General features: G+C 44.8%; 1 protein-coding gene across 2 annotated transcripts; it reads right to left on the bottom strand.

The window, feature by feature from the left end:
- Positions 1-27419: 27419 nt before the first annotated feature.
- Positions 27420-54842, bottom strand: LOC119446132 (beta-1,4-N-acetylgalactosaminyltransferase bre-4-like). 2 transcript variants are annotated; one of them, XM_037710485.2, is made up of 8 exons: positions 54600-54842; positions 45690-45978; positions 45418-45601; positions 41086-41318; positions 37795-37979; positions 33891-34013; positions 32041-32136; positions 27420-28709 (listed from the first exon to the last, which is right to left on the bottom strand). In XM_037710485.2, exons 2-8 carry the CDS (start codon positions 45867-45869, stop codon positions 28580-28582), a joined length of 1131 nt encoding a protein of 376 aa, XP_037566413.1. In that variant the 5' UTR covers positions 45870-45978; positions 54600-54842; the 3' UTR covers positions 27420-28579. The 2 variants fall into 2 exon arrangements, with proteins under 2 accessions (XP_037566413.1, XP_037566414.1); XM_037710486.2 differs by having other exon boundaries at positions 54681-54840.
- Between the last annotated feature and the right edge of the window lie 17247 nt (positions 54843-72089).

The raw sequence follows: 72089 nt of genomic DNA, 5'->3' as shown, positions 1-72089 counted from the left end.
CGCTAGGCGCGGGGAGGAGGCGGCACAGACAGGAGGGGGGGGGGGGGGGGTGCGTTCTCCTCCCGCGGCTGCTGCTCACGGAGCTACCTTGAAAGCCATCAGCGATGTGGACGAAGTGTGCGCCCGCGGGGCCTCATCTTCAAAGCGATCTGCGATGGGACAAAGTGCATTCGCCGAGTGCCGGTAACGTCGCATGCGCTGCGCTTTCGACGTTTAGTTCGCGTTGAAGCGAGAGCCAGCGTGAAGGTCAATTTGTTCACTTCCGCTGGCGCGCTTTCTCACTCCAGCGTTTTCACGAGTTCCCGCGGTTATAGAGCGAGATGCGTTCATGTTTACCTGTTCGCGCATGGCACCGTGCTTGTCTATTTAGTTAGTGAGCGAATATTTACAACTTTATACGCCCGATCAACTACTATCCTTACTTCCTGTAGCTGTCTACTAATTTGCTATCGCAATCAATGCATCGCCTTCCGGGCGAAACTGCGAATTTTATCCGTAATTATTATTAGTAGTAGTTTATTTTATCTCATACCACCTCATTCATTTTGTTTCACATTGGAAAATCGGTTTTCATAGCATTGTAAGTAAAACTAATATCTATATTCAATAGGCATTATCCACCCTAATTTTAGCCAACCCGCCTAGTAGGTATGAGCCACAGTGGTTGACAATAACAGCAACTATCAAGAGCCGAAGATAGGGAGATATGCTTGCTCTACTGAGAAATGCGCCTGACATGGCACACTAGACGATTGGTCCCTCAAAATAAGAGGTTAATACACGGCCTGGACGCGCAATAGCATAGGTACCGCAAGAATTCGCGTACAAACATGCTAATATGTTAAACTGTGTAAAGAACCTCGCTAAGACCCGTGACTCTAAAAATTGCCAGAAGCGCATTCGTTACGGGCAACGCGCCGGGAGCGCTTCTCCCAGTACAGAGAATGCCAAGGATCAAGGCACGAATGCCAAGGCTCAGGACTTAGACAGGATACAATGTGAAGTAGACCTAAACAAGTAAAATTCATGGCGCACAGCGCTTCATTCGGCAAAGAGCACAGATTTGCATAGTTCTCCCTTCGTAGCTTTCGTTACATGGTGCGCGAGTGTTGTAGATGCCGGCCCATTAATGTTCTTCATTCAATGTTAATTGCCACAATTTTGAGAATTTAACTGGCACATTGCCTACATTCAGATATTTCAAATATATCTGTATAATTTGCACAGAAGACCGTCGCGCAAGCCTGTTCACAAAGGCGAATTCACATGCACGCGGAACATTTATAAAATTAGTGCATTGTACCGGAGATTAAAGCCAAATTTATACGGCATTAAATCCGGTATTATACGCCAAATTTTCTGCCACAGGTGTTTTATCCGGTAAAGAGTAAATAATGTGATATTGATATTTGGCGCCGTACATGCACAGTTGTAGTCATGATGCTTCAGTTTTGAGACAAAATATCTACTGGCGACAAGCAGGCCGCTGTCGAGTTCCATTGATGCTTTAAAGCCGAGAATTTATTTAAACCGATAATCCTTTCAGGGCTTACATGATCCCGATGTCTCCTTGTTGGAGCCCCTGAAGCGCGATGAATCGCTGACGTCGCTCACGGCGCAAGCTTCAGGTTTTTTTTTTTTATTATTTCAGGGTGACCAGTCGAGCTTCATTCTGAGAATAGTAAAGCTTCTAGGTGACTACCTTTCTCTCTTGCCTTTGCAGTTTTAGTTATTCTTTCAGCTTCAATTCCAAAGCTTTCTTTTTTTTTCAGCGCAGTGATTCCGCTATAAGCCTTGGTTAATAACCATGTCGTGGCTTTAATTCGAGTATACAGCAATATTGCCGTCATATCATGCAATGCCTAATATGTATTTACATATTTCTTGATCTAAAATTCTAATATTTATGAGCTTTTGTTTCTCTCACTTTCCGGTTTGACACAACAGCCTGATCACTAAGTAGGTTTCTTTGTGTTGGTGTGACATACAGACTTAGCCAGCGCTGACGCTGCTGTTGTTCGCCGACAAGACCTAGCTACTTGGCTACTAACATAAGGAGTAAGTTCACAATGTGTATTTTGAGATACTCAGGTATGCTGAAGAAGTATGACGTATATTCGATATTTAGTTTTGATGCGGAGAATTAAGTACCTTGGAAGCATTGCTGCACTAAGAAAAGTTTCCGTTCGCTAATGTTGTCTTCGGTGGGACGGCTTCGATGATAACGTGTCGAACATCACTATTCACAGGAATCTGCTCTTGGGAACAGATGCCCGTGAATTCTAGCGCAAGAAATTGTTTGTGAACAAGGGCCCAGCGGAACAAAATTCCCATGTCTCCGGACGCTGGAAATGCACATGCAAAATATTTTTACGCCCTTTGAATTCCTAGAAAAACTACATAGAAAATTATAACTGCTTCAACTCTGACAACAGGTAGAGTATTGATTTAAAAGTTCTGGAATTTTACGTGCCAAAATCACGATATAATTATGAGTCACGCCGTAATGAAGGACTCCGGGTTAATTTTGATCAGCTGGCCTTCTTTAACTTGCACCCAATGCACGGTACACGGGTTTGTTTGCATTTCTCCTCCATCGGAATGGGGTGGCCGTGGCCGGGATTCAATCCTGCAACCTCGTGCTTAGCATCGCAACACCAAAGCCAATGCGACAACACGGTGCGCGTTAGAGTTTTGCTTTGTAAATAAGATTCAGCGTATGTGTTGACTGTTTCGTCTCATACATTTCATATGTCGAATGCCTTTCAAATGCCAGCGCCTACGATGAAGGGCGTCATGACAGATCCGGGCATTTGAAATGTTTCAGTTCTATACTCATCGCCGACCTCTATAAAAGGTTGAAATTGAAGTTCAAGTTTGTTTCAGCACAGGGATACATCCTTTCCATTTTTTTACCTTCATACATGAAGCATATATAATATGTGGTGTGGAATGCCGGTAAAAAGCTGTGATATAAACGCAGCTTGACTGGGCCCACATCCCAGCAATACAAGGCAGAAAAGTGACAGCATCCGTAAAATCATGTTACAAGTAAATTGACACCGATATGACCGAGAAACTTAAGCTCTTGGTAGCCGAAGTGGCATTTCTGAGGCTTTAATGTAAGGTTAGCCGATCGGATTGCCTCGAGTACCTGACGTAGTCGGATAAGATGCTCAGAAAAACTGGCTGAAAAAAGGACGACATCATCTAGATAGACGAGGCAGCTTTGCCACTTCAGGTCGGCCAGCACAGTGTCCATCATTCGTTGGAAAGTTGCTGGAGCAGAGCAAAGACCGAACGGAAGCACCCGGAACTCGTATAGACCTTCCGGAGTGACAAATGCAGTTTTTTCACGGTCTCGCTCGTCGACCTCCAATCTGCCAATAGCCGCTTTTTAAATCAAGAGATGAAAAGTACTAGGCTCGTCGTAGCCGGTCCAGAGAATCATCGATGCGCGGCAACGGGTAAACGTCCTTTTTTGTGACGTTGTTCAGCTTGCGGTAATCAACACAAAAGCGAAGCGTGCCATCCTTCTTCTTGACGAGTACGACCGGTGAAGACCACGGACTGCTTGAAGGCTGGATGACGCCATCGTCAATCATTTCCTTTACTTGTGCTTTGATTGCCTCGCGTTCTTTTTGCGAGACACGATATGGCTGCTGGTGGATAGGACGCGCATCGTCGTAGGTGATTATTCTGTGTTGCGCGATTGGCGTTTGACTAACTTTAGAGGAAGACGCAAAGCACGCCTTGAATTAAGATAATAGTTGTCGCAGTGCCTTCTTTTTCTCCTGAAGCAGCTCGTTATTGATGTCAATGCCGGCGAGTGAGGCTTCATCGGTGTCGGTTTCTTCAGAAGCGAAACACTCAATGACGTCCTCCAAGGCTTCAGCGTAGCCGATGGCAGTGCCGTGAAAAAGGTGTCGATGCTCATTGGAAAAATTTGTGAGCAATATTTCTGCCCGGCCATCTCGAAGGTCAATGATGTCTCGTGCCGCGCAAATTCCTAGGTTCAGCAAAAGGGACATGTTGCCTTCTGCTAGGACTTGACCGTTGCGCGCCCCTTCAGATATCACCTGAACCATAACGCTGGAACGAGGCGGTATAGTTACGCTGTCGTCGGAAACGCGAAGTCCGGCTCTATGGCGGCAGGCATCATCTTGTGCCGTAGCGTTCCTCGCAGAGAAAGTGATGTAACGCTTCTTGAGGTCGATGATGGCACCATATTCCCGGATAAAATCCATTCCAAGAATTAAATCACGGGAACATTCACGCAGGACAATGCACCTAGCGAGAAACGTGCAATTTCTGATTCGTATCCCAGCGGTTAGGATACATTAGGGTTACAGAATGGATACCAAGAGAAAGGCAGAAAACCAGATGGGATGATGAGGTCAGGAAATTTGCAGGCGCAAGTTGGAATAGGCTAGCGCAGGACAGGGGTAATTGGAGATCGCAGGGAGAGGCCTTCGTCCTGCAGTGGACATAAAATATAGGATGATGATGATGATGATGATGATCCTAGCGGTGCTCACGCCAAGCGGTGCCATAACGTGTCCGCCAGCTGTGCGAACTTGCGTCCCAGTCCAAGGTATAATAACTTTCTTGAGAAGGCTCGCCAATTTTCCGCTAATAATTGAGTAATCAGCGCCGGTGTCGACTAGCGCACTGACATTTCTCCCGTCGACGAGCACAGTTATGTTCATCGCGAACTTGTCTGCAGGCTGAGGTACAGTTTAAAAAAAAGGAGGGACCCTTGCTCATTTAAAGGAGGAATGACGATGCGGTAATGTTCCCCTATGTTCGTCTTTAAATGGAGGAACTTTCCTCCCTCATGACTGGGAGCAACTGTTACTCTCTCTCCAAAACCAACATGGCCGACTCCAGGCAAGCGAAGCCAGCAATACTATTATAGGCTTAACAACTAGGATTGAAGCTACTAGGGGCACCAGTACAAGGCTTCGAGATTCGCACGCACTAAGCAATAGTCTCGGAGGCTACAGTCAATAAAAGATTTAACAAATGTCACAGTTTCGCCCTAAGGGCGAAGCAATGAATGCGATAGCAACACAGCAATGTCATACAAAGTAAGGTGAGCGGCTTTGGTAGCAATATGAATTGTAGTAAGCATGAGCTGATTAAGTAAGCAGGTGTGCTGCGGCGTAAGTAGACCGACATGAAGAGAGACTCGATGACCACGAGAAGGCGCGTGTGAAACGGTGGTGTTGATGAGAAGCGCTTCCCGTGGGCAGCGCGTGTGAAGGGACACACCTGTAGCGCTGCACTGCCGACCCGGGCAGCATTGCATGCGTAGCGTGCGTTGGAAAATGTGGCTCGACTATTACTAACTGATTGAACAAGCGTGGCGTGAGCGCGCACAAACAAGCATGAATAGATCACACTGAAAGACTGCAGACAACGACTGTCAAAACACTGGCAGCAAGCGCATATACGCCGCAGCGGGCGAAGGTACGTGCGGTCTATCGCTTCAACGGAAACTGAGCGGCGAATGCACGGCGCATAAAGGTCAGAGCCGTGTGGAGATAAGCGACGGTGCGAGCGAGCGACGAGCGCGGTTGTTGGCAGAGTAGAAGTTTTCTGCCAAGTTATCAGTTTTCTGCCAAGTTAAACATTTGCTGGTAATGACAAACCTAAACGTATTAGGCGGTATTACAGTGGCAGGCAATGCACACAGACCTTTTAATATAAAGATGCCTAATTTTTAATGGTTTAATTACAGTGCTTTAACGCAGTCCCGTGGCTACGGCGTTGCGCCGCTGAGCTCGAGGACGTGACGGCCGCTTTTAGGCAGAAAGTAAATATACTCGTATAGTGCATTGGATGCACGTTTAAGAACCACGAAAATACATTACAGAATTTATTTCTACGCTAAACTTTTTTTGTCTCGCAACATAGTTGGGCGCAACACGGCTAGATAATATTTCATGTATCACGGAGGCCACCACAGCCTCACAAATGTGCAGGTGGCGCTGTTTTCATTCCTCCGTGAATTCACCAAGGATTAAAGCAAGGATACCCTCTGTCACCATTGTTGTTCACGCTTTACGTCAAGGGTATAGAAAGACGACTGGAAAACAGCGAATTAGGTTTTGATTTATCCTACATGCGTAATGGAAAAATGGTGCAACGGAAGGTCCCCGGACTGATGTACGCAGACGACATTGTGCTACTAGCGGACAATAAAAAAGATTTACAGATACTTGCGAATATCTGTGCGAATGCAGCGACAAATCTAGGTCTTAAGTTTAGCACAGATAAATCAGGAATTATGATCCTTAATGAACACACGAGTAACTTCGTGGTGTCAATTGAACAGCAAGTAATACCCATAGTGAAGCAATATAAGTACCTCGGCGTACAGATAAAGGAAGGAAAGAATTACTCAAGCAACCACCAAGATAATCAAAAATAAAGGGGAAGCGGAATGCAGCAATAATGAAACACAGAGCACTGTGGGGCCACAATAAGTATGAGGTGGTGCGTGGAATCTGGAAAGGAGTAATGGTGCCATCGCTAACATTCGCAAATGCCATCATATGCTTAAAATCGGATATATTGGCGGGTATGGAAGTTAACCAAAGATCAGTAGGCCGGTTGGCTTTGGGAGCCCACGGTAATACCACAAATGAGGCAGTGCAGGGTGACATGGGTTGGGCCTCTTTTGAAGTCAGAGAAGCACAGAGCAAAATTAGTTTTGAAGAAAGGCTCAGGAACATGGATGAAAATAAATGGGCGTCTAAAGTGCACAAGTATCTCTACATGAAAAGCGTGGACACAGAATGGAGGAAGAGGTCAAAGAAGTTTACAACGAAGTACAGGATAATCGAAACTGTAAATAGACAACCAGGAGTCATCAGAAAGAAAGTGAGAAAAATAGAAACCGTTAATTGGATGCAAAAAATGAAAACAAAAAGGACAATGGAGATTTACAAGAATGAGAAGAAAGAAATTATAGAAGGGAAAATCTGTCCGATAACACAAAGGGCAGTGCCTTGCTATTTGAAGCTCGAGCCGGTTGCCTAAGGACGAAAAGATATCGGAAAAAATATTCGGAACTAGATCAGACATCTGTATGCTACAGTAAAGACCCAGAAACCACTCAGCACATCCTGATGGAACGCGACGGGATCCACCCAGCGAGAACCGTAGGTAACGTGCAACTCCCAGAAGCACTTGGGTTTAAAGTGGAAGGAAACATTAACAGATCAGCCGTAGAGATCAGCTAGAGACGATTAGAGTACTGGTGGAAAAAAAGCACGGAAAAGATGGATACGACCTGATCTCTTAAAATCATAGGCAGCTGTACAAGGTAAATTTTCGAAAAAAAAATAATAATGAGATGTATACAAAAATGCTAGATAAAGAACGTGTACAGTATACGTGATTAAATCAAGCAGGCTAGGTGACTATTTGTCGCCGCTCCGTTTCAAAGGGGATGCCAATAAATAATAATAATCATCATCATCATCAATCATCATCATCGTCTACAACGTGCTTGTTGGATGTGCGAGCTGCTTCGCTGCTCCTACGATGCGTTTGATCGTGCGTTTTTGTGTTTGCGGCAATGAAATGTGACGTAGTAAGCTTCAATAATAGTGCGAGAAGATAGCTTGTGTCTTGCTGCAAACTCGCCTTATGCGTGGCGCGCCAGGCAAATGTGGACCAACGATTTTCGTGCCGGGTATTGCGTTGCCTTTGTGTCTGGTTGTGGAAAGTTGGGTGCATGTCGCAAGGAAAGCATGCGAATTATTAGCGTGCCTGAGCTCGTCCACTACGCAGCGGCATGTATGCTGCGACAGCGCCTCCTTTATTTTTAGAAAAATAGAGGAGGCGCTGGCTGAGAGTAACATCGTCGATGCAGCACCGGCCACTTGGAGAGCACTTTTCGACCGCGTCGTACCGTTCGAAAGGTAAGTAATCATGCTTGCTAACTACATGCGTATTGTGCGTGCTCCTCATGTGTGCACAGAATGCGTGAACGTAGGAAATGATACTCCCACGACAACAGTAATATATGTGCTGATGCTTGCTGAGCGCCGGTTGGCAGAATTTAGTTATGCGAGTTTATTGCCTCAATGTGAAATTGAAAATCTTGATAAGCGTCTTCTTCCGATCAGAAATATTACGTTCGGAAGTAATCGTGATCATCATGTGCGCCTGTGCGTCAGCTCCCCCTTTTCTGCTGAAGTTGCATAATAGCGACCCATGCGCTCCTTCACCGATTCTTACTGCAATCCCGCTTTGATGTCGTAAATAACATCTGCTTACGAGGTTTTCGGTTTACGAGCAGTTTATGAGAAAAAAATCACAGCTTGCTACTAGTACAGCTTACTTTTAAGGACAAGGTGTATTGACATAACTTATACGCAACTAAACATGACAAGGAAGTTGCTTATGAAAGAAAAAAGAAATAAATTGTTATGTAAAGAAACATTTGTTTGTGATGTGCTGCTCCTGCGTGTCTTGAAAATTTTACTGATGAAGGGGCCCTATTATCACGTGCACTGTTGCCACCCTGCACTAGTGCAAACATTGTTTTCTTGATTATCTTTAGGTGCTCCTCGCATGTGTTCACCATGTGACAGCGTTAATGGGCTACTGCTATAAGTTAACAACTAACTTATTTTGTAGTGGCGAGGCTGTGACCACATAACGGAGGGGGCTCCTTGGCTATGGCTGCCGTGGTGCTTCGTGTAATCTGGATGGTCGAGTCAGGTATGTATGAAGTGTACGTGTTCCAAATAGTAGGATCTCAGTATCATTCGTCGATAAGTTAGTCGACGTACTACTCAACACAGCTTACTAAATTGACTAAATATTTATGCAACTTGCTGCTTATTTGTGTTCAAAGCTGTTTTGCACACATTATCATGTTCTATAAGAAAACGAGACCCAACATGTTGCGCTGAGTATTTTTTCTTTCAACAATCGCTTGGATGCGATTAACATTTCATTTTTGCTAAGTACACAGTGTATGCATTAGTTTTTACTTTGGTTTCCTTGTTTTGAAACTGTTTTTCATGCTGTAGCTTTTATTTCCGATTTTCATCTGTTTATACTACACGCTCGTGCAGTATCTGCGTATGTAAGAATTCGAAGTGTAGTGGGCCAAATTTGTCACAGGTCTAAGCGCACGGCGTGCTTAGCATTGTTTAACACATTTACAATTATTTGTCTTGGTCCCAGAATAAATGCCACTGGCAAATGCACATTTGACGAGCTTGGAACTTCTTGAAATGATACATGAAGGCTAGTATTCACTGTGCTGCAGCTACTACACCAGTGAGGTGTTTTCTAGTAAGCTTGCTATTTTATTTTATATTCATGGCAAGATATTCCGATGCATGCAAGTAGGCATTGTAGCAGTTGCAGGTCTGTCCCGTTACATTGTTTTTCACTTTAAGTCAATACAGCATAAACCACAGAGTTAGCTGGTAGATAGTTCGGTATATTGATACTGTCTCATTAAAGAAGCACACTACTATGCACATAGTGCTTAAATGTCTGCTTGCTCTTATGACATTTGCTGGTTATTGCAATGTTGCACATCAAATGCATTTAATTTCAACATGACCACACAGATCATTCTGATTGCCACTAGTGTAATTTTAATAGTGGTAATGAACCAACAAGGCTTAATTCTACAGCTCTCAAGAATTTTTTCTAATGCTTAGGGTCCCTTTCCATGTGTTCTGTTTCATCCTGTGTTTCATCACCACAGTGGGCAGTCCTTTAAAATTATTCATTCTACTTGGCGCTGTTCAGGTAGAAAATGTTAACCAGCAAGTCCAAATTTTAATGCTACCGGTAAGACTTCTATTACTGGGTGGATGAATACAAAGTGCTATATCTAATTGTAAAATTATTTTTGAAAAAAATAATTTTACAATTTACAGGTAATTTACAGGGGAGAACGCAAGCTCTCGCCTGCGTTCTAACTGAAGTTGTGTCGTTCCGCCGATAGGTATCCGCTGCCGTCACTGGCCCGATAGACGCGCGCTCGTGCTACTTTATCTGGCCGATCGCGTCTAGCAAGCAAGCCGAGAAGTGTCCCCACCTAAAAAGTATACTCAATATACTTACACCATGGCCACAAGTGATCGCGCACAATCTTACAACGTGTGAGCACTCAAGAGATACGAAAGTGACAATGAACACTATTAATGAGAGAATAAAATGCTGTCCGGTGCGGAAGACCTTGTTATCTTACCTTCCGGGGCGCTTGGTCTCGGAGAAATGAGTGGCAAATCATGGGTTTATTGCGCTCGAATCTTACAGGGAAGAAAAGTCTAGTCCAAAGGAGAAAAAGCGCACATGAGAATCGCTGACCATTCTTATTTACAGTAACTTCTTAGATAACAGGAATTGTCAGTGGCGCTCCGTGTACGGACAACACTTGGCGCTTCGTGTACGGACAACACTTGCCTCTCGTCAAAAGACTTCTACTCGATGTGAACACATCACATTCAAGTGCTCGCATCGATTCAAGTGCTCACTCGTAGGTCGATGATTCGCAGGCACACTACAATGCCCAATAGAATATGATTCATGGAGTAGGTAACTGGCTGTGGACTTCGGATGAGATTCATTTAAGTAAAGAAGTTTCTTTTTCTGCTTCCCGTGAAATGTCTAAAAAGGAAGAACACCTTTTCTGCCGCCTTTCAGGGGTCAAGTGATGGAGCTCACTAAATTACAGCATAAAATCTTAAACTCTTACCCGCAAACCTGTAGGGACCAGCAAAAGCGGTCCATATGTTCTGTTTGTACTACATGGAGAAGCGCATTTGGTGAGATTCTATAACCAGAAGATCGGAGCAGACGACTGGAAGCAATTTCCTACCACCTGTGTTAAGCTTCAGTGTTCATGTATATGTTAAATTAAGAACACGAAACAATATTGAAGTTTGTAAACGGACTGATGTTGTCGACTGTTTTAAAAATTCTACGTCAGCGTACTTGTTGTAGGTACGCATTGATTGACATTTGTGTCATGCAGTGTTCAGGCGACAAGGTCAAAAATTGCGGGGTTTAATGCTTCAGAAATGTACAACAGTTTATGATGGACGCCGTAGTTGAGGGCTCCTCAATAATTTCGACCACCTTGGGTTCTTTACCGTGCGCTTAATGTACACCCGTGAGCAAAAGTATACACACCAGAGGTTGCGCGATAAAGCCCATTTTTTCCTCCGCGTGTGAACGCAACTTGAAATTGAGGACTGCAGTCCAAACTTGGCATTGAGAACTTTTCAGTGTACCCGTCAATTCCAATTTATGCTTGTTAATTACGAATAAATTCAGTTTTTTCGGCGACCCTGTGGTCCGTATACTTTTGCTCACGGGTGTACATGCTGTTAACCACTTTATGGGAACGTTGCCGCCGCTGCTGTAAATCGAACCCGCGACCTCCTGCTAAGGAGTGCAACGCCGTAGTCACTGAGCCACCATGGCAGGTCAAGCAAAATGGTGTTGCATAGAGCACAAGTGAAATGTATCTCCTCTAAAATGTAGCCCTGGTAAACAGAAATATAAAAGGCGTTCAGTCGACAAGACGTCTTGACTTCTGCGCAGTTTTTATGACCAAAAACGTGTTACCTGGGTTATATATCAGAGGTATATATACCCGTGTTACCTGGGTATATATCGGAGGTATCCACGCATTTCGGTCAGACGACGGCGCTGTCAACCAGTAGCGGTGTTGAGTGCCGGTAAATGAAGGACTATATGAGAATCAGTGAAAATAAATTAGTAATTCTATGAACAGAAGTGCTCGACGTAGACTAAACATTTTATTCCATTTAGTCAACTTGTCATAGTAGAGAAATAGTCATCACCATCGTCAACGCCAACAGGTGGAGACAATCTCAAAGAGATAGTTGACATTGGTACGATAGCAGCATACGTGCGATTGTGGCCTAAAGTAAGGAAAGTAGGCACAGCCAGATTAGAGAGGTTCTTGGCGACGTACATTTGATGCAGTAGATTAGAGAGGTTCTTGGCGACGGATATTTGATGCAGTGAAGATAATTAGATATTATTTGATTTATCACAATGTAATTCCGCAGAAAACAAGGCCAGAAGGCTTGCCCCTTATAAGCGTAGTACATATGGTAGTGTGGTCCTGCGTGCGAGTTATTCGGCAAGACAGCAACAGCACCCACCCGGCCAGCGGGCACGGTCAGTAAAGACAGGAACGTTTGCAAAGCTTCGCTTTATTAGGACAATGCTCAGCGTACAGACAGAGAGAGATAAAGGGCTACAGAAGAAACCCGGATACGAGATACACGGACGCGGCGAAATACCCGACAATCCCAGCTCACGCCGTCAGTCTCTTCAACGGCACAGAAACAGAAAGAACCGTGGCCACAGCCCTTATTAGGGAATTGGACACAGCCGAAGTAGCCATAGCCTAGGCCATCACAACCTGTGGAGAAACCGCTATTGTCCTCACCGACTCCCTAGTGGCCTACAGAAACTGCCAAAAGGCCGAATCTCCGAGCGAGCTCTACGCGATATCAAGAGCGCGAAGAAACTACCAGAGACATGTATCGTCTGGACTGCGGGGCACGAAACCCTGGAAGGTAAACACGGTGGCAGATGCTGCAGCTCGAGCTCATGCTCGCCGGGCTTCCCTTTCAAACGTACCAAGGAGAGACGACGTCTTCAAGAAATACAGCGACATACTTCAACACTAAAGGCTAGACCGAAGAATGTACCGCCCGCCACAGCCCAAGCTAAGCAGGGAGGAGGAAGTAACACTCAGAAGACTGCAGACTAACTCCTACATCCGTGGTATCTTACTGCACAGAATGGCAGAACCCAATTTTTATACGTCTGCAAGTTCTGCGAGGTCCCGAAAACCTTCCACCGAATGGTGTGGGAGTGTGAAGAAGCAACAAGAACAAAGCCAGAGCACGTAACCACCGAAGAGCAGTGGAAGGCCCAGCTATCGAGCCCAGATTGCGAGGACCTGCTATAGCACTGGTGAATCAAGCATGGAAGATGGCCAGGGCCCATAGTTTCCTGGAATTAGAAAACAGCTCACCAAAAGCAATGAACACTTCGCTTGCTCAATAATAAAATGTCACTATCTCTCAACATTCTGCATATGCGAAGTGCACCTTAAAGGACAGAGAGCGTTCTTGTTGTTTCGTTTTGCTCTCTCTCCTGTGTGTTGCGATATTTTATCCTAGGCTGTCACAGACCCCGTGAACGAGGCGCAAACGCCGGACCAAATTCCAAAACCGACTTATCAGCTTCCGAAAATATTCCCACGAAAGCAAGGACAATTAAGAATGCGCCCTCTGGTGCACCAGCGAACGCCAGTTGCTGTCCAAAGACCGAGTCAGAGCCCAGAGTTGTGAAAACACAACAAATATATTCTTCACACAAGGCAGTTACACACACACGTGCACACTTAGGCTAGACACTTCACAATACAATTAAGATGGGTATTCACAAAACACTGGAAAATAATGAACGACAAGCACTAAGAGTTCATTCAACACGTAAAGTATAACCACGAATAGGAACACTAAGTCTCCAATCGTATTCATCCGTGCTGGTCTTGAGTCGTACGATCTCGGCGTAGCTCGAGGCAAATCTCGAAGAAGGAACTTCTTCCGGAAATGCAGACGCTCGATGAACTCGTCGACTAGCTTGCCGGGGAATCCCCTTCTTCCTCAGACGGTCAGTCTTCATGTTACACCTATTCACCGGAGTGGTCTAATCCCCCTTCTGATTCCCGCACGGGGTTTTACAGTCGCCGCCGGGGGTTCTCGAACCTTCCTATTGGAGTCGTGATACAGTAGCAGGGCCAAAGCCTGGGGATCTACTAGTCAATTCTCTCATCTTCAACCGCTGCCGTCGGAGCATCGTCGAGGGGGGCGGGTGTGATGACTCATCCTGTTGGCGCACTCTCACGCTGTAGTAATCTCTCTCTCTCTCGACTCGCCGGGTGAGAAGGTATCTTGGCACGCGTGCTCTCTCTCTGGTTACCGTCGCCTCGTTGATGCTTCTAGACGTCTAGACTCCGTTGGTCGCGTCGTCTGTTTGAGGCATATGCTCTCTCCCCTCTGTTGAAGCTGCCGCGGGGCAAGCCTGCTTCTTTCGCTGGCTTGCGTGGCACGCGGCGAGCGCTTTGATTACGCGCTCTTTTGTGACATAGGCAATGTTTACGTTTTACGATTTGCCAGGAAATACGATTCATGTAAGTTAGAGTACAGACTTATGTTAATGAAATTAGACTTCAAAATGGTGCGGGACTCCAGGTCAGAAAATACGCCCCATTTTTTCTCTTTCTGTGGATGGTTTATAGGCACCTGAATTGCTTATTTTTGCGGGTATGCTGCTTGTGAACAATAATCATTCCCGTACTGTATACCTTACTCCTTAAGAAGACGTGTTACTTCAAGAGATATCTTCAGGTGCGCACAAGAATTTTCGGATGGCAGACTGCATCAATTTTCTTGGGTAATTGAACAGATGAACCCTTTTGTGAAATTTCTGCCAGATACCATTTCGCGACGACTGTCGACGTCAAAGTGATTTGCACTGAATATGAGAACGACGGCGTGAATGTGGCGGTATGTCGAGATTCGGATGACGAAGCTGGCATTACGACAATGGAACGAACACGATGGCATCACGGCGATGGTACAAGAACGAATGCATGACGACGAGGCATTGACGAAGATGGCATCAAAACGGCATCGTTATCACGATCGAATTACGACAGCATGATTACAGCGAAATGACGAAGAAGGAATGACGTGGAGGGAACCACCAAGGGCGTATGACGACGATTTCGGAAATGATTTCGATGCTACAATGACAGTGCAACGACGATGACGTCACAATAATGGGACGACGACGACGAATTGATGAATACAGTGGCATGATAACGACGGCTTGACAATAGTTGGATTACGAAGCTGGATTGACGGCAATGCAGCTACCACGACGGTATCTTGAGCACATACCTGGCGGCCCAAGCTAGTAGACAACTTGTGTCACTGGGTGCAGAGAAAACGGTAAGGGACCGGCTCGGACATCATTGAATCGCTACTGAGTGAATAATAAGTTACTTGATTGATAATCAACCAAATGATCCAAAATGTCAAGCCCTAAAATAAAGCTTTCATTGCAGGTTTCAAGTGCGATTAAAAGAACATTTTAAGGCATCTGGTTACATGAGATTTATTTGGGAACTCTATTACCGCAATAACCACATTTTATGGTTGTGAGACAGAGCACATCGAACGTAAATGCCTACTTGAGCGTGTAGGAGCCTGGAAATATTTAGAGTAAACCGGAGATTGATCACGACGTGGCACGCAAGTGAGTCTTAAAAAAAAAAGACATGTAAACAGTGCCGTTTCCTGATTGGTCATCTGGGGGCACTAAAATAGTGGCGCTATCAAGTGGTTGCTCTTGTATTTCGCGGGGTTTCTTTAAGAGCAAGTACAAGAAGCTCAGTATTAAGACAAGGCAAGATGTATGCACTGAAAGATAAGCACGGCAATATCAGCAGCAATTTCGATGACATAGTAAAAGCAGCGGAAGATTGCTATACTGACCTGTACAGCGCCCAAAACACCCAAGCTACTTTCATTCGAAATAGTGACGAACTGGATACAGAGGCTCCTTCTATAACTAGCGATGAAGTTAGAAGGGCCTTGAAAGACATGACGAGGGGAAAAGCTGCAGGAGAAGATATAATAACAGTATATTTAATCAAAGATGGAGGAGATATCATGCTTTAAAAGCTTGCGGCCGTTTATACGCAATGGCTTACAACTTCCAGAGAGCTGGAAGAAGGCCAACATTATACTCATCCATAAGAAGGGAGACGTTAAAGAATTGAAGAATTATAGACCCATTAGCTTGCTTTCAGTATTGTATAAAATATTCACCACGATAACTTCCAATAGAATCAGGGCAACACTTGACTTCAGCCAACCAAGAGAACAGGCTTGCTTCAGGAAGGGATATTTTACAATGGATCATATCCATGTCATCAATCAGGTAATCGAGAAATCTGCGGAGTACAATCAACCTCTCTATATGACTTTCATATATTATGAAAAGGCATTTGATTCAGTATAGATACCAGCACTCATAGAGGCATTGCGTAATCAAGGAGTACAGGAGGCATACGTGAATATCTTAGCAAACATCTACAACGATTCCACAGCTACCTTGGTTCTCCACAAGAAAAGTAGAAAGATACCTATCAATAAAGGTCTCAGGCAAGGAGACACAATCTCTCCAATGCTATTCACTGCATGCTTAGAAGGAGTATTCAAGCTCTTAGACTGGGAAGGCTTAGGCGTGAGGATATAGGCTGATGATGATGACAAGGAGCTCCATCAATGGTACTTAGTTGCGAACACTTAAGTCGGCTATTTTTAAATGTGGTCTACAACTTTAATATTGCAGTTTCTTGCTGAAGCCAATATTTCCAAAAGTTACGCAATGAGTATGCTAATTCAGTCACTTTGCAAAACGAAAAAAATGCCGCAGACTAGGTGGTGCGATCCTTAACACGACTGAGTACATTTCAGCCCACTAGCACACTGCATCGTTCTTAAAACATTAGTTACGTTAAGCTGGGACATCCTGTATAGTATATAAATACATATGCGCTCTGCTAAGCTCTCGCATCCCCTTCCTACCTCTACCACGTGATCGGCTTCTCACGCTTCACACATATACACTTTTTAGCACTTTTTGGCACTCCTAATGCTAATGCAGTAATATGTGCATGATATAGTTCACCGAGGACACAGGAGAAATCAAGTACAATCCTCGTATTACACACGGAAATACTAAGAAAAAACGATGGTTCAATAATTATTTGCAACGCTCGTTATTAAGCCAGGAACGTGATAATTTCGAGACGCATTGCAGTTAACATTCACACCATTTTCACTTAATTTGAAATTGGTGTCTCATAGAGTTGCAGTTGTTTTATGACCCTAGGCAACATCGCTAATAACGGCACTATGAGATTCTGGAACGCTTGAACAAGTAAGTTTCAACAAAGTCTGTAATGAGCTACACAGCGAAAAGGGCTGCGACATCGACTACACAGACGCTCTTTTTGCTGCCAGTTTCGGTTTTTCAAGGAGCCTGCCAAGGGGAACTAATTGTTCGCGTAGCTCCCACATGAACTCCGCCATTCAAAATTTGATGGTTGAGGTAGGTAGTGTCAAGGACGGGTTCCAAAGTACTCATTTTCTGTAGCCACCTATTGTTGATAATTAGGAAGTTAATTACCGTAACCTTGCTAATTACGCACGTAAGTGCGGAAATTGCTCTGTATCTAGAGGCCGCCAATCCGTACACTCTAATGGTAAACATAACGTGACCAAGATGCGAGGAAAGTTGTTCATCTGAAAGTGTCCGTTATCTCACGCCGAAACTGCAAATGGTATTCCGGTACTGACTTATTTAATGAAGATTTTTTTTTAAATCTATGATGCTTATGTATTCAAATAACAATGGTTTACTCTGTATTAATGATCCTGCAAGAAAATAATATCTTGCTGATTATTTTTGCTCACAAGTGACATTCAATCCCTGCCGTTGATAATCTTCTAAGCAGTGAAGACACGTTTCAGCTCAGTAATGTCTGTGGGTGAAATGCGCTAGAAATTCTGTGGGTAGAAAAATACCGAGCCACAGGGTTGCAGCGCCATCTCTCCAATGTTACAGGAGGCATTTTTTTTAATTCTATCTTGGCGACGTCTAGAGGGCACTGCATGTCAATCCACATTGTCTTTCAGCGGCTCTGCATGAAGATGTGTTGCTTCACTGTGATGAAAAGTTTCCACGATGCCCCGAAAATGTAGGGCCGGATAATGAAAGTGCTTGGGAGGAATATTTCTGTGGGGTGAAGATAGCTTGTTTCATCCTAAAGAAAAATAAAACCATGTCACCAATAGTACGAGTTCGAAATTATTCAATTCGGTTTTGACTGGAGCACATGACATTCCTGTAGCGCAGAGAACCAGTTTTCTTTTCAAAGGGAATAAAGAAATGAGAGTCACTGTTTGAACCTGTCAATAACTTTAAGGTGAATGACGTACCTCACCCATAATGTCAAGATCCAACTAAAACTACGCGTCAACAAACAGTTTGTCATCTCCTAGAAAGCAAGCTCTTTGAAGGGGCAAGTAAAACACCAAAATATCAACCGTGCAATTATGCAACCAAATGAATTCCCATATCGGACTCTTACTTACGGCGTAGCGAGACGCCATCTCCAATGGGTCATAGCCAGACTTCTATACGCAACGAATTGCATGTAATTATTTACTTGTAATCAAATATTTTCGATAACTTCGTATTTTAACGATTACGCTGTTTACTCGGAAACGCTCACTGTAATTCGATTACTTTTTTTCAGTAACCAATTACATGTAACCAGTTATTTCATTGACGAGAGAAGGTGTAACAGGCGACGCAGAGTCTAGAACCTGAATCTGGCGAAAGGAACAGTAGAATGCCAGAGATCGTGCCAGGCAGCAGCCTCGCAAACGCGCCTGTTCAGGTAGGCAAGCCCGAAGGCTCGTTACTTGTTTCCTCATTGCTGTTATTGCTGTTATTTATGGTGCTGTTATTTCTCGATAGCGAAGGCTGCTTGGGACGTTAGTGCCATGAAATTTCACCTACGGTCATTTTTTTTTAGCCTTTTCTCCTAGTCATAGCAACTATGAAGCACTGCGCTTCATAGAGGACCTAGACTTTGAGTAACCACAATCTTGGCCGCTATTTTCGTATATGTTAAAATACCACCAACCCCTCAGCGCACACATCGAGCGGCTGGCTAACCTCTCTTTCCCTCTATTTTTCTTTTCTCTTCGATCGTGTTTTCATTGTTGCTGCTGATGGTTTCTGAGCAACAATGAGGGGCGACGACCGACAATTTTCTTTTTAACCAATTCTTAGTGCAGATAATTAAGCACTGTAAGAAGAGCTGCAGAGGACACCCTGAATGGGCCAGGCAAGATCCTTCTGTGTACTGTGTCTATGCAATGTTAATAAATGTTCAGACGAAAGTAACGTAGAAGTATTGAATAATTTCGTAGGGCCGTAATTGGTAACTATGATCAATTAAATTTAATTGAAGTAATTTTAAATGTAATTAGTGGCATTTTTTTCTGTAACGTGTACAAGTCTGGTCATATCTCTACGACATTCGCTCGCCATCTCTAGAGAACGAGAGAGAGAAAGTGCTTTATTAAAATACAGAGAATTCGGCCAGCGTACGAGTAAGCGCCTACATGCTACTCTGCTTTGGGAATGGGATCGGTGACTTAAATACTCTAGGAGGAGGAGAGAAGGAAATAAAAAAAAAGACAAGCAAATATTTCATCATGGTATTTACAGGTGAGACAAAGGCGATGGTTTTCATATAAACATATATGCTAGACGATGGCCGAATGCGTTGCCCGGCGAGTCTGAAGGGGCTTGAATCTCGGCTGAATCCTGTGGTCACCCGCCGCGGTTGCTCAGTGGCTATGGTGTTGGGCTGCTGAGCACGAGGTCGCGGGATCGAATCCCGGCCACGGCGGCCGCATTTCGATGGGGGCGAAATGCGAAAACACCCGTGTACTTAGATTTAGGTGCACGTTAAAGAACCCCAGGTGGTCCAAATTTCCGGAGTCCCCCACTACGGCGTGCCTCATAATCAGAACTGGTTTTGGCACGTAAAACCCTATAATTTTTTTTTAATCCTGTGGTCATTCATAAATGCCCAAGGATGTGGACGTGGGAACAGCGGCCGCCACTATAGCACAATCGGTAGTGGAAAGCATGCGTATTGCACAGGTTGTGGGTTCGGCACCACCTGTAGAAAGTAGTTTTTTTGTCCACTTTATTTTCATATACGCTTATCATTTCTACATCACAATTAAAATTTACAAACAACTTGCCGTAGCCCTCTGCTTTCCATGGCTTCATTATCTGTCGACTTCATTAGCGCGGAGGTAGGTCGCATAGAGAAGACCCAATAGAGACAAAGTCAGAAATTCCTTTCATATTTCTATCGATTCGTTCACTTGGTTTCGTCTCGTATAACACTCATCGCGAGCTACCCTGACGTAAAAGTTTGGACGACAGACACGATAGACGCGTAGTGTGCTTGGCTGCAATAACGACTAAATGCTGTTTGACATGATGCGATTTTCATCGCACCGGAATTGTGATATCCGTCGCATGCGACGAAAATCGCAGTCGCAGTGCCCCGACCTTACGATCTTTGACTGCGACCAACTGGTTGGTCGCAGCGATCGCTGCAATTTTCCGTAAAAATTGCGCAGAGAGCTACTTCGCGGTTTGTTATTGGAAATGGCGTCGGTCGCTCAACACAACGTTTATAGATATTTTTGTGTATAAATATTGTCTCAACAAGGCTCGAACTGTGCAACTAATTTAGTGGAGCCGTGGATTGCGCAAGCGGTACTTGCCATCAGCACCGACACGCGAACAAGGCCGATAAAAACTCGTAGGCCAGATTTGGTTCTGTGATTTCTATGCCTTTGTTGACCGGCTACGCTGCTAATCATGCGACGCTATTTTTTACGTTGGCTTCGGGTGCTGATAGTACGTAGTTTTGCGTGCTTTTCTGTAATTCACACAGCTGCGAGTTGGTAAATACTACGAGGTGTCATTCACGGGAAGACATGGCTTTCGGAAGTCGTCCCAGTTTTCTGGTTGTACAAGATACTCGCGATATACGGAACGCCACAGTTATAGAACGGTATGCTTTTACAGACGAAACAATTTAAACAGTATGCAACTACGGACAAGTGCTGCGGTCAACTGGTCCCTGTCCCGCTAAATGCACGGCCATTTAGTTGCAGTCGTTTAGTTCGGGCTTTTACTGGCATTTTCCCCAATGAATTATCTCATTTCAAGGCTCTGTTACTTCCGCTGCGAGACGCGACTGCATATGAAGCTCGCAAAGCGAACGTGCGAACTTTATATCGTAATGAATGTTCTGCCAATACCATATTTAACGCTTTGACTGGGCATAAACAGCATCGTCAATTTGGTTTCAAAACGTTATTTAAACAGTTTTACCCCATTTTTATGGTGTATCATTTTTCTCCTGCACAAAAACGAATAAGCCTTCAATGTGTTGCAGACTTTGTATCTTTACTGCACCTGTATTGACGTTCACATGAAAAGGTAATTGCGTATTGCACTTATGCTAGGGCATCGAATTTTCCTTGTTTATGCTGGCCGTAACATATCGCAGTATTCTAAGAAACTACTTCACCATAAACATCCTTGCCATTCCTTGCTTCGCTCTCTCTACTTCCTGTAAAACACATGCAACAATGTGAAAAGCAGGCAAGCACCTTGTTTTCATAAGCACTAGGTAACGCATTAAACAAAAGTATATCAGAATTGTGCAGTGAAGTCAGCCGGTTGCATCCCTTCCTGTGAATTATAGCATATTTTCAAGTTTGGGTGGTTCTTGCATGTCCGCAGCTCATAAAGGGTGCAGACGCATCACGAGGCGTAGGCCTTGCCCAAGAAGATGGAGGCAATGTTGCTGATGAGTTTGCAATTACATGGATTACTGCATAAACACGTATAACGATATTCCATCATTACTCAGCCGAGCTTGCTATGACTGATATTCACCGAAATTATACTCAGCCGTGCTTGCTGTGACTCATATGCACAAAAGATTCGACTCAGCCGAGCTTGCTCTGACTCATATTCACCAAAATTCTACTCAGCTGAGCTTGCTCTGACTCATATTCACAAAGATTCTACTCAGCTGAGCTTGCTCTCACTCATATTCACAAAGATTCTACTCAGAATAGCAGGCCATGGGAAAGGAGTTAGGCGTGACATGTCTAAAGAAAGAACGCGCATCTTTCACCGCCGTCTTATAGACGGCCTGTTACACAGGCGCGCGTCGGTGCGGGTTGCGTAAACCCAATCCTCACTATCGACGACTCCCGAATCCAGCTGCATGAGCTGGCAACACTATCCAAATAAACCAAGATGGCGATGACATTCAGGTTCACGGCTGCTCTTTTGCTTGGTACTGTGGTCGCGTTTCTTTTTTGTGGCGTCGAACCGAGGTGTTTCGTGGAAACCGAAAGAATCATTGCTGTTGATCACCTTATTTTGATCAGTCTCAATGATTTTAGCGACGAAATCGCGAAAATAATTGAGCTGCGCCGCGTGCAAACATTCGGAGTGCCCAGCGAGCCGCATCAGGTTTTTTTTTTTTTTTAACACACAGCGTCTTTCAAGCGAGCCGGAGGGTTAAAAAGGCAAGTGTTTGCGCGTAGCGGGCCTCCGAAAGGTGCAAGCACTTGTTCGCGGGGCTGCTCCACTGCTACAAGTACGATACTTCACTGTTTTCGACCTTCATAGGCACCTCCACACTGCGACTCGTGTTACAGTGTATCACATTTAGCATCTCACAATATGTAGGCAGTAACGTCTGTCGTGCTTTTAGAAACTATGTACGGATATTATACACTGATAGAATGAGGCTAAAAACGGTAAAGTTACCCGGTCAGTGTGCCTTGGTATAAAAACAAATGAGAGTTCCGTTTGTGAGTCGGAGTGCACCTTCTTTTTATTGTTAGCTGATACGTGTGGCAAGGTCGTCTGCGTCCGATGACTAGCACTTGTCCGTGATCGCAGTACGCAGTGTTCGAAGTAGGGTCCGGGCTTGGGAACACAGCAGACGAAGAAATTCGAAGAAATTCACAAATCATGTGAAACGTGAAAAGTGAATGACAACCAATAGGACCAAGTTGAGTTTCTTCCAACAGGTATCCAACATTTAGCGAGGGTTTTCTTTTGGAAGAGTAAGTTGTATTAGTGTAAATGCATGACTTGGAATGGAATTGAACCAGTTGTAATGGAATTAAGCTGTGTGCACGGTGTGGGAAAGCAACGTATCGGCTGTGTGCGCATGTTGAACGCCCGAAAGATGTTTTCAGTTGGCTCTAAATGAGAAAACAGCACCTTCTGCTTGAACTGCTAACAAAAATATCGGCGCTGTGCGCATCTCGAAAGCTCCAAAGCTGGAACGAGCGCTTTTAGCAGTTGCTTCTAAATTTATTGCGAGAAAATAAACTGGCCCCGCACAGCGTTGTATCAGAAGACAGCACTTTCTGCTTGCACGACTAAACTGAAGCATGCAATACAATATGTCGCTGCGCGGCATAACATGTGTCATGATCAACTTCAGACCTTCCGAGACAGTCAGCGTTCCTGCTACCCTGCCTGCAGACAAAAGCAACTAGCGAGATTATTCCTGCTGCTTAAATCATTAGTAACACTAATGCTCAGGCAAAAATCTATAAACGAACAAAAACGAAGTGAAGCACTTAAGCGTACATCACTATAATTTATCAAAACACCTGCCTGAACAATGTACGCTCCGCGATTTGAAACTCCAGCAACACATTTAAGATAAAGAATAAAGCAATGGTCTACTCACCGGAAATTAAGAAGTCGACCCGAGTGAATTGTTTCGATACCGCGGTACAGTATTAAAAACATTATAGAGTTTTACTTGCCAAAACCACGTTCTGATTATGAGGCACGCCGTAGTGGGGGACTCTGGAATAATTTCGACCAACTGGGGTTCTTTAACGTGCACCTAAACGTAAGTAAACATGCGTTTTCGCAAATAGACCCCATCGAAATGCGGCCGCTGTGGCCGGGATTCGATCCCGCGACCTGGTGCTTAGTAGGTCGCTGGATCGAATCCATAGCCACTAAGCAACCATGACCGGTGACGGTACAGTATCAGTCACCTTTCCCCAATGCAGAAGTTTGTTATACAAGGCTCTACGATGCGCGTCATGTGCTTCTTTCTAGAAACGATGAAATCATACACTGCTGTCTTTCCACCCCGATGACGCATTATAGTACCCAACAAAAATTCTTACGACATCCGTCTTTTTTTTTTCATTTACGCACTTGTACGCGGTGGCATCACGGCGATTTGAGAATTACGAGGCATTCAGCGCATGCCGTGATCGTACACCCTCTTTCACTACAAACATGAGCCAGGATTGGCTGTTTCTCGGCGTGGCATCTCACGCGTAATGTGAAGACGTGGGATCGTTCCCACCTGTGGCAAGTTATTTTTTTCATCCATTTTCATTTTCATTAAATAATCATTTCTTTAATTCACATAGTAAGTTCAGGCAATTTCCCTTATGTTGTCCTTGGTGTTGTGGTTTGTTGGCTTTTTATGATATATTCTATGTCCTCGTCTATGTCGTCGTCTATTCCATACGCACTACTGAACGCGACGGAATTAACAAAAATCAACACAATGATCAGAAAGGCATATAAGCAGGTGATGGGCCTGCCGATCAGTACGTCCACAGAGCGCCTATACTACGACTAGGCGTGCACAACACGGCCGAGGAGCTGATCGAGGCACATTTATCCAGCCAGCGAACAAGGTTGGCGGCAACGGACGCGGGGAGGTCCATCCTCTTACGCCTGGGACTATCTGCTCCTCTCAGCCATCCGCCGCCTCAGACTGTTAGGCTTACCCCATGCCATCCGGAGCAACATCACCGTACTCCTCTACCTCGCAACATGCACCCAGTGCACCACGCACAGCGATGGGAGGCGCGGGCTCGGGCCATACACAAGCGATACGGGACTTTGCCCTCTACAGCCTACACGGATGCGGGGTCTTACCCCAGACGCGCAGCCACAACAGCCACCGTAATCGTCAACAAAGAACATCGGAGCAGCATTTCGCTCACCCGATACAATCCCCTCCAAGCCGAGGAAGCGGCCATAGCCCTCGCGCTCTCCCAAACACTGCAGGTTGAAGTCATAGTGACCGACTCCCAACAGGCGTGCCACAACTTCGCTAGCGGCAGAATTCATGCCACTACGCTCAAGATCATCAATCAAAAGCCGCCAACCATCACGGCATTCCTGGCAACGAGGTCGCCAACCACGCGGCTCGAGATTTGACCCACCGAGCCGACGCCGAGGAATCTGAACCCGAGTGCATGCACCCTCTAGTCTCATACCAAGACATCACACAACACTACAAGCTAACCCGCAGAACATATGCACCCCCACACAAGTCACTACCTAGAGAGCAGGAGCGATTCCTCCGGCTCTACAGGTTAACACATTCCCCCACCCAACCAGAAACCACCTCGTAGCCCCTACACAATTCTCTCTGCAATGCCGCTTCTGCGCAGAGCCCGGGTCCCTCAGGCACATAGTAGGGGGTTGTAGAGAGGCACCACTCAATCCTCTGAACCCTTACCACACCAACGAGCTTTGGGAGAGAGCCTTGGCCAGCTCCGACCTCGAAGATCAGCAGCGGCTGATTGCGAGGGCCCAGGACGCGGCCCGAGCTCAAGGCATTCTGGAATGAGGACGCCTCTCCAAAGCTGCATTTACATATTAAATATGTTTATTCTCTCTCTCTCTCATGCTGTTTCCTAGTTCAAGATGTTCAACCAACTAGCCGGCACATTCAATTCATTAGATGTTGAAGCTACAATTTTTCAATCAAGGATGGCGACATCGACTTTTAAGAGAACTTATATTGACGGGAGCGGCGAGAAATGCAGTCCAGTGTTTACAGCAATGTTTTAGGTTTTTTCAGTGGTTCTTATATTTTTTGCACATTTTCTGCAATTCAGATGTTTTCCCGCATGGCAATAATGCATACCCTATCTGTATGTTGTATCATGTATGACACGCGGAAACTTCCTTCATAACAACTCAACCAAGCTTTCTTCAGAAAAGGGAGGTGTGTTTAGGCATATCTGGCCTAAACAAAGGCTTGTTTCATTTTCACACACGAAAATAATAATTCATTCATTAGGCTGACAATATGGTCGTCTCATTGAAGGCATGCATACACTCTTACGAACAGTTCTAGCGTAAGAATCTTCATTTAAATACAGGCGCACGCACTCTTTTCTTGTTTTAAATGCGCAAGCAAAAGATAATTTCATGCCCCTACGAAATTTCAAACAAACTTCACTGGGAAATGAAAAAAGTTTTCCCCTCCAGCCAAAATAACACAATGCCATGAAGTAGGTTTTGCTTTGCAAGTGACGACAATCGCCATATGCAAATGTATTTGCGTTACATGCCTTTTCATGCCCCTGACACACTCCATATGCCAGAGCCAATGACGACGTGTTTGAATGTCCCTATGTCATAGACACCAGCGCACAAAATCCGCGAGCTTACACCATCCGCACACGTCTATACGCGACTGAGTTTCTGACGTGCGCAGAAATTACTTTAAATAAGCTCGTTCTCATGGTATGTGGCCACGAGCGAATGCTGCGCTGGCTCTGATAAATAAAGGAAGCATAGAAGTATGTCAAGTCAGATGCAGGCAGCAGTTACGTTTCCGAGTAGCAACTGCCTGTATTAATTATAAACTCATGGGTGGCTCGCCCACAGTGCACAAGTGTTTTTGTGCTACACCACACTACCAGCAACGCCCTTCAGGCACTGGGAGGCGGTGACATGTTTAACGCAACTTCCCAGAAATTTAATTCAACAGTTTTCTCACTAAAGGTAGCGTAGATCCCGTGGTGACCGCGGGGCGCCACAGCGAGGCCTCTCAACATCGGTGCATTCGTACAACAGCGTCCTCTGATTGGTCTCTGTGGGTGACGTGGCAGCTCCTGGCGCGTGGCGACGCGAGTTAGCGCGAGCGCCGAGGTCTAACTGGGACAAGTCGTATGCTTCCCGATTTGCGCACCGAAGTGCGTCGCCATCATGGTCGAAGCTCGATACCTCAGGAATCTGTTCAGCAGGAGTCAGGAGCGCGGCATCCCTCGCGGAGCCATTGTGCGCACTGCCGATGTAAACGCACGAGCAGACATGTAAACGACGTTTCGTTCGAGCATCGGAAAGTGCGCGATAGCCGTAGGGATAAGTACCAAAGGAAATGGGCCACCCATGCCACTTGGTACGAGAAAGAACTGCCGCGCGCAGCTATCTTGTACACTGCAATACAGCCCAGTGATGACACTAACGTTACTATAGCACTAACAGTGACAAGAAGTATGCGTAAAGCTTAAACTATATGCGTTGCCAGCAGCGCCAGTCGAATCCCGCTGAAAGAAGAAACACAGCATGGAAGCCTGGTGACGTATTGTCATACGCGGGGCACCGCCACCGGTGACGTCCCGACCCTTCGGAACCGATGACGTTTTGTTGCACTTAGAAAGGTTGCTCTCGTGGTATCTCGTAGTTTCACGTGTTCTTGAAAAATTATTTCGGAAGTATACACTTGAGTGGTACCACACTCGTTTCAAGGCGTTTTTGAGGCTTCAAAAAAAAAAAAAAAAACATGAGCCCCATGAAGCAGTAGTTTCACGATTTATTAATAATATTAAGACTGTTGAAATGATGTTTATTGATACAGGCGTAGATGTAGATCCTTCGGATATACTGGCACAGAACGGGCGGCTAACAGTTACGTCGGGCAGCGCTCTTAGCGGTGACTTCGGCGTCGTCTTTTGCGGAGCGATCACGATGCTGATACTGTTGGTGGAGTGCATCATCTGCAGAGCATGTTGCACGTCTTCTTCATCACACTGTTCTTATTATTTGTTTTGAAACCATACATACACTTCAGAGGAAAAGAGAAAGCGAGGAGCTGGCTGGCAACTATACCGCCGGAAGGATCACAACGCTTGCCTACTCTTCACAATGGAGGAGGCAGAAACATATAAATGGAAGAAAGGAAGCAAAGACGAAAGAAACAGTTAAAAAAAAACTAGTTGACTAAACTCAAAGAATGCACGCAAAATGCATATGAGCACGGTAGGAACGGTCGCTTAGGTCACGGTACAAAAATATAGATAAAGATAGAAGAAATGATGTCTGAGGTCTTGTCATTTGAAAACAAAAAGAAATAGGCTACATACGAGAACATAAGTTAGATCCTTCTATAAGAGTAAGGAGAGCGCGATGAGCATGAGCGCATCGAGACGCACACCCCGTGGGATGCAAACATTCGTCTAATGTCATAGATCACAGGCCGAGGAGATGAAACTCCCTCGCTAACGACGTGCGCTGCGCAATGAAAGCAGGCACTCCAATATCAGGTGCTGAAGTGTCTCGTATAAACCGCAAGACGTACCTGACGGACCATCCGCACGTCCGTGTCGATGTAAGCATTCAGACACGTTCAAACAGGCATCGCTTAGCTTGATCAATTTTACTCTAGCGCGGTGAGACAAGCATCGACCACGAACGCGGGGTGGAAGCGTTCCCTTTGCGACACGCTCGTGTGGGTGCTGCTTACGCAGAATCAGCAGACGAGCGTCGTCATACAGCGCTGCTTAAATTCGCAAAATAAAGTATGTGTCGTAACGCGATCCCAAAATCCTTTCGGGGAAGCTTGATCAGCTAATGACAAGCTTTTTTGTTTATGGAAATAATGTGCAGATGTTCAAGTAAATCACCTACCGGAATAAATTGCGCGAACGGGTTAACCAATAGGAAAAAATAAAAATAAAATAAGAACAGGTGGAGTATAAATAAGCTATGACCCTCTTAGGTCAGCCAGTATCCACGTGTAAAGCTTCTTGAACACTATATCCATGACTTTGTAGTTCATGCTGTTCAAGCCATCTGTCTTATAGCGCTTCTGCCACTCCGCAAGGATGCCCTCCCTGCAAGTGAAGAAGAAAGAAGTTGGAAGGTTAGAGTGCCACAGTAGGATTGTGTATGTGTGCGCGTATGTACTAGAGAGTCAAAGTAAAAAAAATATATAGTGGGGTTTTACGTGCCAAAACCCCGACCTGATTATGAAGCAAGCCGCGGTGGGGGAGACCGGTTTAATTTAGACCACCTGGAATTCTTTAACGTGCACCCAATGCACGGTGCACGGGCGTTTTTGCATTTCTCCCCATCTAAATGCTGCCGCCGCGGCCGTGATTTGATCCTGCGACCTCGTGATTAGCAGCGCAACGTAATAGCCACTACGCAACCATGACGGGACAATGTCAGAATGAAAGGCAAAGAAAAAAATATAAAGTAGAAATCCTTTCTCAAGTTATATCCCAAGTACGCGATTTTGCGCGTCTACTCTTTGTTACGAAAGATAGTGTAGGCCTCACAAAAAAAAAAGAAAATTTACACCATCTTCCCGTAGGGGAACCCTGAGTAGTATGCGAAGCAGCCATGGGGTCGACTCAAGTTCCCATTACGCGAGCCCTCGTTGCATCAGTAGCAGCTTCTCGGCGGCGTTGGCGTTTCCTTTCGGCTTCGCGAGCCCGAAGTTCGGGGTCGGCCTGTCGCCGCTGCCGTTTCATGGCAGCGGCTCGAGCCCTCTTCTCCACACCGCATATTCACGAAGCGGATGATGATGAGTGGGCGAAGCACCGAGGGATCATTCTGGCAAAACACCGGAAGCGTTCTCCGGAAGCCGGAAGCTGGCTTCCGGAAGCGGAACCGGAACCGTAAGCCGGCTTCCGGTTCCGGCTTCCGGAAGCCGGAGCTTGGCGTACATGCGCAGTAGTGGTGTGGACGCCGCACGGCGGAGGAAGGGAGGGAGTGACATAGCCCCGACCATAAGCTGTTTCGCATCTAAAAAAAAAGTGGTCGCAGTTTCACCTGAAAGGCGAAGCATCAATTGCGATAGCAAACTTGTAGAGAGCTATACGGAGTAATGATATTAGCTTTATCAGCTGTATAAACTTGGACATGCAGCAGCATCGGCAACACGCAGAACTGTTGTCGACGCCATCGGCGTTTTGCCCGCGTTCGCTCAAAATGCGTGCGGCGTTGGTGACTGTTGCCGGAGCCTGTGATATAAATAGGCACTTGGTGCCGCAGCTAAACGTCGCCTCCCTTCCCTCCCCCTCCCCCACGGCTTCTCGCGCGTCGGAAGAAGGTGCGTTTGCTCTACATATATGGTGATTGTAAAGGAGAAAAGAGACGCCTACTTCTGCAGCCCTTAAGCGAGCACGGCGCGGAACGCGCGTTTGTTCTCCGCCGTGCGTTCACTCCCCGTGAAAGACGCGCCCCTCGCGCCCTTTCACTCGCACATACAGCGTTCGGCGCGCGGCGACGATTTCTTCTCCAAATGACGTCATGCGGAACCTCACGGCGACGGCGACGGTGACGGCGACGGCGACGGCGACGGCTACGCCGACGGCAGAAATCTGCTTTTGAGTGTCCATATAATTGCTATCGCAATAAAAAGTCGCAGTTTCACCTGAAAGGCGAAGCATCAATTGCGATAGCAAACTTGTAGAGACCTATACGGAGTAATGATATTAGCTTTATCAGCTGTATAAACTTGGACATGCAGCAGCATCGGCAACACGCAGAACTGTTGTCGACGCCATCGGCGTTTTGCCCGCGTTCGCTCAAAATGCGTGCGGCGTTGGTGACTGTTGCCGGAGCCTCTGATATAAATAGGCACTGCGTGCCGCAGCTAAACGTCGCCTCCCTTCCCTCCCCCTCCCCCATGGCCTCTCGCTCGTCGGAAGAAGGCGCGTTTGCTCTACATACATGGTGATTGTGAAGGAGAACAGAGACGCCTACTTCTGCAGCCCTTAAGCGAGCACGGCGCAGAACGCGCGTTTGTTCTCCGCCGTGCGTTCACTCCCCGTGAAAGACGCGCGCCTCGCGCCCTTTCACTCGCACATACAGCGTTCGGCGCGCGGCGACTATTTATTCTCCAAATGACGTCATACGGAACCTCACGGCGACGGCGACGCCGACGGCAGAAATCTGCTTTTGAGTGTCCATATAATTGCTATCGCAATAAAAACGTGGGCAGCTTGCACTAGTGGTGCAAGGTTGTAGCAAACAGCGGAGCTGGTGATCGACCTAGCTTCTTCCAGGTTTGGCTAAGTTTGGCTATAGGCTTGGCTAAGTTTTGCTAGGAAATGCTAAGTGCTGCAAGGCACGGTATTCCGAATCGGCTTGCCAGTGACGCGCAGATTCTCACTTGGCCGCGCGACGTGCTTCAAGATCAGCGGCTTCTTCGGGTGTCCGGATCTTCTTTGATCATCCCATGTCAAGGCTACATGTGCTCGCCACAGAGTTAACGAGAGTTCTGCTGCCGTCGCTACGGCTCCGAGCTTTATCTCCCCGGTGACGTCACGGCTAAGCTGCGCCTCCACACTTGCAGGGGCGTGGCTGGTCAAAACCTGCCGAGCCACCGCCAGAGGCGCCTGCTGCAGTCACGGTCACCGCGCGCGTTCGGCGCGAACGTGGGGAAACGGGGAAACGCGGACGGCGTCGGCAGCAGCTCTGCGCGTCGTATCGTTGGTGCTGCTACAATGTTGCCTTGACATGGGACGTTAAGGAGAGGGGAGGAGAGCGCACGCCACGCGCATGCTCTCCTTCTCTCTCCTTAACGTCCCATGTCAAGGCAACATGTGCACGGCACGGAGAGGAGGCAACGCACACGCCGCTGCGAGAGGTTGTTGCTAGGCAACGCGCGGTGACGTCTTCGTTCAGCGAGGTTTTCTGTACACGCTTCACGGACTGACGGTCGGCTTAAACAGCTCCGCTCTTAAAAAGTACAAGCCAAAATCCTACCTAAATTCCTTGAAGTGGGGAAAGCTTAAGGGAAGAAAGGCGTTTAGATAGGCCTACTAAGTTCGTGATCCAATTGTCTATATCACACACTGTATGTATGTGTGTGTATGTATGTATGTATGTATGTATGTATGTATGTATGTATGTATGTATGTGTGTGTGTGTGTGTGTGTATGTATGTATGTATGTATGTATGTATGTATGTATGTATGTATGTATGTATGTATGTATGCATGCATGCATGTATGTATGTATGTATGTATGTATGTATGTATGTATGTATGTATAAATAATTGGATGGATGGGTGGATTGATGGATGGGCGGATGTCCTATGTGCATTATGTTTTTGTTTTATGCGACAAAAAACAAGCCCCAACGCCCTCAGGAAGCAAAGCTGTGGTACATGAGAGCTGCTCAGAAGAATCGCTCATGCTGAAGTTCCTCACCTGGCCGGATTCTTCTTGCTTTGCTTATGACTTAGAGACTTGTACCTCGCAATGTCCGGAGGACGTCTGAGAATGGTCTGGTTGATATGCTTCAGCCTGTGCTTAAAAAAAACAATGACAATTAAGTATTACGCAACAACAATAATAAACCTAATTAATAGCAAATAATTAACAGCACATTTCTCACAACAATTCACAACAAGCACTCAACAACGTAGTCGATGCCGTATGAACAGATGACATAATCTCATGTCGATCTCTTCAAACTGCAATCCCTGACAAAAATTTATTAAGAGTTTTACTGTAGAAAGTAGAAGTCTTTATTTATGTTTATCTGCCCCCAAGCCTGTAATTTTGTGTTCGATCGCTTGCTTCGCAGGCCTTCATAGTTTCTTTATAAACTTCTTTGGTAACCTCGAAGTTTCTGTCTTATGTGCTACTACCGATAGGACGGAATAGTTGTGCAATGTTTGTTTTAAGGATAGCGGTGTAAGCTGGCTGTCATTACTTGATAATTCTCTAAACCAATTTTATTTTCTTCTGCAGATTTATTTCTCATTATCTGGGTCCCCGGTGACTAATTAGTCTAGATAAGCGTACTGTTGCAGAGATTCTAGAGGTTGGGTGCCCATCTGGAATGCTCGTTGTCTTGGTTCCCCTTATTTAACATTACCCTAATCTTACACATGCTACTCTTAGGCCTACTTTTACTATTTGTCGGCAAAGATACTCGTTCGTTACTTGCAAGTAATCTTCAGTGTTGCTGCACAGGATACTGTCATCTGTGAACAGCAGTTTGCTGAAATGTTCCCCTTTGATACGCACACCTAGTTCTCAGTACGAGAACTTGAGTACTAAGCCTGCAGTAAGTAGTATTGGAAAGTGTGTGTCTCTTTGTCTGAGCCCCTTCTTAATTAGTATTTGCCATCTTTATACATGCTAAATTAAATACGATAAATTATTCGAACTCAAGAACTATAAGCAGATAGACCTTCGCGTCACTTGTGATCTTAGCTGGAATGCGTGACTGAAGTAGTAAGTAATGTAAACGATGAGCTGCCCTTTCGTATACAGGGTGCCAATATCTTCTCTACTCCTGTTTGACATTTTGCATAAGAATCGGTTTTTCGACCGACTGTAAAATACGTTACAATATTCTGTGACACTTTCACAAAAACTAACATTAATGAACTGATACAGAGCCCGAAATAAACATGTGCAAGCCCTTCATGATCATCACGCAGACTTCCATAAAGAACCTAGTAGGCACAGTTTAAAACTTTTTTCACTAATATAAGGAAAGCGTTGCGCGAGATTTAAGGTAATAAATGAACTATATTAGGTTAGTTTTATGGCGGGTATAACTGAGTATTGTCTTTTTATTCCTGATATTCAAGATTGCAGAGTTAGTATTTAAGTCATGTTTGAGCACGTAACAATTCCTGTTCACTATTCTTCCTTCCCACGCATTCGATTAGGTATTTGCAGCCTCTTTTTCACAGTTTGCATGGTGATTATTTCACAGTCTTCCATTTTTTTTTAATTTTGTGTCATATATATGTTATGTTACCATGGAATCACTTGAATCTCTGCGCCAGTTAGTGTGGAAGCCGGCGAAAATGATAGCGCTAAAACATGAGGCAAAAGGGAAAGTTCAAGACGACAAAAGCGTCTAATTAAAACTGACGATTTGTTGCAGTAGTGAACTGTCTCTGTGGCTGAAACCTTTGGGAACGATTAAGTCATTCTGGACCACTCTGATGAAATCACCAAGTGGTGCTTGCTCTTCTTTGAAACATCATCTGTGGTTACGCATTTTGCTGCGTTCTGACGAAGACAGACGGACAAACCTGAATGTCATGTCGTCATCCTCTCCTCCCCAACCCCAGTACACGTTGGAGTAGCCATTCACCCGTAGCATTAGTTCCTTGCTCAGGGCACTAACGCCACCGAACATCAAAGTGTAGGGAACGCTGCAAAAAAGCACAACAAGGCATTTTATTGTTCTATTACTGCGTATCACAGTCCAGTTTTCATTAAAAGCTTGAGTGCGCAGCTTCGGGCTAAAATAATGATGCTGATCCAACGTAAGTTAGAATCGATAGGAAGTAACGCTTTTGATGCGATGCATACAACTATTTCAACTGACATCCTATGCAGCATGCAATCTCAATCTGTTTATGTTTATATGTTTGCGTTTATGAATTATACCGTTCACAATCTGTGCCTAATGCGAACAGCAGTCCACGCGAATGGACACTTGGAGACGCAGGCGGGGTGTTGTCGGGAAGAAAAAGGCGATGTTTCATGTTTGTCGAGGAAAACGTACACGCTCTCTTCTGCTTCACTCTTGGTGACATCGTCTCGCAGAGTTTGGCCAACTTATCTGGGCCAGACGAGGCGACACTAACTACGCGTCATTTCCAATCTTTTAACTCTTCATTGATGAATGATGCTTACAGGCATCATACCAGAAACAATTTTATTGCGATAGCAATTATATGGACACTCAAAAGCAGATTTCTGCCGTCGGTGTCGCCGTCGCCGTCGCCGTGAGGTTCCGTATGACGTCAATGGAGATGAAATCGTGACCGCGCGCCGCCGAACGCTGTATGTGTGAGTGAAAGGGCGCGAGGGACGCGCTCTTTCGCGGGGAGTGAATGCACGGCGGAGAACAAACGCGCGTTCCGCGCCGTGCTTGCTTAAGGGCTGCAGAAGTAGGCGTCTCTTTCCTCCTTTACAATCACCATATATGTGGAGCAAACGCGCCTTCTTCCGATGCGCGAGAGGCCGTGGGGGAGGGAAGGGAGGGGGAGGGAAGGGAGGCGACGTTTAGCTGCGGCACCAAGTGCCTATTTATATCAGAGGCTCCGGCAACAGTCACCAACGCCGCACGCATTTTGAGCGAACGCGGGCAAAACGCCGACGGCGTCGACAACAGTTCTGCGCGTTGCCGGTGCTGCTGCATGTCCAAGTTTATACAGCTGATAAAGCTAATATCATTACTCCGTATAGCTCTCTACAAATTTGCTATCGCAATTGATGCTTCACCTTTCAGGTGAAACTGCGACAACTTTTTTGTTCTTGCCGAGCTTCAGTATTGAATAGGAAGTTTCTAACTGAACGTATCTGACGCACACTGGATGACAAGCGGCCAACACCATTTCTTGGGTGAGAGCAGAAACACAAGACATAGGTAGAAGAAATTCAGCACGCAAATTCTTTTGAAAGCACGTTCAGAGGAGACAGACCGAAACGAGATCTCCGGCTGCAGTGGTGTGACACACGTCTCATTTCATTTCAGCAAATGAAATGTGCAACTATGTTTCACATATGAACAGAGTCGTCTGTAGAAGTTTACAACGAAGCCATAATTTGCTTTGGGGTGAATCCCACTTGTCTTCTGCCGCGGGTTTCCCCAGTGTTCCTGAAAAATATTCCGCAAAATATTTATTCTCTTCGTTGAATATGCTTATTCTCGGTCTGTTTTGCACATTTAGATTGCAAATAAAAATTTCAAGGGTATTTATATGTGCCGTCTTTGACAGGTTAAGGTGGTGTGAAGTTATGTGCAAGTAAGGATTAACGGCCGCCCTTTTTCGATCATTCGTTTCTTAATTTTTACGTGGCTAATCTTCAACGTGAACCTTCTTCATCTCGGCCAGGTGCCACTTAGACGGTCAAATGCCGATGGTAGCCTGCCAAAATAAATGACTAAAGTCATTCAGGGCCGGACGAAGAAACATCGTGTTTGAATACCAGCCAAGTGAAAAGCAAGAAGAGGATGGCCAAAGGAGGGTGGCCGTCATTCCTTACTTTGACAGAACTTCGCATCATATTAAAAAGATTGCAAATAACGCTGGCGGGAAAGTCGCCTTTCCTGACTCAGGTAACTTGACCCAATTTTGCAAAATGACGTTACCGACAACGAAGCACAAGAGAGCGTACAATGGGAATCACAAGAACCGGTTTGTCACCTGCGTCGCAAGCTTAGTATACACAATTTTACTATCCTGTGGGTCATGTGAAAGAATATATGTGCCGGTAGAATGACCGTTGCCGAAGTGAATCCCTAACAATCAGAACAGGACGGAAGTGTAACGAAAGGCGGGAAAGGTCTTCTTACATTTGATTGCCACGATTATGATTGTGTCCCATACTTAGGCAATGGCGTATTTCTCTTCCGGGACCGAGATCGCTGCACGCACGAGATTGTCAAGGCAGAAACATTGATGAATAACGATTGTATATCGGTGCATCAGCTCGCCGTCAGTTCCCTTAGCTAAAAAAAAAAAGCCGGCAGATCCCATGCCGTGTGCGAATCGATGTTATGCGAAGCAGTGAGTGGGGAACCTACCAAGTTAACGACACGACCATGAGGGCACCAAGACGTAGGCGGCTGTTTCATGACATGACACGCATGTCATGAAATTCATGTCATAAGCCCTCAGGACTCCCTTTAGCTACGCCTAAAAGACCTAAGGCGAAAGCCTTAGTTATGCTCATTACTATGACTTCGACAATCAAACTTTAGCCTTTTCCTTCACTTAGTACCACACCCGAAGCCATTCCATCAATTTTTGAGTGTTCATTTTTTTTCGCTGAGTCATGGTCATGACTATGACATCTACCACCATACTTTAGTGTTTCCTTCAATTAGTACCCATGACATGAACCCATTTCAATGTTTTCTGAGAGTTAATCTTTTTTGGATGAGTCTGTGTCATTTTTGCTTAGAAGCCCGCGAACACACGCAAAGTGCCTCGAGCGGTCAGTCGTGCGGCAATTTCGCGTGTATTCGCGGGCATCTTTCACGCTCAGAAAAACACTTTTATATACCATGGATTGAGCAACAGCAAGCTGTATCGGGAGTTTTTAAGGCTGCTTTTCAATTTTTTTCATTGATCCTTGATTGACCATCTAATTATAATATTTGAGAAGTTGATTATTTATTCAAGAACAATTATGTAAATAGGCGGAATGCAAAAATAACCTGAGTATCTCCAAGCAATGACAAACAACATTAACTTGGTTCTGTCCATCTACGTGGCATTTGCATATTTTTTAAATCTTGGTGCGTGATAGTTGGGACACCCTGTGAATACACTTCGAATGAAATTTTAGAATGACACTAGTTTGGAGGCATGCCCCGTAAAACTGGCCGTAGAAATGGACTGTTGTCCCACTTATTTTTTTAACGAAACGCTCTTTTATGCATTGAAGCCCAAAAGTAACTCGAACGCACATGTATTTCGTTCAATATTCTAGGAAATAGCATACCGGTGTCATCCTATACATTCAATTCAAGTGGATACGTCTTGCAAACTCACCGGCTGGAATTCGTAAATTGCAATATGTGCGGTAAAGTATTTAATTAAGAAAGTAATTAGTGCATTTTTGCGAGTAAGTATATAATATGTGTTTCGATTTCTATTGATAGTAATGTGTGCATCTTCGAATAATCGAGCTCAAGGACAAAATTGTGCTATGTGCCACAGACGATTTAAAAAAAATTACCTAGTACTTAAGAATGATCACCCCGTATAGTATGATGCTGTTCATGCGTAGCCAACTAAACATGTACATTATTAGCAATCGAGTTAAGATGTACTCTTTTTGTGATATCCATGTAGAGTCGCATGTTTGTTTCCAATAATTGCATAGAACACAGGGAAGTTGTAAGTTATAGAATAGATATAGAATTTTTAACACGTGTAATACAATGTGAAGAGCATTAAGCCAAACTCTACTCACCCTGATCGGGAGTCTATCCTCACAGACATGTGCCGCGGCTGCTGGGGACACGTGTAAACATTGCGATCGTCGACTGGCACGAGGTCAATATCGTGGAACACGAAGCACTGATAATCGTACAATGCTGTAGATTCCAGGAAACCAACGTTTAAGAGCTTAGCTCGGTTGAACTCTTTATCATCACCCTAGAAATGAAAGTAGGCATATAACGTTTTAGGCAATACCTCGTCGATTGCACAGAGCACGTCGTGAAAGGAAATTGGGACCTTTGTTCTGCAAACCTTGCTTGAATGCGGCACAAAATTTACTTATTTAGTGAATATTTTAGTTTAAAAAGAAGAATATCTTGCCTTTAGTATACTGGTACCACAGCAGTATTAGAAAAAAATGCTTCAGCAATTAAATGCGAGAAGGCGTGCACGAGGCTCTGCAAAAGAATGTCCGTAACGTGGAAGAACACATGAAACATGTCGTATGGTTGCAGGTTCAAAGATGCAAGAACTGCTCGCCAAGTGAGGATAACTAGTATTGAACTTCTAATTGTGCATCAGCAAGTATTATGTGTTTTACTGGCAAGGATCCGTTAGACTTACTACCTGCGGTCAATACGGTATGCGACTGAACCACTCGGTCGCATTTTTCAATAGCGCACTCGCTCATTCACAAAAATAAACAATTTTGCATGTATTTGTGCTAGTGGCACGGATAAACGAGACTGGCGTTGGCCAAAATGTAACGGCGCCGTACGGTCGACTTGGCAGTATTTGACACGTTGTCAATGTCGTTTACGACATTAGGCTCATTTTCTAGTAATCCCGGTGCACCACATTATTTTCATCAGCAAATGAGTCCGCAGAATTGGTTGTTTATTGAAACTGTTCAAAAATGTGTGCGTATGTGTCGCACAAGAAGCAATCAGTAACCGCCCATTTTTTTTGCAAGATTAACGGGATCATATCTGCTATCTCGAAGAAAAAAATACCCGCTGATCCAACGCACGTGTTAGAATGTATCTAAAGCAAACTTCTTGTGGAACTGGGTAACTGAATTCTGCAAAACTATTCATAATCTTGACCTCGTTTTTTTCTATAGTGATTGCGTGCCGGCACGTAAAGACAGCAAGACGCAGGTACCAGCTCCATGCGATCAACCTGACCAATCACGACCGTGGATTCTACTGTCTCTGTGATCGGCCTACGTTGTGTCTATCTAAGGCATCCGTATGACCAGGACATGAATGACAATGCCCAGCTGGAAGCCGACGCCAGTGATGGGCTATCACTATGACAAGCCAGCAGCGCAACGCAGGCCAGCAAGCCAACGCAACGCTCATGCAGCCACCGACGGCGGTGAGGCAGCACGGAATACCTCACGTGTGTTGTATGGCAGACCCACCATAGTCACAGCTTCGCTAGCTTCCATCTTCACAGTAGTGGAAGGGCTCTGAAATTTTTTAAACCTCTTTGGTCGTGGATAGCGCTCTGTGAAGTGTCTGCGCCAACTGGACGGACAGTTGTAGCGCGCGTTCGTCGCCGACGTCAGCTGTGTGTCTGTTATACAGACGTGTCGTTGTGACTCGTCAAGTGATCACTACTTTGCTTAGACCAACTCCCAGAGTGCGTCGAATCTGCATGGTCGGAGACGTATCTGGCCTCCGTGGACTAAAGGGTTGAAAAAGGAAGCGCAGGTCCGCAGTCATTATGCCATCGTCATCAAGCGCTGTCGTCCTTTCGTTGTCCTTATGCCGCCGTCGTCACATCGTCATCTTCAATAAGTCGTGATTCCGTTTTTATCATGCCACATTGGTCATGCGGCCACAGTCGTCGTGCCATCCATCCCACCGTCATCGCCGCGCCGTCGTGTTTTCTATCAAAACATGTGAACAATTATTTGCGCCTCTATCGTCAAACACTTTTGGATGCGTCAACAGTATGCTTCGAAAGTATTGCGAGTGTGCGCATCTTATTTCTGCGATGCATATACGCTAATTGATTTCTTCTACTATGATCTTCGATGGTTTCTGGAAAAAAATTTGTCAGCAGATAGTTACCCCAGGACAGAGTGATCGCGATGAATGGCAATGCCGATAAGGAAAGAAGAAGGCGATGGGGATACAGTGGTGGTTTTATAAAATAGTAAAATAGATATGCCTGTGCATAATATACGTTGCTCGACAGGGGAACAGCGCAAAAAAAAAACACGACAGACAAGAAGGGAGTTGTGACCTGCGCGGTTATAAACATTGTAGGATATTAGGCGTTACATAAAATGAAAATCAAGAGAATCGTACGCTTCACATCTAGTTGTATATACAGATGGCCTTTTAACAGCTTCACCTCACATTGATTCGAACATGCGCGTTGAATATTCTTATTATTATCATTGTAACGCGACAGCGTTAAGGGCCCCGTGTCGCAGAAAATCCGGCATCGGCAACCGGCGTCGGCGTGCGATGTCGGTGGGTGGCGGTGAAAATCATCCCCAACCACCCCGACCGCGCAGGCCCTCCACGTGGTGCAAGGTTTTGTGAACAAAAATTGAATTTCTTGCAGTGAAACCCGTCAGAAAAATAGACACACACCAGCGCTGACTGACGACTGAATTCTTTATTCAGAAAGGAACACAAATATATACATAAAGAAAAAAATAGAAGGGTAGATCACTGCGCATGGCCAAAAAGAGTGAGACACCGGTTAAATTTCCCCCGAATTTCCCCCAAATTTTTTTTCTGAATAAAGAATTAAGTCGTCAATCAGCTCTGGTGTGTGTCTCCCTTCTTGTTTGTCGTGTTTCTTGCGCAGTTCCTCTGTCGAGTATGTACAGACTAGCCCAATCCTCAACGATGTTGCAATATACGTTGCGTTTGTTGAATGGTGATAGCCCAAGGATGAGGCCGAGCAGGAAATTCGTTGTTGATGCTGTGTTTCTACGCGGCGCGTTCCTACTACCCAGAAACACAGCGCCAGCTGTGAGTCCGTCAGACAAGACATGCAGCATTGTGACGCAGCATCGTGGTGCTGACCGGACGCAAGTCCCCAATCTCGACAATATTATGGTGTAATGACTGTTCCTAAATGCTGAGAAAGAAACAAAATTTTTCTGAACTTGGTGCGAAAAATCCCAGTGACGAAAAACCAACCCTTTGCGGCGAACAATTCGTGAAAGCACCGGAGAGTTGTGTATACGAAGCTTAATTACCAAACTTGAGCTTCTTGCAAATCTTTTTTTTTTTCACATTGTAATCGCAGCTTCCACTCACATCATTGGATGGAACTGGAAAGCTCAACTTACCTGCTCAATGAGAAAAACACCATAGTCAATCTGCTGCCTCGCCAGCACGCGGTGAATGTTGTATATAAAAATATTGAGGTGTTCCCTCCTGTTTCTATAAGGTATGAGGATAGCCACCCTGTGCCGGGATGTGCATTCCTTGGGTCGGAAGTGGCCACCAGCCATCACGTCAGGAAATTCGTCTTCTACCGCGTCTAAGGATGGCACATCCATCTTCGTGGGTATGTAACCAACTGAAATATTCAATACAAAATAAACATGATGTGATGTCCACGTGCACGTAAGAACAGAGAAAGCGGGAAATTCATTACGTCGCTAAGTACATGGGCTGCTTGCAGGAAGCATTTTAATTCGTGATAAACTTTATACAGGTACGAAAGAGAATCCAGTCCCCTAAGATGACTTTTTGTGGACTCACACAAAGCTTCGCTATACAGGGTGATCAAAGTTAAGTTGACATGTTTTTTTTTGTTTGTTTGTTTGTTTGTTTGTTTGTTTGTGTTTTTTTTAGTTATTCGCTGAGGCCTCCATGAAGACCATCTCTACAGTAGGGTTATGTGGCAATGGGGACACAAAGTGAGATGATAATTATCACTGTCATCACTAGTAGCCGCCCATCGTTACGTCGGCAAATTCTCCTTCTACTGCGTCTGCGGATGGCACATCCGTCATGGTGGATATGTAACTAACTGAAATATTTGAAACAAACATGTTACGAATATTCTCGTAAAAACAAAGAAAACAGGCAGTTTCTAACATTGTGATCCCCCACCTGAGTAGAGAGGCAGCCTTTAGAAAATCGTATGGCAGGTTGGAAGCGCTGCTTTGATGCCTATGATGTCATTACGCCACTCCGTGTCTTATTCAATCACATAGGGCTTAAACCAATGAAGTGGCATATGGTCACATGAGCTTATTGACTGAAAAGTTTTGTGGCATGACAGTTTTGAACTTTTTATATGATACTGAATTATTGTTCTCTGTGATTCGGTGTTATTAACATGGAGCGGAGTTTTGGAGGCATTCATATACTTTCCAAGATAAAGGAGCGCCGCAGAGAAGTTAGGGCAAATAGTAGTGTTAATTTTGTAATTGAAGCGAATGATTTGCCCGACAGAGATAATTGTGACTTTGCCAAGACCTATAAAGCTAGTGGGGAGAGTTCTTTTCAATATTTCTCTTTCTACAATCACGAGAAATGCTCAATATATAGATGGATGTCTTTGTACTTCGTTTCATATGTACGAGCTGCCTATGTGGACGATTATACTGTAAAACCGTCTTCATGTACCTGAGTTCATAGTACTCTTGCGTTAGTAATTTATTTCATAATGGCAGTTTTTATGTTTCATAAAAACACACTTTCAGCTAGTCGCCGACATCTAAATCTACGGATTCACACAAATGAGAAGTGAAGACGCCCTTAACCTTCATAGGACACCCATCGCGTTTTGTTTAGCCTTTCACATCTTAGGAGAAACTTGCAATTATTTTCAGCTAAAATAAAACTTTTTGCTGGGCGGGTTGGTTCATATTTCGAGGAAAAACAAATATACTGCGCAAGATTGAAACAAGGACGAAGTGAGGGACACGGACAAGCGCTGCTTTCAACTTGAATCTGAGCAGTATATTTGTTTTTTCTCGAAGATATTTGCGGCTACCAGCCCAGAGGGCTGATTTGTGTTTTCTCGCGCTTTAATGGTATGCTTTCATTCTCATTACAGAAAAATATGTGCCGCGATTGGATGGGATATAAAAGGCATGCTTTCGAAATCTTGATATTGAAATAAATAAGAAAACTTACTGTACATGCAACCAGAACATCAACTGCTATATATTACTTAAATTTTAACACCATAACAACAATTTAGGTTTCCAGTAGGAGCATTGCACTTCTAGAAGCATTACACTACCCAGGCCGGTAGTGGAAGACCGTGGTCCTCCGCCCGTTCGCAGGCCTCCTGGACTGCCGAGAAATGGACTGAGAGTTCGCCACTTTGAAGGGCCCTCTCTCATTCCTGCTCTGTGCTGAACTTGGTGCTACGTAACGCCGGGCACTGCCAGACCATGTGAGCGAGTGCGCACTTATCCGCCCCGCAGCTAGGGCACCCGGGATCTATGCCTTCAGCAAAGTGGCTAAACGTGCTACGAGACTGGAACGAACCTGCTTGGAGCATCTGTAGAGCCGACGACTGCGGGCTATTGAGCTTGGAATTCGGGAAGGGGTACCTCCACTTTGACAGTTGATGGTGAGACGTAACTTTGTGAAAGCTGCAGAGTGGATCCCTGAAGCTCTCCGCGAACCCGCCTGCGGACCCGCCCGGACCGCTGTGGCACGTGATTTCTCGCGCACGGTTATGAGCAAGTTTGTTGACGTTGAGAACTGACGGATGAATCCCTCATATCATGCGGGCCGGGAGCCAGGTAATTGTGTGAAAGCCTACCACACCCCCCGAACTGAGGATAGCGACAGCCTCTCTGGAGACCGCCCCCGAGGCGAAGCCCCGGACGGCAGCCCTGGAGTCCGGGAATATCTGAGGATGCGAAGTGTCCTTCATCGCTAGAGCTATCGCCAGCTGCTCTGCTACTGCCTGTATTATGGCAGCCCAGCGACTGCAGGAGACACTGCCCAGCCTTGGTGGAGGAGAGCCGCGCGACCTGAACTAGTTTCTGTGATTCAGTCGCCTCCGATAGGGTGTTTTGCATGCCCAGGCTCATGAGCCTGTTAAAATTTTGTGAATATTGCGTATTACCGCAAAACTGATTTGTCAGACATACTGAGTAGCCAGTTCGAGTTCTGTGATTCGACTCAGTAACATCTCTGGTACCGCGGGCTCCGTCAAAACAGAGAAAGAATGGGGCGTAGGATGTCTTGCATGAATGATACAGAACACGAGCATGCTCCCGAAAATCTGTTTAGGTTTGTCCTCTGCTAAATAAGTTACCTGCTTGAAAAATGGTCATTGCATCTAGCACATCCCATTCTCGTTTTTTTTTGTGTGTGTGTGACCCGAGGAGCCTATGTCCCCTGATGTCGGTGCACAATGCATGCAGTGCTGGGCCGCCAATCGTGCAGGTCATGTTCTTAAGGGCGTTATAGCGCTTTAATTTCATCAATAGCTGGCACGTAGGGTGCACCACTCTCTCAAAAGCAGCATTGGAAGTGCATATCACATTTGTTTGCGCACTCTAAATCCACTAAAGCTTGTCAAGTAACCGGGACCGAATGAAAAAAGCTGCATGATCAAGACACTGCAGAGCTGGTCGACAAGACACCATAGTAGAGCTGGCGGTTTCTGGTCTTGTGTTCACTGTGTTCGTTTTTATTTGCGCTACAATGGCTCTATCAAGTACCAACCAACTAGCCTAAGAACAAGTTATCAAGAAGCTGTTTCTTTGCAAGACCCGTTTGCCATTCCCTGCCACCTTCGCTGGGTTGCGAGGCCCAACGCCATTATTCTCTGACATCTATTCTTAGAAACAGCTTTAACGTAATAAGTTTGATATGAATATGGGCAAACATTTTCTCAAGTCTAAATTCATTTTAATCTTCTTATCAGTCATTGTCGCGCGATACGTAAGTCTGGTGCACACGAACGTTAGCAATTGCTGCATTTCGCGACCGCACCACGAAGGTATTATATCTCGGGTTGCGTTTTTTTTTTTTTGTGGCTGTTGCCTTTGTAGAATCTTTCTTGCCCCTACAGTGTCACATCTTAATTTTTATACAGCCAGTTCAGATATGTTACATTCACTTCGCTTATCCTATTAATATAACTTTGTGCTTTCAATGCACAGAATATGTGTTGCTCGGTTTAACCAAGCTTTTAACGAGTCTTGTATTTTCTTATGTTTGGCAATGCTCCTAATAATACGTATAAAAAGTCTAGTGTTAATAAAGCCTCAAAATCATGCCGACTGTTGCTGGTCGTAGCAAGCATCGGCAATAGCTTCGGTGACGGTTGTCGAATAACGTAAAAGACCTGTAGCAAGACAGAGAAAATATTTTAGTAATGCTACAGCCGAGATTCGCGCATAAGAAATAGATCCTGTGTTGAGTGCGTGTTCAGTGATGGCAATATTTTACGACAAAGGCTCGTTACACCTTCATCTTCGCCGATGTAGGAAGATCGGATATTTTCACCCACTTTGTTTAATTTCTGAACCTTAATCTGGTGCAGCTATAATAAAACTGTTATGGTGACACCTTCACCTAAGTGAGTAAAGTACTAAGACGGAAGTTTGGTAGAAAACATGTAGGAGGTAATTTACGAGGATCGATTTTCACCAGTATGCTGCTCGGAAATTGTTCTAGAATATATTCGCGCTCACCCAGATTTGGCGGTATAGGTGGGCACAGCTGCTTCGCAGAAATATTTGTTCTAGTACTATCACTCAGGACGTCAGCAGGAACTCCGGTAATTGCGATCGCTTGATTCGCTGCCAGGGTACTCATTGTCTGTTTCGCATCTCGCAGGGATATTTTGTCTGCGATAGAGTATGTTTGAAACATCGCCTGCAGGAAAGACGTTCATATGTATAAGTATTATTGGGGCGAAAGCTTCAATGAAAGGGCTGCTGTGAGGTTAAAAAAATCAACGTACTTTGAAACGTGCTTCTTTGAATTCACGCATGTCGAAGCAAACATCCATGAGTATGTATACCAGAACACAACCAGCGACTAGCTTGAACAAACGGCTGGTTACCATCGCCTTTAATGCGGCTAGCATTCCAGCACCCGGAAATGTGCCGCTTAAGCCAGCAGCAATCGGAACCTTCTTCATTGGTATATAGGCTGTAATTACCTCTCAAGGTTGTCACTGTCAAGACTGTCACAGTAAGTGAATTACTGAATTCTTAGAGGTGCTCTTGTCATCAACTTGTTTATCACGTCTGCAAAAAAAGCATGAAAAAGTAATTTGTGCTTGCTTAAACGTCAAAGCGCAGAATTTTTTACTCGTAAATTCTTCAACTGTTCAGGTACTTATTTATCAGTTATGTATTTTTATGTCCAAATACTGCTGTCTCAGACCTGAGATATAGCAGGAATGGGTAAGTGCATTAATACAACATGCAATCAACATGTCACACTAAAGGAACTTTAATAAAACTTTGGTTGGGGCTAGTTGGTACATAGTGTTCGCAATAAAGCAACTTCCTTTACAAGACGCTCATGTGGCAATTCTCGGAGATAACTATGTAGGTTATTCCACAATGCAATGGTAAATGGTAAGAAAGAAATTTTAACCTGTATAAGTTATACTGCCAGGGATCATTGTTCAAAGGATCAGCTCTTCGTGTTCTACGTGCTCAGAAGCTAACAAATGTCACAAGTACGTCGACGAAAACAGAATCATGTACAATTTTCTGCAACATTATATTCCATTCACACGTGCATATATGTGCCACCGGCTCAAATGATAGCAGGCCAGCATGCAGAGAAAGGGAGAAATTGCGGTCATATAAATGACAAATAAATCTAACAGATTTCTTCTGCACAGCCTAAATCTTTGATATATCAGATGCGCAGTGTGACAACAGATGCATATTCTAGAGCGAGCCTCACAAGGGATTTATAAGCTGTTGGATTGCATCCCTCGGTTGCTGCTTTTAGTGTTCTTTTTAAATAGCGAAGTCACTTTAGAGTCCAGGAACAAATTAAATCGACGTGTTTGTGTCATTTTAGGTTGGAAAAAATGTAACGCCGAGATACTTAAACTTGTTCTCATACGCAAAAATCGTCTCATCATTAGTGTAGGCGAATTTCAGAGGGTTCGTATTTGTTCAAAAAATCATAGATACCGTTTTATTGAAGTTAATTTCGATTTGCCAGGTCTTACTTCAGTGCAGAAGGTATTTAGCGCGTTATTCAGCATATCCTGGTCATTCACACTAGTAATGTTACAGTACAAGGTACAGTCGTCTGCATACAAGCGGAGCTTAACAGCAATGTAGCAATAAACAAACGGGAACCGCAGATGCAAATGGGGACCGCACAGGTCTATGTCTAATTAATCGTACTGCGGCGTGTTTTCGACGCTTTCTTTGGGCCCCAACATTACTGTAACTAATTTCGGTAGATTTTGGGCACGTTCACCGCGCCTGGCGTTGTGACGCAGTTAGCGAAAAGCAGCTCGGCCATGTGACGCAGTTAGTTTCGCGTGTACTGAATCTTACTGCAACAAGTTCGTGACGCTTTCTCTGACCTTCAATATTATTATAATTATTTCGTTACATTTTGGGACACGTTTGAAGCATGCTCGCCGCGCCTGGCGTTGTGACGCAGTTAGCGAAAAGCAGCTCGGCCGCGGTGACAATTAATTTCACGTGTACTGAATCTAAGTGGGACAAGCTTATGACGCTTTTGATGGCCTCGGAACACCATATACTTTCTTTCGACACTCAAGCTTGTCAAAAACGCGACGAGTGATTGCCAAGAGTGATAACACGGGAGGGTGTTGCTTGCGCCGGCCGAACGCCGAGGACCTCAAAAACCAGGAACTTGTAACTCGAAAATTCAGTCTTCTGAATGACTGAAAAGAGGCTTTGCAGGCATGCATTTGTCTTGAGTGCGAATTGAAGGCATTCTGCGAGCGTCTAGCATGGTCTGGTTAGGAGCCTCTGCGGGGGTCAGCTCTATGTACGTAGCGTACCATCGCGTCGGCTGAGGCCAAGTTGTTTTGGAAACGCGCAGTCGCCCATGTATTTCTGCCTTTAAGTGCAGGAAATAATGCCCTAAAATGGGGAATGCTGGGAAATCAGATGTTTTCTTCATATTTTATGTTATTGTTTGGGATGAGTCGGGTATTTTCTACGTAATGTGTGTAACAGCGAATTGCTTTTGTTTGTTATGCCACCCATTCACCACTTTCGCAGGTTTCTTTTTACACGCAGTATTCCTATAATGTCTAAATACCAAAATGAGACGCGCTTGTAATTTACCTTTTCCAACTGATTCCATCTGGTGGAGCTTCGTAGGGGAATTACTGCTTCTTACCTGCTGCCATAACGTTGGATGAATGCACAAAAAGCCCGAAACGAGCATTTATGTAGAGCAAAAGAAATATTTCCTCATTTCATAAGGCGTCTTGTGTCTACGTTAAGAAATTGCACTTGGCACAGATTTGATGAATGATTATAAAGATCGTTCGCAATCATTTTCACTAAATAATAAAAATGATTCCGCACCGAGACCGCGTGTGGTGGAACCGTAAAAGCCGCGCCGAACAGCGCAGCCTGCGTAACGCGTGTCAGCTAGCGTTCAAAACACGCGCGCCCAAAACCGAAACCGGAAGTGTAGTTCAGGTATTAATGCCGGCGGCTTGGTGCGCTTCAGTCAATTCGGCCGCTGGGCTCTATGGGAGTGTCCTTTTTTGTTGGATTTCTTTCTCTATGGTAGTACAGAATTTAGCATTCTGCATTTTAGTATTAAGAATCTTTCTAAGTGATGTTAGCAATGAGTTTTCTCGGACTTTCCTAGTGCGGGAGCATTGGCGAAAGCGCTTTACTTGGCGAGTCAACTGAATAATCTCTCTAGTATACCATGGGTGCTTCGGGTTTCGCTTTACAGACTTTTTGGGTATGAACTTAGCTACGCACTCTGACAATGTTGTGAAATATTTCAACAAACAATTCAACACTCAAGGCATCACTCAATAGCATAAACTCACCAAAACATAATTCAAGCGAGGCGGCGATGGAATTGTCGTCTCGCTTGCATGTTTAGTTAAATAACCAAAACCATATTTTGGTTTGTTTTCCTATACTTGTGAGGAACACTCTTCCAAACAGATCAAGCGCCGTAACCGTGAAGATAATGAGGACACAGACCATGACTGGTAGTTGGGCAGAAATTTGAGGCAATAAAAAGAAGACTAATCAACAGGCAGAGTAGCAGACCGCATCGCTTGCTCATTTATAGGGGCAGCACTACTGAGACGATGAGAAACAAAAATGTGCGGATCCCACGAACTGTGGGAATCCATGTAAGCGAAGCTTTCCATGCTGTTTGCTTTCATTGACGATAGTTATTGTTCTGCTTTCCGCTTCTTGTCGTGGTGCTCACCATGCTCCTCGTCTTCCATGGCCGCCACGCGTTGTTGACTCAAGGTACTGAGCATTTCCTAGCTAGATATTGAAATTCTTCCTAACTGAGGGTGATGAACGCTTTATTAAGACCACAACCCCCTTTCCTTTATATGTGGTAGGCTTCAATAACTTCGCCAACCAGCTGCTAACCTTGAAGTGACCAACTGGTCGTGTCACAAAGGATGTGGCTGCACCCACACCAACGGCACTGCGAGGCGAGACGTGATAGCTTCGAAGCCGAGACTGAACGTCTGTGCTCTTGCAGTTTCATGCTCACACTTCTTCGTTTTGGCCAATGTATGTTTTACCACAGGTTAATGACGATTGATACAAGATGTCGGTTCTGCACATAAATGTCGAAACGTCGTGCAAACTGCACTCAGTAGACCAGCTTCCACACAATGAACGTTGTCTAACTGTTCCATGTTTTGTGTTTTAAAACCTCCCCTGTATATTTTTACATTTTTGGCTCAGCATTACCGAAACTAAGGTGACGTGGGTCCACATTAGCACTACCTGACACCAGGATCAATGTGGATATGTTCAGAGCTGCCGGATCAACGGCGAAAAGCCAATCAACTTGAACCCTGCGGCCAGCTCGACGGAGTTCCTCACCTGGGCCGCTGTTGAATTAGGAACAAGGGAGGCAAAGCTTCTTGCTCAAAGTACCGTGAAAATTCCTAAGATGGAAAAATACACTATGACCTTCCGATCAGCTGCCATAAGAGACGTGAAAGGCTTTCACGTAGACGTAATTAACAGCATTAATTTTGTTGCTTCTTCACGCATAACGCGCACCATAACAAAACCAAACACAATTTGTGTCTGCTGTAGTGCAAGAGATGCAGCGATGCCCACGAGGCGACATCATGAAGCAGGGAATTTTATCCCGTTCAGTCATGGTGTGCACATTTGTGTACGCGACTTACCTATGCAATTTCTTTACAGTTGTAGCAAGGAATGGACCACGAAAATTAGGCATGGGGTAAATTGAATATCAGCTTACTTCAAGTGCCTTCATTTTACTTCCGAGGGAAATCTATCGCAAACGAAGACCGCTTTGGAGAAGGCACTTCAGCGTTTGACGGGAGGTGTGACGTAGAATGTTTCTGTACCAATTGCGAAAGAACTTGTTTGCCTTTCTCGTAATGCTTGCAACCAATAATTACCTTGTGCAAGTAATTCGCGCTAGTGATACAAATATTTTTATGAAAAACGTATCATTATGAGGGCACAATAATTAGATACTTATTCACTATGTAATTATGCTGACTGATCATAAAATTCAGAAAGAGTCATTCTACCAGCTTGGCATAAAATTATGTAAATTTCATACATTTGTCGACAGACGATCACAATTCGTCAATTCATTATGCTGTAAATCAGCAGTTCGATCTTTTTGCCTGAGCGTCTACGAGTACCTTTGTTTGCAAAACCAATAGGTCATAGACGGACGATGTCTATAACTTGCGTTTGTTTCTTTAATGCAAGGCAAGGAAATAGTACGACATTCTGGTCGTGGAACGAGTGCAGTGACTGCCCAGTTTTTCATTAAACGTAGTGCAACAGTGGAATAAGACAGTTGCAACTTAGCACAGGGGGCGACAGACTTCTTAATTGCCATATTCAAGGAAGAAGACTACAAACACTTGCGGACCCGAATTTAATATAAATATCAGTGGTGACTACCGTGTTGCATGGTATGAGCCGAGAGTGCCTGAATAAATGCCAGCTAGGCAGACCAACATTGCGGAAAGCATTTTTCACTGTCATTAGGCATTGCAATAGAAGTAACTTTGGTGGTAGGCAGCGTGGAAAAGCCCCCTTCAGACCACCAAACATCGATCGTGCAAGGGACATGAACGCATAAATTTCGACGACATAAGCTTTCGAGCTTGGAAAAAGCAAAAACGCCTGCCCAAGCTTTAGAAAGCGGAAATATAATAAAAACAAAATTTTCTGTGCAATCAGGACGAAGTTTGTGCAAGAACGAACATAACTAGCAAAGAAGTATGTGTTCTTGCATACGTACAGGTGCCCGTGGGTTTGATAAACTCGAGCTTGGTTGGCAGTATATAAATCGAAAATAACAAAATCATTGCTGTGTACAGTTAAGACAGAAAAGCCATGCTCCTAGAGACTTGAGCAACTTTCCCAGGTAAATTACATTGCTCATATATTCATAGTAAGCAAAGGTAATGACCGATGAAGTGTTCATGTTCATATTGTCAAGACGATATTATTGAGGATTACTCTATCTTTGCAGCACAAACTGACTGCTCGTTGCTCGCGAGAACAAGGTGAAAATATAAGCAGCGGAAGCCTTTGAGTCACAAAAGCGTAATTTACTTGAGGCGTTCTAAGTTCTGATGTGCAATGGTTGTTGCCCAGCTGCAGCGTCACTTATTGTAGTGCTACTAAACTACGAGATATAGCTGCCACCTGTAAAAAACCTTACAATCTGTCAAACCAAGAAAAACGCTGAAGAAAAAATGGCCATAGATATGTAGTCCAATTTGCATGTCGATATACCAAAACTGGGCCATCTACTTCGAGAATTGTCAGACCGTTAACATCAACCTATGCTCTTACTTTCATAATAGTGTGAAAGGAACATAAATCATCTGGGCTTTCCTCCAAATACTGTGTTACTTAAATACGAACCAATATGTTTCATTTCATCTGCTATAATGCGAAGATATGATTATTGACACAAGAGGCTGCCATTGGTGTTTAGGAATTGACCTTTGGGTATGGAGCGATATCTTGAGGAAGAGTGCAAAAACATATAGCCTTCGTGGCCGCATTTGATATGTATGAATAAATAGTCGTGAAAAATCGAGACGCAAGTTTACCGAAATAAGTTAAACATTATGTTGAGACCCCAGACGGGTAAATGCTGTGACCTCTACGTCAGTGATATTGCCTACTCTTAATCGAAAGAGGGACATGAGCTAAAGTTATCACGCGTGTTCAATGTGTCTGCGACAGCAATGTTGAATTATATTTTGAAAATTAGTGATTTTTGAAGAGTCCTGTCCTTTTTCAAGAAAGTGTGTTTCACTGGCATACGAAGAGTATGAAGGAATAGTCAGAGAAGACGATACCAATCTGCAAGAAGCCCATATGACCGACACTCATGGTTATTCGTGACCTGTGTGGATGTTTCATGAACTTCATCAAGGATTGTTTCGACAAAAACAAAGGGCATCACTGCATTGGCACAAAAAGACGCATGTTCATTTCGAGAAATGAATGCAAAGACGTGTATCACGAACTGGTGAGAGCAATATCATTTTGGTCCTACCTTAGCGCTCCAGGTATTAAAGAAACCTTTTCAACTATCTACTCAGACATCCCCGCATTGCAATGACGCACTTCTCTACTATTAAGAAGAAACTGAACCATCGGGGTTTCTGCTAATAATTTATTGCTACCCATGTAGCTTCTGCAAACACGAAAGAAATTGCAATATAAAAACGGTGTTTGCCAGCCGTCATCCCGCTAATATACATTCGAAGTTACCTCGAAGGCCAGCACATCGCTCACAAACAACGTGTTCATAATCAACCAAGCTTCGACCTTCTTTATCAGCAGTACTTGAATAAAAGGAAGGATTACTCCTTGGGTGATTGAAATTTAGCGATTTGCTTTTGACGTTGGTCACCAACCTCGAAACAAGCCCCATGATGTGCACGTTTTTTTCCAGATTTCATATTCTTAAGAGAAAATCAATTGAAAAGGGCCTATCGCATATATTTTGCAAAATGCAAGCGATAGCGTTTAAGGATGGAAAGTTACAGGTCCCAGAAGCAAGTCGCCAAAGGATTGTGAGACATTATCTCACTAGCCTGCAATTAGGAAATCACAATGGGTGTTGAGAACACATCGAGTTACAAGCAAACAGCATACAAAACTTCACTTACATCGATTCCCACAGTGCCTGGGATCCGCATATTTATTTAGGTCGGCAAAATAAACAGGATTCATTCAAACTCACTCACAAAATTTATATTTCTTGCTCAGGGCTCGCTCGGGCTCAGATCCCTCAAAATTCAACTGAGCCGGGCTCACTCGCATTCAGACTCGCCAAAATTTTACTCAGCCGGGCTTATTCTTGAGAATCACTGCAACAGGTCGATGTTGTGGATGTTCAGCTAAAACACCCAAGCTGAATTTTTACTGTAAATAAAGTCGCTCGACGGTCGTTGCCATGCACGAGCTTACGAATAAAACAAACGAGTTTTGGTTATACTGTAGACAGGCTCTAGCTATATCACTGACATGTTTTTGTCTGCATCTTGATGTTTCCTTTAGTTCATATGTCAACAAACGCTCTCATGCAATACCCAAAAATAGACAAACTCAATCTTTTGTCCATTTAATTGGAGTGAGAAAATGTAAATTACAGGGTGTTTACTTCGTATAAAAGCGCGCGCTAACCGATTGTGATGAGCTAAAAAAATAATAATCTCGGAGTGATGCCAAAAAGTCACTGTCACTCCTCCAGCTCTCGTTGCCGCTTTCAGCGGCTATAGACAGCTTCCGATAGGTTTAGCTACAGTTACCACCAACATCAATTTATGACTTTACTTAATTAAAGTGCGCTTCGGTGTATATACATCTGCGCTAGAGAGACTTCCTGCCAGCGCACTTCAAAACTTTAAAATTTACACCAACCACGCATACGATCTGAGTGACGTTTTTGTACTTCAACGCTATGAATCGCGTTTTTCTCATTTAACTTCACATCATCACCGCACCCCCCCCCCTCGCCCTCACCTCAAAGCGTCTGCCCTCACTCACCTCCTCCTCACTAATCTTCCGAAAACGACCATCACCTCACCACGTAAGGATGATGGCCGATGAGGGCCAGGAAGGCCCTCGTGAGGGCTCTGAGCGCCCATTTCTGGTCAGGACATTTGCCCTCTGCCGTGTCAACGCCTCTCCTTGCGCCGAGCAAATTCCTTCATATCGTCTAATTGGCGGTCTTGTCGGTTGCATTCAGTTTACTTCAGCAGCGGGTGGCTACGGCCTCTCTAATTCGCTCAAAATGCCGCCAAGTCACGGAATTTGACAACATGGCGTAATTTCACGTCCAGGATAGCACCTCATTAGTAATTTAGTTTCTCAGTGTTCACTACTGTTGCTGATATAGCTCATCGAAAGAGGTACAGCGCTTGCTTATAACACTAAAGATTCGTTAATGAACTCCAGTTGCAACCTGTAGTGTTATGATGAAATAACTTAAATAATGCTTGAAAATAAGGGTTCTGATCAATCGGATTCATTAGTAGGTGCTCGCGCTTTCCAGCCTCCTACCTTATTAAGAGCGTAAGGGTTGTTTTCAGTGGAACTTCCAAAGTCGTGCGAGAACACGTAACCTTCGCGGGAAATCTGCGACTTAGACTTTTTTTGCTACTTACAGACGAAGTGAAGGCTTGCGTCTGAGTGCTTGGTGTATAGGGCATTATTTCCAAGTTCTTGCAATTCATGCATCAACATACCCGTTACAGTGCGGACTTCTTCGAAACACCAGTGAGATGACGCCAGACGCTGCTGCCACCCTTGATGTGGTAAACATACGGTAACCGATTAAAAAGATCTGTGATCAATTAGTTTTATGCGAACGATGATCTGCCGCTCTTCCCTTGCGAGCACCAAGGAGAACTCGTTTCCCTACGACGTAAAATGGCATTATTGACGACCTCTGCATAGCATGATGACGCGGCAGGTCGTGAAGCAGCTGTTATGACGAAGGCGTTTTTTATTGTTTTTTTGTGCGGACGACCAAAATGTCACGCTACTCCGCTGTGATGAGCAAAGAAACATGTCCACTAAAGATCAAGCGAGTTGTTGCAAGTGAAAGCTAAAAAAATAATAATCAAACACATGCACACAAGAGAGGCGAAGTTGTGACGTGGCTTTTTTCTTGACAATATTTTTTTAAACAGTGAGAACAAGCCATGACGACAAAACATGGGATTTGCGGATGAAATTACGTCCTCAATTTTTGTATATCCACATATTTCTGCCTAAATTTGCGTGTTTAGATGGCTGTTTGAATATTCGAGAGTGCTTTCTTTTGAACATGTCTCTGTGGAGGGACGTCATTAGTGCTTACAAAAGAACAGTTGCGCTTTGAGCGCGTATGTTGCGCGTATTTTGTTTGTGAACACTAGAACATTTGCAGCGATATCTGGGGCCGAATTCACAAACCTTTTCACTTTTAAGTCTTGTTTGCTATGGGCCAGCCGGCTTCGCTAATAAGATTCCCCGCCATATGATTGGCAGGACTTTTTTCTTAAGAATAATTGCAGCGTAAGTGCTTTTTGTGTAAGCGATCTCTGTTCCTTTTTGATCTGCAATGAATAGTCGCAGTACGGTGCCGTCTAATTATGGCAATGTTTAGAACAGAGATCATAGAAAAAAATCCGTTATTGCGGCTATATATTTATACGTAGTATCGGGCTCAGAATGAACAACAATGGGAAGGCACGTTGTAGCTCATTCTGGTAGTGATAGCATATACATGTTGTTCCATAAATTGTTCCTCAAGTCACGCACTTTTTTTCAAAAGTGAAGCCTTGTCTACAAATGAAGCCAACCGTATGTTAACATAAAGCGTCCAGTAGCCGATGTATTTTGTGTGGCTCCTAGTTATTATTTTGTAATGGTTACTTACAAACCTCACAGGCGCGCGCACACGGACACACTATTGAATCTAATCTTCCTTTATTTCTAGTCATTGCAAAAGCATGAACAATAGGATGCATTCTCTATTCACTCTCGATGAAAAAGACGTGTTTCTATAGTAAAAACGAGGTGTAGCAATGCCATGTTCTCTAAGAGCATGAGCAATGGAGCGGCGTCAAGAGCAGCCATAAGAAGCACAGCTACTCTGGTTCGGATGCTTGTTTTGAGCTTGTTTTTTTATTGAAACGTATGCTGTTCTGTGTGTTGTATGGGTGATTTCAATGAATGTATGCATTCTTCGCTTCACTTGGCTGAGTGCCTGTAGCCTCAGCCTTACGGGGGTATAAACCATTGCTTACGGGGGTATGAGCCATTGCATTCGTCTTAGTTGGCAGACAGGTTTCTCGTTGAGTAGGAATAGAAATGCTTACGCATTTAAAAACGGTGATTCTTTCACACTAGTGGCAGTGAATCCTTCTGCGACAACGCATTTATGGCATACGATAAAGGGACACATTGCGTTGTTTCACCAGACGTCACACCATAATGTAGGAAGTGTAATCTTCTTCACGGTGTTAAAAGTGTACAAATAAATATTTAGAGCAGGCTTTTCTTTTTTTTTTTGGTAACGTACCTTATCGTAAGTTGTAACTTCTAAATTGAATAACTGCATTAGATTACTTACGTCATGACAGCGAGTTTGTACTAAAAGCGTTTTAGAAGCATTTCTTCTGGACAAGTCTAGAAATACTTTGCTATGAATTCTTAAGCAAATGCGCACCACCATGTCATGTTTTATGATGTTTCAATGACGTTTCCCTTGGCATGTGCAACTGTAGTGGACAATGAAGCGGCCAGTGCGTTTTTTTTAAGATGCCTTAGAACTGAGACTAACATTGAAATCTATTTGAGACCCTGAACATCTTAGCAGTGCATCGCCAGCCATCATATTCATCACATTGGTCTATATGGTAGCCGCATCACCAATCTCGATGGCTTCTGCACAAGGTGAACGCATACTCCGGCATGCCTATAAATCACTAGACTCGCCTCTTCACCGGTTGCATAATTTAACGCGAAATCGTTAAGGGCCCTGTATCACAGAAAATCCGGTGTCGGCGTATAGGCGTGGGCGCCGGTGTCCGCGGCTGAGAAAATCATACCGAACCACCCCGACCACGCAGGCCCTCCGCGTGGCGCATATTCGTTAGTGAAATAATTGAATTTCTCAAAGTAAAATGTGTCAGAAAAATCGTAAGCATGACGAGGCTCCCTCCGTCAGGTCAAACGGGGACTTAGCCTGCCTAATCCGTTTTGGACACGCGCGTGCCTCGGTGCACTCCACGCTGCTCGGGGCAACAGCAAACAATTAACAAAATGATAAAACAATTACGTAGAATCTCTTCAGGGAGTTATCTGAATGATGCGACTCAACACGACGTGGTGTTGAGTGCTCACACTCAACACTTCTGGCAATTCTAGCACTGCTCAGCGGCTGTGGTCGTCATGGCGCCATTACGGTAAATGCGACAGCGCTGCAGTGACACGAGCTATACTGCGGAAGGCGGCGAAATGTGAGCTGCTGAGGCAAGCAAACTGCTGCAGGGGGCGACGCCAGGTGCGCTGATGACGTCCCGATCCGAAACCACGGCTGCTCCACAGTTCTGGCTTACTAAAGGTCTGCCGTGCATACCGGATTGCACGCGTCACGTGGTCACAGAGACGCGCTTGTGCTACTGCTCGCGCGTTTGTCGTCGTCTGCTTCCACAGCTGGCGAAAACATTTCTGCAGGTTCTATGTTGAAAGTGATCGTCTTAAGCGACGGACGCCCGGACGCACCGACAGTTTTCTCGTCGGGTAACCATAGAAATGCTTACGGATTTCAACCAAGTAATAAGCAGTAACAATGCATTCGAATAAGAATGTGAAGTAATTTAATTATTGTCAATTGAGCGCGCACCTTCAGCCTCTTTGGCTGTTCTTTTTTTTTTTGAAGTTTTATTATTTAGTTTGCGAAAATTTTACATAAAAGGCATGCGCTGCCGGGGTTTTGTTTCATGATATTTGTTTGTGGGCTGTCATACTCAAAAATCCGAGGAATAGGTTAGCAAAGTGTGAGCAACTTTTGTGGTAAAACATTGCTGGTAGCTCTATCTTGAAAGCTTGAAAGCGATCGTTTTACGCGAAGGACGGACGGACAGATTTCTTGTTGCGTAACCATAGAAATGCTTACGCCTTTAAAAGGCCCTAGGTCATTCACATTTTCATGCAAGATGCCTTTCATTGCCCCTGGAAGAGTGCCTTCCCAGCAATGCTTTTTTGTTTAAAAGTGAAGCGAACTTTAAGGGGATCCGTGTGAGCTTGGTCAGTGTAAGCTAGCTTTCCCACCTTGTGGGTTGCAGTGAAGTCTACTCATAAAGAAAAACGCGATGCGAACGGGGCCCGATAACGCTATCGCGTTCCACTTAAAGGTGAAGCTTAAGCGTCCTCCAATTTTTGTGAGACTGCCGATGATGTCTAAAACGTTTGCAAAATCCTATTGAACTCGCGAGACAGCACCAGTCTCATTGAGGCACTTCATCGTCGATGCAGCCTACGGGCTACTTTGGACGATATTAAATTTTCGCGAAGATTATTGGTACTCAAGTGCAGCGAGAGTGGGAAAGTTTTCTGGCTTGTCGTCAAGTTCTTATTAGATTTCGCCATAGCTTCTGCGCATAACGCTTACCAAACTCATTCCAAGGCGCTGTGTCAAATGTGGGAGTGGGCCAACGCTATATCGCTCGCTGGATGGCTAAAAGCTGCGTGCTATCGTATGAAGCTGCCTGGCTACCTGCGTCATCTGATTCACTTGTCGGGCGTTGCCCTTTGGAGTTATGACACACGGAACATATCTTCTGATTTCATGTTCATAAATCTTCATTGAAAGGGCGCGCTTAGGCGCTGAAACTGCCGGGAAGGTTCGCAAGGCGGCATCTGTCTACAGCTATTGCAAAATACTGCCGCTCTTCTTCACGCCAGAGTTTTGACAGCGAGTGTCTGTGGTCAGCGAGTGAGATGTGTTCCTGTGTGCCTGTGCGCGCGTGACAAGGTTATTTTCAATTTAGTTAGTAAGCGAATGCTTACAGCAGGTTATGCAGCTCATAAAGCTACTAACCTTACGTCGAATAGCTGTCTAAAAATTGCACCCTTACCATGGGCAGCTCCATGCATCCTTTCCCGCGACCAGCACAATGCCCGTCCCCACGAGGGGACCTATTCACTTATGGAGATATCACTTTCAGTGCGCGCTGATTGGCTAGTTGAGCAAAACTAGTTGAGCTGATAGGCAGGTCAAGCAAAACCGCTCGCGCCGTGTACTACGTCACGCAAAAGTGACGCTATTGTCCAAAGTAGTCGCTCACGAATAACGTCCCTGCTCCTTCTGATGCCGACAGGCAGATAAGGGCACTACCGGCATCAGTCTAGCGAACGAGAACGGACCGCGACAGTGGCCTCAAGGCACACTCAAGTCAGGCTTCCTCGAGTCCAGCCTTTGGGTCTTCACCGACTACCTCGTCGCCCGCTGTTTGCAAAGGTCTTCCGCCAAACAATTCCCCTCCCAGACACGCGTCGTCTTCCTGCTTCTCAATTGACAGTCACAGGCCTGCTGCACTTTCATCCCCGTTTTCCAGTGAATCAGCTTCCGAGCCATCGCGCAGACCGCTCACTGCCGGCTTTGCTGCCGACGACTGTGTGGTCCACCACCCCCGCAGGTGGGCCCATGCCACGACCTTCCATCATTATCGACTTTGACTTCGCCGTGTCTTCAGCGGCCAGTATAGTCCTGGGCGTCGTCAGCGCCAGTCACTACCTACAACGACATTCCCACCACTCATTGGCGCTACCTCGACGGATGGACCTCAGGCCGCATATAAATATCGGTCCACCGCGTTGCTCTTGTACTGCGACAACAGTTACAAGGGCACTACAGGCGAATTTCCGCCTGTAGTGCCTTTGTATGTCGATCATGTCGATTCCAGCAAATTTATAGCATCCGAGCATCCATTCTCGCATGATGGTTGTCTGTGGCCATTCAAAGAAGGTGTCGGTTTCACCCAAACGTCGCAGCCAAATGATATTCCTTCGCTCTGTAGAAACGAGCATGTAGTTTAAAATCCTGAACCAGTAATTTTCTTTTCCCCTGTGCATATGGCAATTTCTTGCATATTTCAGCTGGACTTCACCTTTTACTTTTTCTATTTTTGTTATTTCTTGTTCAGCTGTACTGTACCGGAATTCGCTAGTGTCATGTAGTTGTCTAATCCCGCCCTAAGTGCCATTTTATAACATATACTGTTGATCTTTGCAAAAGCCACTAGTGCCAACTGTATTTAGTGTTTAACAAGGTAAACATTATGCTTGATCAAACGTTTATACGCTTGTGTGTCGAACTTGGTTCCACCTCAGAATTAGACCTCAACATTAGAGTGATTGCTGTGACATCTGTTTCATGGGACAAAATACATGTAGGCATGCGTGTTCCAGTGACAAAATAAAATACTGAAGGAGCCCGGCACGACGTATTTCAGGACGAGTGTGTCATGTAAATTACAACGTTAGAATAAAATAAATAACCAAAACAACAAAACTTGGTGCACAGTAGAGGTGTGCAGGTGTGTGCATCAGCATAACGACGAAAACCTGATGCACGTTTTTGAAATTATTCACTATGTAGTTTTCTGTCACATTATTGTCATTGTTCTCTATCGCATTATTATTGAAAAAAATGTGTTCTCTTGAGAATGGTATTGCATGGTTAAAAACAAAGTTCAAATACATCATTTGCATTCACCGTCAAATCCATTGAAACATAAAGGGGAAATTGTTAAAAATGTGCTTTGCTTCTCTGACATTAATTTTAGGTATTGCTCAAGCTTACAAAGTTTGTTTGCAAAAAAGTATAGTGTACACCTCCCAGGGTTTACAGGCAGCTTGAGCAAATTGTGCCAGATTGTGGAGTAGCACTAGACGTCACAGTGTCTATATGTGGTGTCCGGTAAATGCAAGTTTCCTGTGCGGTGCATTATGCTTAGTACCAATTAGATTAGGTCATCATTTTCGCAAAATATTTGTTTTTCTAAGTGTATCTCATTTGATGTGTGTCTAAAGAACTCCACTTTTTAAAATAGTTATTCATTCCCTTAGTCCACTGCTCAGTGTTAAGAAATACATGTACCTTGTACAGCATAGTGGTTGCCTTCAGCTGAAGGTAGTATTGGCTCATTTGCGTGCACATAAAGTAGCGTTAAAACAAATATGAAAAGACGAGTGATAACCCGATACAGCTGTGTAGTAGACATTTTCACATGGGCAACTCGCTTGAAGCAAGACCTAGGTAACTAAGTAAAAACATAACAATGTGCTGATATGATAAACAGTACCTATGTCTCAGGAGCATGGCCTTTCACTGCCATGTAACACTACAGTTCATTACGTAGCATTACGTAGCAAAACTATTTGTATTATTTATGTACAACTGCTCTAAATTCGGAAAAATTACGTAGCATTACGTAGCAAAACTATTTGTATTATTTATGTACAACTGCTCTAAATTCGAAAATTTTCCTTTATTGCACTAGCATGTTTTTTTAGTGTCGTGAGTTAATGCCAGAATTCAGCTTGTAATTGTAGCCGTCCTATGTATAATAACAACAAAGAACTTTTGAACCAGGTGATTGTTATGCAGTATGCTAAGTATACACGTTAAAACGGTCATTTGTTTTCGTTGTATATATGTATAAAGTGAGCATGTACACATCTTGATGTCATAGACTGTGCAATTTTATTCAGAGGTGTCAGTGAATGGATACAGGTTTTTCTGCAACGCATTGGCTAGAACTGATTAGCAATACATTAAGGTGAAGTGAATCAAAAATAAAATATTGGTCAAAGAAAATGGTTAAATTATATCTTTAAGAGTACAGTTAAGCATGCATTTGACCCTTTCATAATGGCACATATAAACACCTAAAAAAATAATTCTTATCAAAATGGGCACAACACATTGATAATAAGCATAATCAATGAAAATAAAAATATTTTGCCAAAACGTTTTCCATCAGTAGGGGGTAAGTACCAGGCAAAAAACTGGAAGTGGGTTTCACCCCAATCCACCTGCGGCTTCCTTTGGAATTTGTGCAGACAGCTCTCATAGTGTTTGGACCATAAGTGTATACATTTTATTTGCTTTACATGATGTATGTGACGCCATTGCACCAGGAGATATTGCATCAGTCTGTATCCTCTTACCGTGCTTTCAAAAGAAAGCAAGACACGTGCCAAACTTCGTCGTCGTCCGGTGCTTCTTCTCTAAAGCAACAAATGACACTTGCTGCCTGTCACTCAATGTTGGCCAGACATTTAACCAGAAAATTCGTGCTCAGTACTGACACTCGGCAAGAAATTTTTTTTATTGCGATCGCAATTATATGGGCACTCAAAAAGGATTTCTGCCGTCGCCATCGCCGTGAGGTTCCGTATGACGTCAACGGTGATGAAATCGTTGCCGCGCGCCGGACGCTGTATGTGCGAGTGAAAGGGCGTGAGGGACGCGCGCTTTCACGGGGACGCGCGCTTTCACCTTCTAGACTTGGTAGAATTTATGCTTTTTTTTAATAGAATAAGTACAAAAGCATATTTAGACCAAAAAGACCATTGTTTGCGAGGCGTTGCGAGCACCACTATAACGCGACAAATGCAGTGTGGGCATTCGGTTTCGCCAATTCTGGTGTAATGGCACCACAAAAAGTAAATAAAGATGGCGACATATATGACACAAACACCGGCTCTTACCTCAAGCTTAAAATACATTATTACAGTTGGTGGCATGATGTGATGTTATCCACCGAAAATAAATTTTTCGTGCAGTGCAACTGATGGATCACTGATGCATTTGTCATTCTTTGTAAATGTCGCACGCCTCAATTACCTCGTGTGTTGTCTAGTCATGATGCCTGGCTACAATGCTAGATTTATGGAACACAGGGCCACACCCACATTTTTTGTAGTGTTTCAGATGTGTGACTGAGGGTTGTTTCAGCTCCCTCAATCTCGCATTAATACAGCATCCAATCTGTACGATGTCGGCACGACCTTGTGATGTTGGCAGATTGTGTACACAACATTTGTGGCTTAGTTCACCGGTCGCATATTATGCCGGAAGCCATAACCAAAAGTTTTCTAATTTTTTGGCTTCTGGCTTTTATTGTCACAGCACAAAACGCTCCTAGCAAGGGCCTGTGAAAGAAGTACCTGCGAAATTAAATTACGCACGAAGATGGGATATAATGAATAACATGAGAGAAGTAAAAAATGAACGCAGTTGTTTCGTATGCTTGTTTGCTTATTAATGAGCAATTATGTAGCCAGTCGCTATGAGTTTAGCGTTTTCCCCCTGTATTTAGCATGTTAAAGAGGCCCTGAACCATTGTTTATAGAAGTGGAGAAAAGTATTTGAAGTGAAAAAAGGCTGTTTCAGAAATACTTTACTGCAAAATTAATCTGGTTGTCGAGTGTGGCACAATTCGCTTTGCTTCCACTCCTTCTTCAATGCCATACACTGCGAAAGCTACAGCGGAGCAGGGCCGCGCTAGCGTGCCCACAACGCTTTGCCTTCTAAATGTCTGTGGCCACGTAATTAAAATTTGGTTTTGGATGGTAACGACGACGGCACTTCTGATTTTGGTACCTGCGATGCGCCAAACTTAAGCCAAACGCGGTTGTCATCAGCGAGCCGGAGTGCACTTAACCTATGGACTCATCGCGGCCACCTCGGCGGCCGTGGTATCTACGCTACGTGGCACACCGCAGCTACATGTAACCGTAGTGCGTATGCGCAGCTTTTGCTTTGTGCATGACAGGGCTTGAATGCGTGCTCGGTCTCATATGCAGCAGTCTGACCATGCTACCTGATGCGGGCCGGCTTTGTCCTTCACCAGCTTGACTGAAAGGTGGCCACATCTGACTTGCGCATTTTTGAAGCGCTATCAATTAGTCTGCCAAGGTGTCTACCCGGAGCGGCCATAACTGAGCGCGCACTGGCAAGCATGAATATGGTCTGACCTTAAGTTTTGCGTGGATCGAGGCTAGCTGAGTGTTCAAAACTAGTCGAAAATGGCGAGACCCCACGGTAGGACACCGATAAGCAAGGTGGCCAAAGTTTATTTCGTACGCGGGCTGCCGCAGCCCAGCGTGAGCAGATGATAGTCGGCTTCTTTCGGAAATATGTGATTATGATCGAAATGCACGGTTTCGTTTACTTCAGCCTGTTTATTGAACCTCGCCAATAAATATGCACAGTAACAGTATGAAGAAGCGCACTGATCCGAAAACCATTTTTGATTGACGTCAGCTGACTGAGCCACCCCGACGGGTGGGGTGGCTCAGTCAGCTAACGCATTGCGCTGCTGAGCACGAGGTCGCTGGATCGAATCCCGGCCCTGGCGGCCGCATTTCGATTGAGGCTAAATGCAAAAACGCCCGTGTGCTTGCGTTGTAGTGCACGTTAAAGAACCCCAGGTGCTCAAAATTAATCCGGAGTACATTAAAGAACCCCAGGTGGTAAAAATTAATCGGAGCCCTCCACTACGGCGTGCCTCATAATCAGAACTGGTTTTGGCACGTAAAACCCCAGAAAGAAGAAGAAGATTGACGTCAGCTATTGGCCAATAGCAGCCGCGTGGGGGTATGCGCTATATCACAAAGTAAGGCGTCCAGAAGAGAGGGAGGAGCAGGCTTGTGTTGAAATGAGAGCTTTTGAGAGACAGGTGACTTCGCGCTCCACTTGCCAGCTCCCCCCGCCGCGCACTGCAAAACTTGGCTAAGATGTTCATAGCAGCGTATGCCATCCGCGGATAATGTTTTTTTTTATTACCAAGCCTGAGGGGTGCTTTAGGCCCCTTTAAGAGGGATTTGTGCTGAGGCGTGAAAAAGGCAGTGAATCCAGGAAAGGTAATTAATTGGTTGTGTGTAGCAAAATTCGCAAGCGGTGCACTGTGCAGTGGGAGTTGTGTACAATGTGCCATTGTCATCTGGTCGTGCCTACATTGTGCAGACATTGTATTCATTTGGGATTGGGGCGAATCTAGTTGTTTGTGTGCAACAACTCTCATGCACACATTGCGACACACTGCAAAAATTGTGAGTTCATTCTTGTGTTCCACAAAATTCATTGTAGCCAGAAATTATGAACAGACAGTACGGAGATAATTAAGCTTTGGCACGTTCACAACAAAAACGACCAAATGCATTCAGTCATTCATCAGTTACACTGCATGAGGAATATGTTTTTAATGAATGGCGTCTCTTCATCTCACCATGTCACCATGTGTTATATATACTGTCGGTTTTCTTATTAAATACAGAGTAAAGAGTAGGCGCTTCTGTCCTGTGTGTCTTTGTCCTCGTTTACTTTATCTGGTGCCATTACTCAAGAATAAATGCATTACACGAACTGCCAGTTTATGTTGTCCTACGTTGTACGCAGTACGGCTGCCGACCTGAAGTTGACAAGTGCGAAGTAGCAGTACGAACTGCAACAAACTGACCCGAGCAATAATCAAAACGCACAGAATAACAATATTGAAAAAGAAATGTTTCAGTGTACCACCTGTTTTGTTAACTGATAAGAAAATTGCATGCTTGTCTACAAATCTATGACCTGATGCATTTTCCATGTGCATAAATTATTGTGTGTACCCTCCTCCTGCCTCTTAAGTTATATACGGTTTTTATGAAGCGTTCTAGAGTACTTAACTTTTTGTTGGTGGTAAAATTAAAGCAGTTGTAAGTCAGCACTGCACGTCGTTATTCTATAAGCCCTTACTTTGTCTATGTTCTCACAGTCTTCTCACCTAAATATGAATAACCAAATAGCCATTTTTTAAAACTTTGAATACTAATAATATGTATTTCATCAGAAAATGTTTCTCTATTTTAGGAAGAAATCCTGTAGACCCCAAGCATGAAGGAAGGGCACTCTACATCCGTAGCGATCTTGATTTCTCCTGTTTCCTGGTGACCTACTGGCACAGCCAGTCTATTAGCTTAAATTTTGGTTCTTCCCTATTGAATGCTCAAAAAAGGAACCAAAACTGTAATTCATTGAAAACAAATATTTCTACTTGCCTACACAGCCACGCACAAAGCCCTTGAGCTCACGAATATTTCTTTAAAGAAAAGGCAGCCTGTGTTTGCAGCAATAGGCTAAATAAGACAGAGGTAAACAGAAAAAGTCGTAGTTTTGCCAGAAAGACGAAGCATCGATTGCGATAGAAACTTAGTGGACAGCTATACGAAGAAAGGATAGTGGTTTTATCGACTGTATAAACTTGTAAACATAGGCATAAAAGCTACCTGTAAACAGTGGGCCTTCAACCCACGAGACTACCGGACTATCATTCTTGGCTCTATGGCACCAACCATCACGCACTATTGATGTTCATCGCCAACCCCGGCCTAGATTTGTACATTTAATAGTTTATGCCGTTGGGCGAACTTTAGAAGTAAAAAAAAATAACTAAGTTGACAAGCATGGTATCACGCGTGCACAAGCAAACATGAACACAACTCATTATAAGATACCGATTTATATATGGGGGACTCTGTTTAGAAGTTTCACAAATCTAGTCATGAGGAAGAGGACCAAGGATAGTCTGCTTAAATATGCAATGCAATCAATCACTAAACCAAATTATTTAGCTCATTTGTGTTACGGGTCGTCATATATTATTCTAGTACATCGGCATTTATCTTTATATTTTCGTGCTCTTCCGCGCAAAATACCACCGATTGGCGTCATTATACAATTCAATGCTAAATTTTTGGCTTATAGTCTTGCAAGCTCAATATTGTTGCGAAGTCTGAGGTCCGAGCGGCCATGAAGGTTCCATGGATGGTGCCGTGCCAGGTCCCGGGAGGAGGAGAGGTCCAGTGAGATCAGAAAAGGGTTTTATATACAAATTTACCAGGAGTATTTTACAAAAGGGCTCCATGATATTGGAGCCGTCTACATGCTAACATATTTGCATGTTCCAGCGTTTACATCTCCGAGCGTCCTCACAACACTCAATCTCCGATTTTTATCCCTTTCGTTTCCCTATTTCACACGGCGAGGGAATACACTTTACGTCTTCTTTCGCCAATGACAATCTTCGACGACTTCGCCATATCCCGCCCATGATGTGTCGCCGTCCTGCCGGGCTCCGCCTCCAATGTCTCCTGATCGCCCCTGCACACAGGCAACGGTTGACACCTTGGAAACCAAACGTTGATGTGGTTCCCACGGGAATGCTTGAAGCTGGCCCTTTGCAAGAATCAGCCGCCTCTCCGTGATGGTCATTTCGCGGAAGCCACCGTTTCCGGGGAGGACGGTGGCTGTTGTCTCGGAAGGGGGCTCCAGGTTGGCGCGTCACAGTCGGCGCCGGGCCTCGTCGTAGTTCGGGGGGGGGGGGGGGGGGGGGGGGCTCTGGTGCTTCACGGAAATACACCAAGAGCAACGTTGCCGTTTTAGCTACGCACAAGGCCGATGACCCATTGCAGCCTGGGCACTAACTGCTCATCCATCATCAGTCCCAGATGACGGTGGCATTCCCCGACTGCGAGAAACGACAAGCGTGAAGAGCACTTCATGGCTTCACATCTGTCGATGACGCCTCCTTTGTCCCGAATGACCGCCAGGACACAACAGTGCAAAAGTGTGGAATGTCTGTACAAATTAACAGTACAAACAATTGGCTCTATATTTACAGTTCAGTATGGTACGAGATAAGCTTCCTTCAATTGGCATTTCTTTCTTTTACTAATTTTATTCTGTCATGTCGAAAACAAGTGCTTTCAGTGTTTACAATGTACAGAGTTGTTTTCTTAGTCCTGACCGGCTTTTTAATGGTGCAAAAGATGCTTTTTTGCCATAAAGTGAACATAAATATTTTATTATATTTGTGACATTTCGTGTCTATAATAATTTTTTTTCTTTCAGTGCGTGTGTCATGTATTTTTCCTTTCAGCAAGCAGTAACTGCTCTCGAAGGCGCTTACTGGCCTCGGAGGCATTGCCGATTACTTGCACTTCGCGAGGATGACAGCATGGCAGCACAAGGCTTGCAATGAGGGGATCTGATTAGTAAATAGAAAAACTAGGGAGACGCTTAAGCTCCGCCTTTACGAGTAGAACACGAAAGCATTAAAGGGTCCCTGAGTGTTTCCCACGCTTGCCGGCAACTGTGGCTTGTGCAACCGCAATCTTTACCGGGAAATGCTTGCGGCGAACGCTATGCACAAAGGCGAGCTTTCTGGTTCTTTTTTCTTTCTTTGCCGGCGCCGCGGATGCGCGAAGGCGAGTGCCATCTGGTGGTGCTGCAAGGAACCGGGTGGAGCACGCAGCGCGCGCCGCGCTACGATTGGTAGAGAACTTTTCGCTCACTATCAACGTACGGTCAACGGCGGTGATGCCGTGCTCTCTGCGTAACGGGGCCCTTAAAGCTGCCGAGGAAGTGCGGCCACGGGTTCATCCGCCATTGGACCACATGTGTGCGTGACTGAGTCAATTCAGCGATGGCCCTGTGCCATCGTAGAAATGCGTTGTTCCACGATTCGGCCACGTGTGGCAAGCACGCGGTGGGACGCCGCGTTATACACAGCGGCACACGGAACACAGCAGGGCAAAGTGTCGGACGCCGGCGATCGCTCCGAGCGTCGTAGTATTCGTGCTGGCGAAACGCGTGCTCGGGTGGAAGCTCCAGGGACGGCCGCGTTCCCTTGAGCCTTATATCCGGCGTTCGACTTTCCAGCCTGCGGTGTTTCGTCTGCTGCTGTGCAGACGCGTGAGGCTCTCCACCAAACATTTCGCTACGCACTCGCCGCACATAAAGTAAAATTCCTTTAAGTCCATCAATAAACTCTGCAATGAACACCAAACAAAGCCCTAAATGCCGTCTTAATTTCATCGCAGATACTCTCATTTGGAAATCATGAAACTCCCATTGTGGCCTGCAAGATCTCCCAGTCAAATGGGGGTAAAGTGGACATATTGCGGGACTTCCGTTGTATGCCAAAGAAATGCCCACCTAAATGGGAGTTTCATTATAGCGAAAGCATTATGTCTCATGAGGCAGAAAATCCGGTAGGATCTAGCGATGGTATCAAAAATGTCTGACGGCGCGAAGAGTAAGAACACGTTTGAAAATACTGTTGACGTCAAAGTTCTCAGGGATGCTCCTGCAAACAAACAAACTTTAAAAAATTAGGTACATTTGCGTTTGGGTGGGAATCGAACTCGGGCCTTTGGGGTGCGAAACGAAGCGCGCTTCTCCGACGCCACGGTGGTTCCACGGTTCTGGCTGACTAAAGGTGTGCCTAGTGCGTGCGTCACTGCGCACGTCACATCTGGCCGCGACGTTATAGTAAGGTGACTAAGGTAGATTAAGGCGACTTAAGGTGCAGTAAAGTTAATGAAGCTCAAATAAAGTGGATCAATTTGATTAAAGTGGATTAACGTTGAGTGTCAGACTTCGAGGAACTGAGTTCTTAAGATGAGATCTATAAGAATGTGGAAAAAAGAATAACTCAAGTTTGCTTACATCAGTCGCTTGTATAATGTAAGGTGCTATTATGAAGCAATCACACTATGAACCCGTAGCTATGCTTGGCGATGAGCTCTCAATGGTTGCGATCTGGTGATGAACGCAGAGAAAGCAAAGCTAAGAACGGCACGCAAGCACGTTGAGAAGACTTTCGGTGTAATAACTTCGGAGAAGTTATAGTGCTTTCGCATTCAAATCACGTAAGGATGCTTAAGTGACCGTCAATTTTCTGTACGCCCATTGAATGGGGAGCACGAACACGTACAGATGGGAATGCGCTCGAGGACAAGCTAACAACGCCCATCTGGTTGTTTTCTCTGTTTAGTGTGTATCTTTTTTCATGTTCTCTTTTGTTCATACGATGCCACGTGGTTTCTCCAACAACAACGGGACATATAGTTGTTGTGACACTAGGTGGTCTCCAAATCCACCCACCAGTGATCGTTGCCTGTGAGTAACAATAACAAATATCGAAGGCTATTCCTTAGCGGACAGCATACGCCAGAAGTAATGGAGGAGCCCGAAGTACTTAATGGCCGCCGTGTTTAAGGGGCCCCTTGTTACACGTAACTACAAATCAAATTGTTCGTAAAGTTTCACCATTTAACTTTCATTTCAGCTGGATGGTAAGAGACTTCACGAACATTTTCAAAGAAACAAGGCAATCATTCAGAGACACAATTTGAACTCGGTAAATAACAAAATGTGAGGACGGAACGTGAGCGAAAGAAACACATGAACGGCAGCAGAGAAAACAGCCGGAGCTCTGCGGCAAACCTTCGTCGTGGTCTGATCGTAGGAAAGCCGCTGACATGCGGCGACTGTGCCGTATCACAGCGACCTTTTTACAGCAGTCGCCTGCGAACGTTAAACAGGTGGCGACTTTTTGATATCCGTTCACCCGACCTTTCCGCGCCAGTGCGGCGCAACCACTCCGGCAGTGTAATAAGAATCAAGCACGTGTTCACTTTAATACGTCGCAAAAATTATCATTTTTATGTGGGAGAAATATGTGGTGTTAACGTACCTTTAGGGACGTTTCTGATGTTATAATACTTTTGAAATACATGTTTGAAGGATTCTTAGTACATCCTACAGAAAGTTACCGTCTCATATCAAGAATGACAAAAAAAAAGTTTACGAATGTCAACTGCGTTATTCTGTTGTACTTTTCTTTTGTCCGCACGAAGTTAGAGTTTAGTTATGCTGTATGAAAGTGTGTTAATTTGATCAATGTGGCAAAAAAATTGAATGTGTTCAGCAACGTTTCATTCGTATCCTGTACGATTGATCGATTTCTGCGCCACCGTGTATTTTATGCCTATTAGCGTGTACTGCGCATGTTTCATAGTATACCACTATAAATAAGGCGAAAATAACGTAATTACTTATTCATGCATAAACTAATTCACAACCACTTCTCTCCGCGGTTACTGGCGGCTGCAAAGTTTTACGTGCCTCGTCCAAACTTGCGTAATCCCAGCATTTTTTTACGTGAATTACGTGGATAGGGTCGGAAAAAAAGAAAATCGATTGCATGATACGAAAGGCTTTCAAGAGGGCGGTAGGAATTTCAATCAACGCGAGCACTGACAATTTTCTAGAGCTCGGACTTCACAACTCACTCGATGAATTAATCGAGGCGCACTACGTTGCGCAATACGAGCGATTATCCAAGTCAACGACGGGTCGACGCATCCTCGAGTCGCTCTGCATCACGTGCCACACTCAGCATGGAGAAAAAAATAAAAACACCGCATATCCACAAAGTGAATGATCATGAGTGGGCGAAACACCGGGGGACCATTCGGGTAACCGCGAATCCCCTGTGTGTGTGTATATATATATATATTGTGAGACGTCGGTCGATGCGATGCCTTTATTTCCGAGCAGCCGCCCGAGTCAGAGACGAAGCACCGCACGAGACAACAGATGATGATGAGTCGTATGTACAAATGACGGCGACGATATGCACAAATAGTGCTCGCACAAGCTGATGGCTAGTATGTACAGATGACGACGATGACATGCCCAAAATTCGCTCATAATATATATATATATATATATATATATATATATATATTGTAAGGCAGCAGCACAGCTGTTTCTTCGCCTTTATTTGGCTGGGCCACGCGCTGAACGAAGACGACGCGCACAGTGATAATGATTATGTAGAGGTGAAGATGATGAAGGATGAATACTTTGATCACACTAATTTACCCCTCGCGCGGAAGCGGCCAACCTGGCCTCTGGTTACAGCGGTGCAGTACGTCGTTGGAATGGCTTTAGGCGCGAAGCGTGGACAATTTCTGTGCCACGGTAGCGGCCATCGGAAGGCGTGATAGCCCGAGTGACGCGGTAGTTCACTGGCGAAGTTAGCTCTACAACAGTGTAGGGCCCTATAAAACGCGACTGAAAGTTTTCGCACAGGCCAGGAACTCGAGTGGGTGTCCACAATAACACTTCATCGCCGGGGCTCAACAGAACGACGTGGTGAAATGCATCGTAGCGAGTCTTCCTATCCTGTTGACTTGCCTCGGTGTTGAGGCGGGCGCGATGGGGACACGCGGCAAGGCGAGATATTAACTGCTCACTCACT

This window comes from Dermacentor silvarum, chromosome 3 (genome assembly GCF_013339745.2).
Source record: "Dermacentor silvarum isolate Dsil-2018 chromosome 3, BIME_Dsil_1.4, whole genome shotgun sequence".
NCBI classification, from domain to species: Eukaryota; Metazoa; Arthropoda; class Arachnida; order Ixodida; family Ixodidae; genus Dermacentor; species Dermacentor silvarum.
The sequence above is the reverse complement of the archived record's forward strand: the minus strand, read 5'-3'. Positions and strand labels throughout refer to the sequence as shown.

What these genes read in the sequence shown, in the direction of transcription:
- LOC119446132 (XM_037710485.2), bottom strand. Translation starts at nt 45,869, where the DNA reads ATGAAGAAGGTTCCGATTGCTGCTGGCTTAAGCGGCACATTTCCGGGT. An exon ending in ACCTATACCGCCAAATCTGG is followed by an intron (nt 41,319 to 45,417) that starts GTGAGCGCGAAT and finishes TGAATATTTCAG; the next exon opens with TTGGTTACATACCCACGAAG. An exon ending in GTGTTTTTCTCATTGAGCAG is followed by an intron (nt 37,980 to 41,085) that starts GTAAGTTGAGCT and finishes TTTCATTTCTAG; the next exon opens with GGTGATGATAAAGAGTTCAA.